Raw genomic sequence first — 72,089 nt, forward strand, 5'->3', positions numbered from 1 at the left:
AGTTGAGCAAAGTAATTTTTTGAGGGTGTTTACAGCAACCTTTCAGGAGGGCGTGGTCTATCATACCATATTGTGATTGAAGAAGCAATCCATAGAGTCTCATTCTCTGTGAAAACGAAAGAAGAATCTCTTTTTTAAAGTTTCATATCCTTAGATCCAAATTCTGAAGTCAAGGTATTTTGAAAATATCTATCTTGGATTAGTTCAGCAACATTTATAAACAAATATCTTTTAGCAGCTGTTGCTCTTTTCTCAGCATTTAAACAATTTAAAGAAAGCATAATAGCATACAGTATCAAAATTTTCTGTGTATTTTCCATCTTTGTGTAGCTTTATTTTAATTCTATTTTGTTTATTTTTACTTTTGTTTTATATTCTCTGTATATATTTGTCCTGGAATAACTCCTTAGACCAGACTGTCCTTGAACTCTCAGAGATCTGCCTCTCTGTGCCTCCCAGGCATTGGGATTAAAGGCATGTGCTACCACACCTTGAAGTCACAGAGGTAAATCTCCCTCTGCCTCCCAAGTGTTGGGATTAAAGGTGTGTACTACCACACCCAACTACTTTCTTTTTTCCTTTTTTCCTTTTAAGAACTACATTTTTAGCCTGTATATATTTTTAACACACTGTAAATCATTTAAACATTTTCTTTGATTTTGAATCTTTCTTTTACTGTATATCTCTCTTTTTCTGACCACACAAGCCTTGAAATTACTGAGCAATATGGGTAGGACTAAAGCTGTGGCTTTGCCAGCTAAATCCAGCCCATTCCTTAGCTTTCCAGCCTCATGGCAGAGGTACCAGCTGTAGCAAAGTTTATCACCACAACTCTGTGGCTTTTCAAGGTCCTTGTCAGCAAACAAGCTACAATACACAAATGTTCTCTCTGTAGCTGACCTCCTGCCTCAAACAGTCAGAGTTTGCCCTGGCAGGATGGCCCAGAAAGCCAGCATTTTAAATAAAACAGCACAACTTTTTTCCTGCTACAACTGAAAACAAACAAGCCTGCAGCCAGCTTTTATCAATACCATTTAAGTGTTTCGTGGCAGGACCTCTTAATGAGCTGCAGGGTTTTGCAGCTAAAGCTGAGTCAGGAAGCCTCTCTTAGACGAGAGTGCTTGCTTGCATCTAGCAAGCAGAGCAGACCCAAGAAATTGCTGCTACGAAGAAAACATGCTTTACTCTATTCTTTCCCAAGCTTTCTCAGGCTTTCTGTAGATTCAGTGCCCCACGTTGGGCGCCATCTGTAGTATGAGCTGCAGGCCTCTTCCCATAGCCCGGCTCCCGCATTGTTAGCTTTATACCCGAAATAACGACACACAAACTGTATTCTTTTAAACACTGCTTAGCCCATTAGCTCTAGCCCTTACTGGCTAATTCTCATATCCCAATCAACCCATCTCTAATAATCTGTGTAGCCTCAGTCTTACCAGGAAAGATTCAGCATGTCTGACCTGACGGCTTGCTTCATCGCTTCTGCCTTTGAGAGGAGCTGCCCTGCACCTGCCCGGGAGAGGGGAGCATGGCGTCTGAGTTCACTTCCTCTTCCTCCCAGCATTCTGTTCTGTTTACTCCATCCACCTAAAGGCTGGCCAATCAAATGGGCCAAAGCATTTTCTTTATTAGCCAAGGACCTTCCTCCATCACTTCCTACTTTTGATCCATTTTCATTTTCTCTAAATAAAGTTGCACTCATTATCCATTCTTGGAAACACAGGCCTTTTTAAATACTAAGTTCAAAATTGCTTCAGCTTCTAAAAGTCACGTAGACCTGAGATGGATCAGTGTTTACTCATTCATATCAATGTTTTCACTCTCCTGTGCTATAATGTGCAATTATTTACACTCCATATGGAACAGTGCAAAGTGAGTGATTTACCATGAACAGAAGTGAATTGGATCATAATTCTTCAGTAGAGAAGGTTCAAGATATCACTATTTGCCAAAGACAATGACTTTCTTGTCCTTGCTGATGCAAATTCATGAAATTCGTAATTTTTCCAAGATGAAGAACCTAAAGACCTTGTTTATAACTGGTGATGGAGGACATTGTACAGCTCTCAAGAGACATATTCAAACTTTTCGTCCTGCACCTGAGGTATCTGACCACTGAGGAAATCATGGTGTATCCATTTGTGAGTGAATCAAAGAGAGGATATCAGAACTAGGTTCCAGATACAATACCTTTCAGAAACTGTCTCACGAATAGTGCACATGGTGCTCAGGCCCTTCAACAATGATTACAAGCATCAATACTAGCACAGTGACAAAGGAAACTACTGAGCATTCTGATCAGTGAAAGTGAGCCCAGGCAGATAAGGCTGAAAAAATCCCCACAGTAAAGTGTGAGTGAGAATCCTAGATATCAATGTGTGCATGTATTTTAAGGAAACATTTGGCCAGCTCAACACACATTGCCGCAGCTCAGCCTGTATTGTGATCTTCACATTAGTTTAACATAGGAAAAAAACTTATGCCATCTTTTTACGATGTTACTGTGTCAAGGCTTTAGTACATGAATCCAGTAATGAGAGAAAAATATCTTTATAAATCAATATTTCTCAATCAGCCAAAATTCATGCACATTCACACTCATGATAGCCATTAGCTTCCCATGATACTGGGCTATGAAGCACACCATCATACACATTACCCAGGAGAATAGAGATGCTGAAATCCAAGGGGAGCACCACCACATCCTGCAATACCGTGGATTGTAGGGATGACTGCTCCTCTACATGAAACAAGAATCTTGTCCTCAGGATGTTTCTCAGTGTTCTGACACCCAGAGGACATCATATAAATTTTGACTTGTGATTGAAGAGAAGCCATGCATTGGACTGGTCCCAGTTTTCTCTATCATGCATTATTAGGTCCATATGATTTGTGATCCTGAAGTTAGCGCAAAACATATGTGAATAGCCTCACTTTCGATACCACACAGTTCTGTTTAGTTCTGTGAATGTCCATTTCTGATATTTAATGATATATGCATGTAAAAACTTATATATTGCTGTTAGTTTATCTCATTTTGGGGGCACATTCCAAAATATATTTTATCAGTGAAAGCATTCATCTACTAAAAAGTTTTACTAACACATTCTCTGCCAGATATGGTCCAACCAGGTCTAATTTTTCGTACCTGAAATACCAGGTCTGGATATTATCCATATCTGGTATTTGAACTGTTGACCATAACTGAATCAAGGTAGAATGGAACCATACTTATGAGCCCTGTGAAAACTGCAGCTTGTTAAACAGACTGAGTCATGGTATACATTCTATGAGTGTCCTCTTATCCATCTTGGTCTGTTATCTAACAGGCCTTGAGGACAAAGGGGAGGAAGTGTTGAAAGGAAGCTGTGTAAGTGACCTTAAAGAAGAATAAAGACAGCCTTCTGGGAGACTGCTTTAGATGAAAAAGCTCAACGTTATTCCAGGGTATGGGAATATGTAGAATTGGGTTGTCTGGGGAGATACAATAATTTGCATTAAGATGCAAGCTTCTATCATACAGTTAAATTAGTAGAAGCATGGCCCTATCAATATTTCTAGAGCACTTGCCTAATTACTATGTGGGTCATCAAGGGAAGAATATTTGCAGGAGATGTGTTAAGGGTAACCCTTGAGATAAGTTAGGAATCCTGTGCCTCAAGATATCTTTCAGATAAGCGTAAGTAAAAAGCAGCAAACTTTTGCTGTGTGGAGGGAGACCTCCATGTTGCCCAGCTTAGAGAATGCTGTCAGGCCATGGTAGACTGTAATATCTGATCAGCCAGTATTGTCTATCAACACATTCACTATATTTCTACATCTTTCATAATATATTCTTCTGAAGTTGTCAATTGATCTATAGGTACCACATTGGTGCCTCCTGTTCTGTTGGCTTTTGTGTCTGGAAACAGGTGGTTGCATGAACTAAACTCAAGCTGTGTGTTTCTCTGACTTCAGGTGCTTTGCCCCAGGTATATAATAGTGAGGGCAGCCAATATTCTGCTCTTTCCTGTGATCACCATGTAACAAGGGGGAAATGCTAGAGTTGGATACATACAACTGTCACCAGGGTGAAACCCAGATTTGAGAGGAACATTGATAATTATATATATATACATAACATAAAATCAATTTCTGAAACATCTATTCAGCCTCTCCTGGTTAATCAAAAGCCATTTACATATGCAGCTGAACACTGTATTTAATGACTAGGTTACAAATTAAACCAGACTGTGCAATTTCAGTACAAGCCATGACAAATCAACTTGCAATGGAGTAAAGGACTAGCAGGGAGCACAATGAAGCTAAGAATTCCCATTAGAGAGATGGAATGAAGTTTGGAAGAAATTCTGTATTCTCTGTAATTTCCTTTCTTAAAGTCTGTCAACTGACCTGCACCAGCTGTGACTGACATATGATGTTTCCATGGTCATACATAATAGCTTCTTTGTCAAACTCCACATGGGTTTGTATATTCTTTTAAAAATTTATTTAGTTTTATTTACTCTATACAGTTTTTGAAAAAAATGTACAATATATTCTAATTACTGAATCTCCTCCCCAAATTCACACCCTCTCCTTCCCTCTGTAGAAAGCAAACAGAGAAAAAAATTAAAATAAAATCATTTATGTAAGAATAAAAACAGTAACCTACATACATATAACCCATAATAGAGATAAAATGAAGAAATGTTATATAGGAAAAAGTTGAGTAAGACTGAAGAAATAACATACAATGTGAAATCAGAGAAAATATCTGTAAAATATTGCATTTATTCTGTCTTAGCCATCTACTATTGGACTTGTGTCCAGTCCTGAATGAAGTGAATACACCCAATAATACTTCAACAGAGAAAACAAACATTTCCATTGCAAGGAAGTATCAATTATACAACTTCTTGGTTAGGGGATGAAAGTCTGTGTCCTTGTTCTTCTTTGAACATTGGGACCCCATTAGGATCAAATCTGTGCAAACTCGGAATCCTTTCCAGTCTCTGTGACTTCATATGTGCATCAGTCCTGTAGTGTCTGGAAGACACTCTTTCATTGGAGTTATGTACCACTTCTAGCTCTTAAGATTCATTCATATTTTAAATTCTTTCTCAGAAACAAAGTCTAACTATTGAGCTAATGTAGACAAATAAGAACACTGACAATACCTCATATGATTCTCAACACCAGTGAGGCCTCCCTGATTATTAAATCATAGAGAGCTGTCTTGTGCCCATACAGAGGTGGTCATTAATATCTCATGCTTTCTTAAAGCAGAACAGTTCACCCATGCAGCTATGTGTGTTCAAATACTCATTAGTTAATTAAAAACCAACTTTGTAATAAACAGAAAATTCTCCCTGCTAGGTAATTTTTCTTGTGTAGCAAGGAGCTAGGCAGCCAGAAGGGAGAGAAAAGACATCAAGGATCTTATACAGTAGCAGACATCATGGTCTACAAATCTCATTCATGAGCTGTCTAATTTATATTTTTGGAAGCATCTTATCTCTTATATCCACAGAACATGATCAAGAAAACCACAGGGGTAATGCTAATAACTAAATGACAAGTTTATCTACATATCACTAGTTTTCATACAATTTTCTTTAAAATATAATTTTTGAGAACAATATTGTATCAGCAGTTCTATAAAACTACACCAACTCTGAACACAGATTCATTATGTAACTACAATAATTTATTCTTACATCAACCTGTAAACAATCTTTCCCCAGCTCATGCCTGCATTTGCTGTACTTCGTTTTATTATTTATAATTATTTTCAGGTAAAAAGAGAACAACAAAGTTGATTCAATCTATATTTCACTATGAGTTGAGGACTTTAATTGTAGGGCATAGAGAAATCAACACTGATCTGAACAGGAAATTCTCCCTGCTTGTTAAGTTTTCTAGTGCAGAAATGTGTTAACAGCCTGAAGGGGGAGAAAAGGCATCAATAATCTTACAAGTAGCAGACCTCATAATCTACAATATCAGCCTTCAGCTAAGATGTATCCACTATTGCCTAGTAGTTATGTAATAATGAACTACTTTCATAGGAAAGTATTCATTCTTGGTAAACATGTTAAAAATTACCCACGACTAGAGATGACATACTACTTACCTAGTACATCCTACTTGTATCACTAATGGCCATATTGTCAAACTGTCTTAAAAATATTTATGTATATTCCCAACAAGTTGATGCTGCTCTCAGCCTTGATCCCAGAATTTCTTCTGTGCTGATTCTTCTTCATGATTAATGCATATGTTCATGACTACTCAAAGTGCTGAAAATGAATGTTTGAGTACACAATCTCAGATGAGTCATTTAAGCTCCCACCTAAAGCACAATGATCATCACAAAGAGGCACTGGAAAGAATGTAAGATCCAGAATATAGGGCAGAAAGTCATGGAATTCTAATGTTACTACTTGACTTGACCATTGCACATATGAACAACGAGTCACTATATTTTCCAGCACAAGACATGAGCAAATCCAGCCAAACACAAAGACAGACTGAGTCTGTGAAATTGCTGAGCATGTAAAGGTGTCTACTGACAGTCTTGACTGATTGCATGCAGCCACATTGTAGAACGCAAAAATTTAATTTCTTTTTTTTTGTGTGTGTGTTTCAAATGGAGACAGTCGTCCTTCTTTGCAAGAAGGTATTTTCTTTTTATTCTTTTTTAATTAAAATTTCCACCTTCTCCCAGTTTCCCAATTTCTTAAATTGCCCCAGGGATAAATGCATCCCCCTTGGTGCATGTGTGCACTGCTCTCACCATTAAATAAAATACAATAATATTTTAAAATATTGCAACATGATGAAGAGGGACTCATGAAGGTTCACACAAACTTGGAAGTCTGTTTGCTTTTCAAGACTGATGAGGAAAATATAATCATTTTTCTTTCTATGGTTTCTGTAGGTTTTCTATGTGCTTGTGAATGATCCCACCTCTATGTGTGCATATAGCAAGGATTGTACTCACTTTGTTAATGAAGAAAAGAGGTCAGGAATGTGGGAAAGAGATTAACTGGAAGGTCCCAGTGGAGCCAGAAGGACATATTTGTGGTAGATTTGATAATAATATGTATCATACATCAATAAACTATTGAAGAATAAGCAAAGTCATCTTGAAAACTGAAACTAAGTTAATATATGTTTAGAATTTTCTCTCAAATTGATATTGTAGATTTGTAAATTTCCTGAAAATCTCTAATCTTTTATTTCTTTTTTTCTTTTTTTTTATTATTATGTTATGGTGTAAATGGAGGGCAGACAGAAATTATAATAAAATATTCAGCTTTAATAAATGAAGGACTTACAAGACCAAGGTTCCCACAGAGAACAGGAAAACAGAAGAAGGGAAGGCAGGGAGCACACCAGCAATCTTTATAAGTAAAAAATATCCTCAGGGGACCCCACTCTACAATCAATTGTAGGCTGGGCTTCCCCTATATCCCCCCCTTTTGTCTAAATAAGATAGAGCCAAACCAAATACAACTATATACAACAGGAACAAATAATAAATATACTAAACATTCTATTTCAAGGAGTCTAGATAATGTAGAGAGTAACTACAATTATTTAATCTTCAACTCCGTCAAAGATCTGAGAAGAGAAGTAATATTACTTAACAAACGAGAAATATCCAAAATGTGCAACAAATGACAGAGACAACTGACTACCTGGGCAATCACCCAAATTCTCATTTGCAATGTTGAGTCAACCAACTTTGGCTAAGGACTAACATAACTGACATACCATTATTAAAGGCAAGAAACATTTTAGAACTATACTACCCTGTCTTAGCAAATAAGAAAATCCTGTTTCATCCACTTATGGATATTTTGTATCTTTGTCAGTAGTTGAGGTATGGGCTTTTCTTAACCCAAAGGTCAGTTCTGCCAAGAAGACAAGTTCCCAGTGGAGTATCTTTGGTGCTCAACGTTCTCTCAGAAGTAGAGCAGTGATGCCAGGAGTGTTTGTGTCTTGTTGGCATGGAATTCTAGGTTAGATTAAAGGCCATTTTCTACAGCTCTTCGAAGAGGTTGAAGATTATACTATCTATACTAAATATAATCTCTGTGTATCTAAAAAACCTTATTATCCTAAAAATAAATATGACAAACATATAATTCTCAAAAATTTCTGCCTCATCCCCGCCTCCCTTTAACCTCCCCCCCCAGACTCCCCACCCCTCACTCCCCTCCTCCTCTCTCTCCAGTCCAAAGAGCAGTCAGGGTTCCCTGCCCTGTGGGCAGTCCAAAGTCCTCTCCCCTCTATCCAGGTCTAGGAAGGTGATCATCCAAACAGGCTAGGCTCCCACAAAGCCAGTACATGCAGTAGGATCAAAACTCAGTGCCATTGTCCTTGGCTTCTCAGCAGCCCTCATGTCCACCATATTCAGAGAGTCCGGTTTTATCCCATCCATTTTTAGTCTAGTCCAGCTGGACTTGGTGATAACATATAGTTATCCTCCTGGATATTGAAAGTAGAAAAGTTTGCTGGGCAAAAATTGGGAACTGGGGGTGGGGTGGGATGGGGGAAGGGGGAGATGGGGAGAGACAAATGAGAAGGGGAGGATGGGGAGAGCTTGGGGGAATGGGATGGTTGGGATGATGGAAGGATGGATATAGGAGCAGGGAAGTATATGTCTTAATTAAGGGAGCCATTTTAGGGTTGGCAAGAGCCTTGACTCTAGAGGGGTTCCAGGGGTTCAGAGAGGTGTACCCAACTAGGTCCTTGGGCAGCTGAGGAGAGAGAGCCTGAAATGGCCTGATCCTATAGACATACTAATGAATATCTTACATATCACCATAGAACCTTCATCTGGCGATGGATGGAGATAGAGACAGAGACAGAGACTCACATTGGAGGAATGGACTGAGCTCCCAAGGTCCAAATGAGGAACAAAAGGAAGGAGAACATGAGTCCCACCCACCCACTGAGACGGTGAGGCTGATCTATTACTCTTTTATTTCTTAACCCACCTTTCTCCACATATTATGCTAAACAGTTTCTTTTAAACATTTTTATGTATTTGCATATGTAATGTTTTGTCACAAAATCTAAAAATTAGTAATGAAATACTCTTATAATGCCTACATTTCTAAGTTGATCTTTAACTAATATAGCTATCTATAGTTGTATTGAATTTCCTGAGAGTGATGCCCTTTCTTTATTCCCTTTAGATAAAATATTTCTGTTGTATTGCATATATAAACACATTTTCTTGCCAGAATCACCTGGCAAGATGATTATTTGTTTCTATAATTCAGTTATTAGAGAAAGTGATGTAATAAACTTTGATGTACAAATGTTTCTATGCCATTTTCCCTTATGGTCATTTATGTCTGTTTTTATGTAACAAGGTGCAAAGGCAAATATAAATGGCATGTATCTGAAAGGAAGCTACAAATTCTGAAAAATTTAACAGGTTTTGGAATTACTAATTGATGTGGGAGTGTCTTTATCTGTTGCTTTCATTGGTTAATTAATAAAGAAAACTGCTTGGCCTTTGATAGGACAGAAAATAAGGTAGGTGGAGTAAACAGAACAGAATGCTGGGAGGAAGAAGGCAGTGAGCAGACTCCATGCCTCTCTTCGCCAAGATGGATGCAGATTAGGATTCTTCCTGATGTAGCACCTCCTCGTGGTGCTACACAGATTGATGGAGGTGGGTTAATCACGATGTGAGAATTAGCCAGTAAGAGGCTAGAGCTAATGGGTCAAGCAGTGTTTAAAAGAATGCAGTTTCCGTGTAATTATTTTAGGTGTAAGCTAGCCATGCAGGAGCTGGGGTGGCAGGGAAGCGGCCTGCCACTCCCCACTATAACTAATGGCCATCATCTTCATAATCACAGTCACCTCTTATAATTAAATCTAATAACCTTGTCTCAAGGCGAAGTAACTGTTTCAGGCCTGAAATCAATTGAGATCTTAAACCCTGATGTTATTTACAGAGGGTCTGCACAGTGCTCAGGAAAGAAGTATGTGATCATTTCCCCAGAAAGGATTACGATTTGAACCTCAACATCTTGCTACCTGACTCAGGTGCTCTCTACCTCCTTTTTCTCCAACTGGACTAGGGCCTTATCTTAGAAGTCCCTCCTCATGAATATGCAAATTATATTAGCATACGGTAGTTAGTTTATACAGGGATGCACACACCATAACATCATATGATCAGTGTCCTCTTCACAGTCACTGAGCACACAAGGACCTCACCATGGGATGGAGCTATATTGTCCTCTTCCTATTCACAGCAGTTACAGGTAACACTCTCCTCAAATATAGATTTCCTCATTCTCAGGTGACAATGGCTTCCACTCTGCCTTTCTCTCTGCAGGTGTGAACTCACAGATCCAACTGCCACAGTCTGGGGCTGAGCTGGTGAAGCCTGGGTCTTCAATGAAGATGTCTTGCAAGGCTTCAGGATACACCTTCACTAGCTACTCTATGCACTGGGTGAAGCAGAAGCCTGGGCAGGGACTGGAGTGGATTGGAAGGATTGATCCAGCAGATGGTGAAACTAAATATGCTCAGAAGTTTCAGGGCAAGGCCACACTGACTGCAGACAAATCCTCCAGCACAGCCTACATGGAACTCAGAAGCCTGACATCTGAGGATTCAGCGTTCTATTACCGTGCAAGACACAGTGTTACAACCACATCCTGAGTGTGTCAGAAACTCTGGAGAAGCAGAAAACTGCCCTGAGTCTGAGCTGACAGAGAGAGTAGCCTGGAGACTTGCTGAGAAGTAATCACTAGGCGTGTCCCTTTGTCTGTCAAATCAGCCTTTCAGGGTCTTTGTCACCTTTTCAAAAGATCTGGGAAGGAAGTCATGCTGATTCTGGCTGCCTCAGAGCAGGCCATAACTAGACCAGATGTTACCTGTGACCACCTTCATTAACATGGTTCTTTTTTTATAAACAAAATAAGACAAATTGTAGCAATACATTATGATATAAATATCTCTTAAATCTTTGGAACTGTTGCTGGAGTAGCTGGGAATAAGCTACAATCACGTCAGTAAAACACAAATCCTGAGCATTTGGTCAAACAAAAACCCCTTTCATGGTCCAGTTTGATTTCCTACATATAAAAAATGGCAGTTTGTTGGAAGGGGGTCCCTATATATGTTGGGTTAAGTTCTTTAATCTCTCCTATGAAATCAAATGGTATGTCTTCAGTTATTGATACATTGTGGTCATGAATTGCCTTTGGCAGTAGCAATCAAACCTCTTACTCTTTTAGAATTAAGGATAGATCTGAGTGTCAAGCTGTGGAATCCTGTGTGTATAGAATCTGCTATTTTGGCAACAAACTGGGCTTCTCCACAGATAGCATTGGGGGCAGAGCAGTGGCATCTAACCTGGGACTATAAGAGACCTGGTCCTGATAATCAGCAGCCCTGGTTGCTCATTTGCTTGCTTCCTGAAATTGGATTATCTTTGTCACTACATCTAGATTGACTCTGACAAGATCAGTGAAATTGTATTTTACATTTTGCAGGTATATTAGAGAAAGGTTTACTATCCTGGGCTGATTGTCATGTTTTTGTTTGTATTATTTTTGAGAATTTTATTTCCAGCCACATATATTTGGAACATATAGGAAGCCACAAGGATACTGCCAGCATCTGACCTTTTCATTTCTCTGTGCCATCATTTTGGCATGCTTGTATAAAACCAAGATAATAGGAGAGGCATTAGCAACTACACAATGAACCTTTGTACAGAAAAAAATTGCATTTTAATAAAAAGCATAAAAAGTGAGGTGGGAAAAGCATCTTTATTGTCAATGTGCTGCTCTATAGCTTGTTGTAGATGACTAATGGACGAAGGTCATTGGTTAATTAATAAAGAAACTGCTTGGCCCTCATAGGTTAGAACATAGGTGGGTGGAGTAAACAGAACAGAATGCTGGGAGGAAGAGAAAGTAAGCTCAGATGAAAGACAGCTTCTCTCAGAACCAGATGCGTTGCCGCTCTTCTCCAGGGCAGATGCAATGAAGCTCCGACCCAGGATGGATATAGGCTCGAATCTTCCTGGTAAGCGCACCTTGGGGTGCTATACACATTATTAGAAATGGGCTAGTCCAGGTGCGAGAGTTAGCTGAGAAAAGGCTAGATATAATGGGCCAAGCAGTGTTTAAAAGAATACAGTTTGTGTGTTGTTATTTTGGGGCATAAGCTAGCCAGGTGACCAGGAGCTGGGGCAGCAGGAACACAGCCCACAGCTCCTACAACAGAATGACGCCCAAACGTGGGGACAACTGAATCCACAGAAAGCCTGAGAAAGCTTGGGAAAAAGTAAAGTAAAGTGTAAGACTTTAAGACAATTCTGAAGCCATTTTTACAATTCTGAATCCTCTCAGCCTCTGTGCCATAGTGCTTCCCCTCCTCCCCTGGGAACCAAGGACCTAACAGCCACACTCGCATGTACTCAGTTCCTGAACAATTACCCATATACGTATGTTTTGGTTCAGTCACCTGGGAAACGGGGTCAAAATGACCTCTTACCTCATCTGATCTGGCAACAGCTCTCCAGTCAATTATTGGTAATAGCCCTTTCGAAAAAGCCAATCAGAATAGTCAAAGAACAACTTCCCTTGCTTCTGTGGCCCCTTTAAAAGTAGGCTGTGCCATCTATTCGGGGTCCCTTGGCTTCCCGAATGCTGGGGGACCCTGTCATCACAGAATTAATAAAGTCCTCATGCTTTTGCATCGGCTGTGGTGTATGAAGTGGTCTCTGGGGGTGACTCCTCCTCGGTGTTTGGACGTTGGAGTCCAACAAAAGCATGTTTTCTTGGTAGCAACAATTTCTCGGGTCTGCTCTGCTTGCTAGAGGCAAGCAAGTACTCTCATCTAAGAGAGGCTTCCTGACTCAGCTTTAGCTGCAAAACCCTGCAGCTCATTAAGAGATCCTGCCACGAAACACTTAAATGGTATTGATAAAAGCTGGCTGCATGCTTGTTTGTTTACAGCCATAGCAGGAAAAAAAGTTGTGCTGTTTTAAAATGCTGGCTTCCTGGTCCACCCTGCCAGGGCAGACTCTGACTCTTTCAGGCAGACAGTCTGGTTCAACTGAGTGTGGTTTAGGAGCAGAATGCTTCAGCTTACTTGCTGGCAGGGACCTTGAAACGCCATGGACTTGTGGCAATAAACATGGCTACAGCTGTTACCACCGCCATGAGGCTGAAAATTGAGGAATGGGTTGGATCTAGCTGGCAAAGCCACGACTTTGGTCCTGCCCATATTGCTCAATAATTTAAAGGCTCATGTGGTCAGAAAAAGAGATATTCAGTAAAGAGAGATTCAAAGACAAAGAAAACCTTTAAATGATTTACAGTGTGTTTAAAAATATATGCAGGCTAAAAGTTAAAGTTCTTAAAAGTAAAAAAAAAAGGAAGAAAGAAAGTAGTTGGGTGTGTTAGTACACACCCTTAATCCCAACACTTGGGAGGCAGAGGGAGATTGACCTCTGTGACTTCAAGGTGTGGTAGCCCATGCCTTTAATCCCAATGCCTGGGAGGCAGAGACAGGCGGATCTCTGAGAGTTCAAGGACATCTTGGTCTACAGAGTTATTCCAGGTCAAAGATACAGAGAACCTGTCTAAAAAAGCAAAAAATAAAAGTAAAAATAGACAAAATAGAGGTTAAAATAAAGTTCACAAAGATGGAAAATACGCAGAGAATTTTGATACTGTATGCTATTATGCTCTGTTTGAATTGTTTGAATGCTGAGGAAGGAGCAACAGCTGCTAAAAGATATTTGTTTATAAATGCTACTGAACTAATCCAACATAGATATTTTGAAAATACCTTGACTTCAGAATTTAGATCTAAGGATATGATACTTTAAAAAAGAGATTCTTCTTTTGTTTTCACAGATGATGACACCCTGCGGATTGCCTCCATTCCAATATGGTATGATAGACCACGCCCTCCTGAAAGGTTGCTGTGAACACCTTCAAAAAATTACTTCACTCAATTGATGACTGAGATGAACCTAGCACACAGGTTATACCGTGAAATATCTGATTAACAGCGCCCCCATTCAGCAGGAAGCAGTTTGGAGAGAAGTAACTATGTCCATATTCCCAAATATTGTTTATAAATGTTCTTTTACATTTAAAGAGGGATATGATATAGGTATGAATAATTTGCATTGATATGGATTTTGCTTTAGTGATTTAAATTTAAGGTCAATTTTGTTATATGTATATGTATTTCTGATATTGATTAAGGTATCGTGATTGTGTAGCTCATATAAAAATGTTATGTTATATATATAAGTTGTTAATGAATAGTTATCTATAATAGTCAAGTTTGTAGTCATGTTAGATTTTCTAGATGTACATAGATATATTTCAGATAGGCACTCATCATATCTTTCAAAGGCTAGAGAATACGGCATTTTAAATGTTTTAATAACTTATGGTTTTTCTGACAATGAGACATGTCTGCTGCAGCACCAATCTACTTCAAGAAGAAGATGGGCATCGAAGAGGCACCTTATGGAGTTTGATAGCCATTTGGGCAAGAAAACTGCTCCTGCCTGGACGGTTGCATGAACTGGACACAGAGAACCCACAGTGAGAGGACTGCTGAACTTGCCTAAAGGTGAGATGATCTTTTGGGGTTCCTGATTCATGAAAGAGTCTGCGAGCCATTCTGCAGGACACAGCAGATAGTGACTGAACTGCCTTTGAAATTTCCTGCTTCATTGTAATATCTGCTGGAAACTATGGACCGGTAGGCCGAAGATGGATGCCCCAACGGTACAGAGGAACTTTGGGTGACTGTCCAGGCAGCGAGATGTCTCTGTGATTTCTAGAGTTTTGTAAGTTGCTTACTTCTCATTTACTTAGGTAATATTATATCCTTCTGGAGTTTTTGGTGGAGTTGAAGAATAGATAGATAGTTATAGTTTTCCTTTGTTATGATAAAAGATAAAATAGATATAAATATTGTAACTGTAATTCTTACTTGATAACTGTTTTGTTATATGTAATTTTGCTATGTTAAAGTTAAAGCCTTCCTTTTTTGTTTAAACAGAAAAAGGGGAAATAATTGAGGAAGGTCATTGGTTAATTAATAAAGAAACTGCTTGGCCCTCATAGGTTAGAGCAATGATGGGTGGAGTAAACAGAACAGAATGCTGGGAGGAAGAGGAAGTGAGCTCAGATGAAGGGCCGCTCCTCTCAGAGCCAGACGCGATGCCGCTCTTCTCCAGGGCAGATGCGATGAAGCTCTGACCCAGGATGGACGTAGGCTCGAATCTTCCTGGTAAGCGCATCTTGGGGTGCTACACACATTATTAGAAATGGGCTAGTCCAGGTGAGAGAGTTAGCCGAGAAGAGGCTAGATATAATGGGCCAAGCAGTGTTTAAAAGAATACAGTTTGTGTGTTGTTATTTTGGGGCATAAGCTAGCCAGGTGACCAGGAGCTGGGGCAGCAGGAACACAGCCCACAGCTCCTACTACAGATGACCTACAAAGTAATAAAAGGATCTGTAGGTTTTGTGGGAAAGATGTTTTGGGAGTATTAATGTCAAGAACTTTATCCCAAGTTCTTAAAGCAGTTTGACTACTTTGATTGTAACTGCCTAAAAGCAGGCAAGCTGTTGGGCTGATGTTTAGAAATTACCTTGTCTGATAAACTTATGAAAAGATTATTGTTTTTAAGGTATTAATTCTTTTGATATAAGAAGCAGTAGACAGGCAACCATCCATCCATTACTAAAGTCATAGTCCATACTGAGGGGTGATGAGAATTGTTTGCATATGGACTTGTCAGGCCAAGAGTATCCTTTCTTACATATTTGCCATAATATCTTTATTTCTTTAGAGAAATGACCCTCAAATCATCTCAATATAACATTTTTTGATATTAAAAATGATTTACTTATTTTTTAAAGACATTTTTTTTCTCATTTTACATACCATTCCCAGTACCATTCCTTCCCCTCCTCCTGCTCCCCCCTCCCACTTTCTCCTTCATTCCACTCCCATTCATTCCTCAGAGAGGGTAAGGCTTCACATGAGGAATCAATGAAGGCTAGCACATTGCTTTGAGGCAGGACTAACTCCCTCCCCACAAAAACCCTTCTCCCCTCCACACATACTCCCAACTTTCTCAGAATATCAGGTCTACTTCCCCTTCTCAAGGTAGTCTATGTATGTTTCTCTTAGTATTTTCTCTGTAACCTAACTTCCTGGGGTCATAGATTACAGGCTCTTTATTCTTTGCTTTACAACTTCTATCCACTTATGCGTGAGGACATTCCATGTTCATTTTTTGAATCTGGCTTACCTCACTTAGGATGTTTTCTTCCACTTCTGTCCATTTGCATGCAAATTTTAATGTAATTTTTATTTTTACCTCTGAGTAGTACTTTACTGCATAAATGTACCACATTTTCATTATTGATTCTTTGGTTGATGGGCATCTAGATTGTTTCTTTGTTCTGGCTATTACAAATGCTACTGCTGTGAGCATAGTTGGACAAATGTACCTATAGTGTGATTGAACATCCTTTGTGTATATGTCCAATAGTGCTATTGCTGGGTCTTGAGTTAGGTTGATTCCCAATTTTCTGAGAAATCATCATCCTGATTTCCAAAGTGGTTGTTTATGTTTGCACTACCACCAGCAATGGAGATGTGTTCCTTTCACTCTATATCCTCTCTGGCACAAGCTGTCATTAATGTTTTTGATCTTAGCCATTCTAACTTGTGTAAGATTGTATGTCAGAGTCATTTTGATTTGCATTTCCCTGATGGCCAAAAATGTTGAACATTTCCGTAAGTATCTTTGGGCCATTCCCAATTCTTCTATTGAGAATTCTCTGTTTATATCTGTACCCCATTTTTTATTGTCTTATTTGGTATTTTGATGCCTAGTTTCTTGATTTCTTTATATATTTTGGAGATTAGTTCTCTGTCTGATATGGGGTTGGTGAAGATTTTTCCCATTCAGTAGGCTGCCTATTTGTCTTATTATCTATGTCCTTTGTTGTACAAAATCTTCTCAGTTTCTGGTGGTACCATTTATTTATTGTTGATCTCTGTGTCTGTGCTACTGGTATTATATTTAGGAACTGGTCTCTTGTGTTCATGCATTTAAGGCCACTTCCCACTTTCTCTTTTATCAGGTTCAGTGTGGCTGGATTATATTGTAGTTCACTTGAACTTGAGTGTAGTACATGGTATAGATATGGATCTATTTTAATTATTCTACATGCTAACATGCAGTTATGACAGCACCATTTGTTGAAGATGCTTTCTTTTTTCCATTGTATAATTTAGCTTCTTTGTTGAAAATCAAGGCTCATTGGTGTGTGGATTAATATCTGGTTCTTTGATCCAATTCTCTTGATCAGCCTGCCTGTATTTATGCCAATACCAAGCTGTTTTCATTACTATTGCTTTATAATAGAGCTTGATGCCAGGGATGATAATGCCTCTGGGAATTCCTTTAATGTATAAATTGTTTTGGATATCTTGGGTGTTTTGTTTTTTATGTTAATTTGAACATTGCTCTTTCGAGATTTGGGAAGAATTGTGTTAGAATTTTGATGAGGATTGCATTGAATCTGTAGATTGCTTTTGGTGGGATTACCATTTTATTATGTTGGTCCTACCTATTCAAGAGCATGGGAGATCTTTCCATTTTCTGATATCTTCTTTATTTTCCTTTTAAAATGACTTGAAGTTATTTTGGACCAGGTCTTTCAGTTCTTTAGTTAGTTATTTTATGTTATTTTGGCTACTATTAATGGCGATGTATCTTGATTTCTTTCTCTGCTTTTTTTTTTTTTTTTTTTTTTTGCCCATAAAACTCACAGTTCACTTTATTCTTTCTCAAGGCGCTGGCATACAACCACACACGAGTCAGTCACCATGCCCACTGTTTCTGCTGGGACTCCAGAATTGCATCCTCATAGAATTCATTTTTTATTGATATTTATTGAGCTCTACATTTAACTCTGCTACCCTCCCTGCCTCTCCCTTCCCTCTTCAATCCTCCCCCAAGGTCCCCAAGCTCCCAATTTACTCAGGAGATCTTGTATTTTTCTACTTCCCATGTAGATTATATCTATGTAAGTCTTTCTTAGTGTCCTCATTGTTTTCTAAGTTATCTGGGATTGTGATTTGTAGTTCACTCAAAATAATGTTTTATAGCTCCATTCATTTTCCTGCAAAATTCAAGCTGTCATTTTTTTCTGCTTTGTAGTACTCTATTGTATAAATGTACCACATTTTTCTTATCCATTCTTTGATTGAGGGGCATTTAGGTTCTTTCCCAGTCCTGGCTATGACAAACAATGCTGCTATGAACATAGTTGAGCACATGTCCTTGTGGCACAATTGAGAATCTATAAATATTTAGCTGTTCATTATGTTTGTATTGTGTGTTTCGTAGCAATGACTTAGAGCTTGAGATTTACTGCTAGACATGTTTTCAGACTTGATAAGAATCTGTGAAATATGCAACTTCAGGGTTTTCTCTTTTTCAACCCCCAACCCTCTGTCTTCTTTTGATAGGCATCCATCAGTGTTTGTGAGAATGAGTCAGTGAAGAGCAACTGACTGCTGGAGAAGGAATGGACATAATTCAAGAATTTTCCCAACATAGTATAGTTCTCACACCGAATGCAAAAGAGCAGAAATCAGTGTTCTAGGTAAAACATCTGCATTATATAACTCTCAAACATTCACAGACCCTTTACTTCTCATTGTGTCTCTAAGGTGGGAGATGAATGCCATTAGATAGGCTTAATATGGTGGACTTAAATCAACAGTCACCAATACATGTGAAATTCTTTATTGTTTAATAGTTCAAGAAAAGCTTGCAGCAACAGGACAACATTAGTGAAACCAAAGCCCTGTCCAGTCTCATCTGATAACTTCTTCCTCTCTCCTTCTCTATTCCTCAGTCTCTCTGCCTTTTTATCCCTCTCTATGTGTGTGTAAAAGTCATGAACCTGTGGAGAGGTGAAGTCAAATAACTTCTGTTATTTGCAATAACCAAAGTCATTTGAAAAGGACTCATGTCAAAACATCATCCACCATCCAAACAGAGAACAACTAAACACATAAAACTAGAAAATTTGCCCATTGTGGCTTCCAATCTGTCTGAGAGGATTTTCTGTGTTTTCATTTTATTAGACACTAGTAAATAAAAAAAATTTCTTAATCAATTTCCTTTTTTACTCTTGATCAGTAATCAGTTGTTAAATGTTATTGAAACTGTGGAGTTGTTCTTCGTTCACTGAAGATGATAATCTTCATTGCATTTTGAACAGATAGGATGTGCAGACTGGGCACAATTATTCTTAATTTGGTAAGATTTGCTTTGCATCCCAATATGTGACCCATTTTAGAGAAGCTTCTGTGTCTGTTGATGATGGTATATGCCATTTGTTGTTTATGTCGATATCTATTTTTGTTGAAATCAAGGGAAAAACCATTTTTGCAGGAATCTGTGGGGAAAGTTCTTAGAGAAGTGGATAGTAGGACCCAAGTGTTATGACTGGGAGAATGGGAAAATGGGGGCGGGTATTTATCTGCTAATGGTAGGAAGAGGAAATTAAGGAGAGAGAAATATGAAAAGGAGAGGGATAAAAAACATTGCGGGTGACTCTAAGTGGAGACTGCTTGTTTGTTTCCCAGCCACCCAAACACAAATAATCACACAAAATTTTATTAATCACAATATTGTTTAGCTGATGACTCAAGTATTTTTCTATCTAGCTCTTATAATTTAAATTAAGTCATTTCTATTAATCTGTTTATCACCAGGAGGCTGTGGCCTACTACTAAGTTACTGTATCTTTCTCCTTTGGTAGTTTCTTTGTATCTCCCTGACTCTGACATCTTTCTCCCTGCATTCAGTTTAGTTTTCCTTCCTTGTTCTATTCTGCCCTACCATGGACTGAAGTAACTTCTTTATTAACAAATGGTAATAAAACACAGTCAAAGCATACAGAGGAGAATCTCGCATCATCTCCCCTTTTCTGGCTAAATAAAAATGGTTTTATCTTTAACATAAAAAATTACATAGACAAGCAGATATCAAGCCAAGATTTACAGTTACAATATTTATTTGTGAGTCTCAAGTTTCATATCTAACTTATCTTTTATCAAAATTAAGGAAAATTAGAAGTATGTGTCTTCAACTCTATGAAAGATCACAATAGAATACAATATTACCTAAGTAAACTGGAAGTACTTTATAAGCAACTTCCAAAGTTCTAGAATTGACATAGACAGCTTGATGCCTAATCAGTCACTTAATGTTCTTCTGTAACATTGGGCCATGCATCTTCAGCCTGCATACTTTCACTATTATTTGAAATTAATATTAATTCTCCTAAAACTATAAAAAGTGCAATTTTCATTTTAAAACTTCATATGAATTTACTGGAAAGATACGTAGTAATTTGTGAACATGCAAAGAAAGTAAAATAAAATAAATTAATGAAGTTTTATTACAAATGAAATATGAATAAGATTTTAATAAAATAATGCTCACTTTGCTACTGCATTTTCTTTCAGACATTTGCACAAGTAACATGTCCCAAAGGCTCATAGATCAGAGCATAAGATATGCAGGAAGATATGCAAATATGACTTTCCTTTGCTTGTGAAAACCAGCTCTGCCCTGACCCTGCACGTCACACAGAGGACGTTAGCCCTCTCTTCCCATTTGAAGATCAACACTGAACACATTACAATCAACATGGGATTGGGGTTGAACTGGGTTTTCTTGGTTGTTGTTTTGAAAGGTAGATAGATAACAAGGGATACCGAGTGCAAGAGTAGGTGTGAGAGATAGAGACAGTAGATGTGTGGCAGTTCCTTGATCATTGTTGTCTCTTTTTGCAGATATACATTGTGAGGTGCAGCTGGTTGAGTCTGGTGGAGGATTGGTCCAGCCCAAGGAGTCATTGAAGCTCTCCTGTGCAGCCTCTGGATTCACCTTCACTAGCTATGCCATGTTATGGGTCGACCAAGCTCCAGGGAAAGGTCTGGAATGGGTTGATGCCATAGGAGTTAGAAGTAATAATTATGTAACCTATTATGCTGCTTCGGTGAAAAGCAGATTCACCATCTCCAGAGATGATTCCCAAAGCAAGGTCTTCCTTCAAATGAACAACCTGAGAACTGAGTACACAGCCATGTATTACTGTACGAGGGACACAGTGAGGACTTTTGTGTGAGAGCCCAGCCAAAATCCTCTCTGCTATGACCTGTGACCAGCAGGGGGCGATCAGCACACATGAATCATAGAAGTAGGCATAATTGGTACTTTTCTGTGTTATCTGGTAGCCTTCTCCATCTGATGGTTTTCTCGGGATCCTTTTTGCAATTATATACTCTAAAAATTGTTCCTGTCTTTGAAAATAAGCAAGTCCTTCTTTGGTTAATTTTCTTAAAACAAATATGACATCTAATTCTAATTCAACTAAATGCAGAAAAGTCTATGAGACCAAGAATAGTCCCCAGGATCAGCTGCAGGGGAAGCTCAGGAAACCCCAATAGACTTTTCATTCAGAGAGTGGGTAGTAAAGACCCTTGACTGGAGCAATGTTAGTAATTCAAGGGGAGCCAAGTGGAACAGGGGCCAGGCTCGTACTCAAGTAAACACGATGTTCTCCAATCCCCTCTCCTCTTCTTAAGGACTGCAAGTTTAAGGCTAAGATGTGATGGAAATGAAATTTTAATAAAGTTCTTTCCCTAACTGCATTTCTTCATTGTATCCTCTGTTTCTTTGCTGAATTGTAAAATAACAGTTCTGACTGTTGTGCACCTAATTCAGAGTTCAGTCCCTCATCTGGAGTTAAGGGATAGCTTAATGTGTGGTCTGGAAACTATGCATCCTGTGTGTTTTTAATGTAGATTCTCAGCTTCTGATCTGACTGACTTCAGTTACGGATTCATTCTCACTATATTCATAAATTTTTCTGTCCATCTGCCTCTAAGACTCAAAGAGTGAGCAGCTTTAAACTGACAACACAGATCCAAATGTCCTCATATTTGTGATAATGTGAACATATGCTTCTCCCAATACTGAATCGATATTTTGATGAAGATATATTTCATCATTTATAAATAGCCACTTGCAAATGACAAATTAGTTTTCTCAGAGGGAATCTCATTGGGGAAACAGACCACTCTCTATGACATTCCTAGCAATAGGTGCCCAACATAAGATCAACTTGTTACATCTTCTGCGGTGCTTTGTCTATAACAGGGTATTGCATTTTTTTTTCTGCTTTTTTCTACCACACAGACCCTTTGTATATATTATGGCCTCATGGGATTCCTGAGTATGTGAATGTGTGTGTGTGTGTGTGTGTGTGCATCTATATGTTTTTCTTGTGTTCTTTCATTATCAGTTTTTCACATTTGGTTGTTTTGTTCTATTTCCATTTTCCCTTTGTTTTTATCTTAAACTCTTTTACTATTAATCCATAGGAGCCTCTTTGTTTTTTTGAGAGATAGGGTGATTGTGACTGTGGATATGAGGAGAGGTGGGGAGGGACTAGGAGGAGTAGGGTAAAGGAACCTGTCATCAGAATATATTGTATGGAACAATTTATTTTAACAAGAAAAAAATGAAAGAAAAATCTGAAGGAAATGATTTCTAAATATAATTTCTGTTGGACAGCTGATTTTTTTCCTGCCATTTTCATTGCAAATAATTTATTTGAAGAACAAGTTCATGTTAATCGCAGATTTAAAAGAGAGTCTGGAATTTTATGTTTAATCCTTGACCCCATATTCACAGCTTTCCTCAATCTTGATGTCCTGTATACAGTAAGAGTCTGTCACAGAGGAGAAATCTGCACTGACACCCCAGCACCTCCCACAACCCGTGGGCTACATGGGGCTCAGCTTGCTCCTGAAGAGCACTTGGATTTGGATAAAGTGAAGAACCATAACCAGGATGAGACCAGGAACTAGGAAAATTTCCATGAATTAACATCATTAGGATGCCCCTTTACTAAACAGTTGCTATTTAGGTTCCTCTAGAAGGCAGTCCCCCCATGGACAAATATGATGCTCTGTGACTGATACAGAAAATATCATACTAAGAATGCCTTATGGTGAATGTGAATTTCCTTGGCCAAACTTATGCTAGCAGCTTTGCAATCCTAGGTAAATTAAAATTTGCTCCTTGAACTCATTTCCCTTTTAGTCTGTCTCCTCTTATACATATGAATACCTCAATGCCATAGATGATTTTTCATTACTTCCATTAAATTTCTTTTTTTTCAATTTTGAAATATTTATAAGGAAGTTTTATAAATATATGTAAAGGATTTTAGTTACTTTCACTCTCATTTCTCTTTCTCATCTTTTCCCTTTTTTATGTTTTTTGTTTGTTTGTTTGTTTTTGTTTTTGTTTTCCGAGACAGGGTTTCTCTGTGGCTTTGGAGCCTGTCCTGGAACTAGCTCTTGTAGAACCGGCTGGTCTCGAACTCACAGAGATTCACGTGCCTCTGCCTCCCAAGTGCTGGGATTAAAGGTGTGCGCCACCACCGCCCGGCTTCCCTTTTTTGTTACACATCATTGTCTTCCTTTATATGTGACCAATTTCATTTAAGTTGAATTTCTTGACTGAATAGGGGAAAGAGTGCTGGCAAGTAGATATGTTGGGAGTGTTACCAGATGATATATGCATGAAGAAATGTCAGCCCATTTCCCAACATCCATTTTGTCAATAGTCTCTAAGAAAGGGATGAAGCCTTGGATTCTTTGCCACTGTCCATGTTGAACCTGTGAGGTTCCCAATCTTCTGCAGGAGTCATAAAAAAACCATAGCTACTTCTTGAATAAATAGCTATGGTATGTATAAGAAACATCTCTGATGTACATATATTCTCATTCTTTTATCCAACTTGTTTTCTGCCCCCTATTCTCCAGTGCACTCTGAGACACTGATGAGTTGATATAGCTGTTACATTAGGGTCAAACACTCCAATATAACATATTCTCAGCAGTTTCAGAGTTCGGTATTTTAATTACAGATTTCATTACTAATTTAATACAATAAGAAACTGCTCTTTGAATGCTGAGCACAATGCTAGTGTCTGACAAACTCTCAACAATGGTAGCCAATAGATATATGAATATAGTTTGCAGTGTTTTGAATAGTGTTTTTCTTTATCTTGTTATTTTTGAATAGTAGAATCAAACTCATGTTCTTATGCATATGATGTTAATCAGGAATGAGCATAAAGAGTGTTTCTAAGTACCTTTTAAATAATTTTAAACATTGAAGAATAGAAATAAAAGTAAATTCATTGAAATAAAATTAAGGTATGTAGACACAAATATACAGCCACAATATTTATAACAGAGGTTATTTCTGTCACCATCATGCCACTGCAGGCAATATTAATATGCAGAAAGAGAAAATCCTCTCTTATCATTTGTTCACTAAATATCTACTCAACACCATCAGTTAGAGAATGAAAAAGAGAAGAAGGAGTCATTATAAGAGGACTGTGTATTACATTGTAGACAAAGTTACAGAAACAGGGTCCTAAGACTGGAAGGGGTTATTGTAGACTCACCAATCCCTAAGAAGTAAATGGCAGCAAAAGTAGAACAGGAAGTTGTACATTGAGATTTCAATAGACCCTGGTTTCCATTGTCAATTTCACTACACTCAGAGCTTATGGTGTAGTTGACATGTGAGATATCCATGCTATAACACTAGAGAGGTTCATTGTTAAATAGAGCCCATATGTTAACCCACCAAAGACCCCATTGCATTCCTATTGCCTCTGTATAACCATCAAGCACTTATTAGCATAAATTAAGGTTATGTGGTTCTCACAACCCTGAGAAACATTTTGGGAAAACGTGTCCTAAGACTTGTCACCTGATATCACAGATATCCATGGTCATGCTGATCACTGGTGTTGTCATGTACAGCAATCTCCAGTGTTCTGTGCTAGTGTCTTATTGAACCTTGACAATCTCAATGGACCTTCTCACATCACATATAATTGTTGACACTAAGGAGATTCAGGTGTCCCTTGAACCATTGATGGGTAATTCACTTTAATGTGAGTGATAAACTGATTTTCAGTGGGATGTAAGAGCTCTGTGTGCACAAGGACCAGGATGGAGCAAAGAATACATTTCCTCAGACAGATTTGAGGATCAGATCTCACCATGATGCTGCCTAAAACAGAATCTTCTTTCTGTTCTTTCTCAAACAAGATCAATTGTTGACCTAACAAATACCCTCCCTCATAAATATATAAATTACAGAGGTTCTGGTTGTAAATTATAGAGTTCCTGGTTGTAAATAAAAGAATGTCCATAAACTATACAGAAGCACTTTTGTCCTTAGTTCCTAGCACACATGTTTTCAACATGGACTGGCTCTGGATCATGTTCAGCCTAGTGACAGCAGCTACAGGTAAGTGAATTTTTAGTCTTAGGTCTGAGGGGGAAAATGAGGGTAAAGTGACAGTAACAGCCACTATTTCCTCTCCTCAGGAATCAATTCTTAGGATCATCTGCAGAAGTCTGTGTCTGAATTGAGAAGTTCTGGAGCTTCAGTAATGGTGTCCTGCAAGGATTTTGACTCATGGCTTCCCCATTTCCTATGTGGATTGGGTGAGGAAGATGCTAACATGTGGGCTTGAGTGGATTAGAAACATACTCCCAACCATTGGTAGAATAAAGTATAGACAAAAAGTTTGAGGACAGAGCCACAGTCTATGCATACACCATGTTCATCACAGCCTACATGGAGCTCAACATCCTGACACCTGTGGACTTTGTTATCTATTACTGTGTAAGACACAGAGTCACAGCACACATCTGAGGCATGTCAGAAACTCTGAAGGAGCAAGAATCTGCCTTATTGCTGAAAGGACAGAGAAGAGTAACATGCAAACTTGCTCAAAATTGTGCTTAATTGTTGAGGAAATAAACAGGACTAAGAATAAATTCTGTTGGATAGGTACTACCATAACTGGCTCAATATTTTGGAGCAGAAGTGTTTGATAATCTAGTAAATAAAAGACTACTTGTCAGGAGATGTCCAAAAGTACTTCATAATTACTATTTAAAATGATTTCTTCATTCCAGTTTTTAGTCATAAGATCTGAGAGGTAGGTTCAGAGATTAACCACTGATCACAGGTTCCAAACTCCTAGTCTTTCCAAGTCTCAATACCCCGCCTTGTATTGACAGCATATTGCATTGCTGTGAAACACAGAGACACAATAACCTGTTCTAATGTTTTGGGGATACATCCATGTCACAGGCACTAGTGTTCTGCTGAAGACTGTGCAGACTGAATGAATATCTCAGCAAAGAGAAGCATGGAGACACATGACACCTGTTATCTCTGTGGTTTGTTATGGAGAATAAAGCTGAGAAAGGTGACCTGTTATGCATGTTCCTCCATCACAGAGTTCCTGTACATGAGAAATCTGAATGCTGTGAATAGATGTTATTATTCTAATAATACCTTTTGGCAAGTATGAATATTTTTCTCCAGTTCTAAGTGAGAAACTTGCAACTGTGTGCTGAATTAAAAATCAGGTATTCTCATTGATTGATGTCTTGTCCAGTTGTTCTGACAGAGGTATCATCCATCAAAATATGGAAACAGAGAACACCCACTACAAATGCCACAGAAAAGGTGGAGAAAGGATAGCATGAGTCAGAAGGCTCAAGGACACAAAAAGAAAAGTCAGGGAATCAACTAACATGGGATCTTAGGGATTCACAGAGCCTGAACTGGCAACCAGTCAGCCTGCAAAGATATGGTCTAGGTCCACTGCATATAATTTAGAATTGTTCCTCTTGGGGTGTTACTAACAGTGGGGACAGGGAATGTCTAAAACTCTTTTACTGGCTTTGGGTCCCTACTTGTCATATTGTGTCTCCTTGCCTAGTAAAAGTACATAGGAGGTGATTAATCTTACTATAACATGATAAGCCACATTTTGTTGATACTCATGGGAGACCTGTCCTTTCCTCAACAGAAACAGAGAAGGAGTGGGACAGAGGGATATGTGTGGGGAGCGACTTCGAGGAGAGAAGGAAGCAGGAAACTGTGGTCAGGAATTTATATAAAAAATGATAATAGGAAATAATGCATAAAATACCAGTGAGTTTCAAAGCACACTACAACTTTCCTCCAACTGAGGCATGGAGATTGATCAATATGTAGAAAAAATTTCAACATTCCAATTCAGAAGTGAATAGATTCTGCAAGCACAATGAGTATAGCAACTCTCATGGCTGCAAGTCTTTAAATAAAGGTCCATTTACAATTCTTCTAAAAGGGCCACAACATCTTATTTTTCATGCAAGAGACCTCAGACTTATCAACTGATTAGAAGTATTGGGTCCACAGGAATACGTTGGTCAGTAGCAGAGACATGTCATTCCTACTTGAGTCTTCTCGTGACACCAGAGTAAATGTATATTCTTTTGTGACTTCCTTCTGTGATGACAGTTGCCTTTCCAATAAGACTTACTTTCTGGGATTTTAGAACATAATTTACTTTCAGTGAAGAAATATGTGGTTACTTCTTCGCTTGCTGAATATTGGAATTTTATCAGATTCTTCTTTTCAACTCTTATGCCCACACTCAAAGTCTATAATGTCTTGTTTGACTTAAGTCTCATTTCAATAGACAGAAAATCTCCATATCCTATAATTGACTCTGTGTTTTCTTAGAACAACAAAGATTAATATGCATTTCATTAAATTTTTCTAGATGCCAATCAATGTACCAAGTCTTTCTCATGAGTATTCTCATATGATTGCACATTGGGAGCCTGTAATTGTTTTTTATGCTTTTCAGTGATCCAATTGTGTCATCAGGTGTCCTATCCATAATAAGTATTGGGTCCACATTTAATAAACCTTCATAGACATTCCTCTTGATTTGTACAGTCTAAGTGTTCTATCAATAGAAATTCCGACTGCTGATTCATGATATTTCAGAGAAATGAATGGTAAAAGTTATCACCACCTCCTCCATAGGTAAATTACCTAGGAGATAGTACAGAAAGCTGCAGAAACACATCTAAATTGATTCTCATTTCGGCTGAGATATCTGACCATTGAGGAAACCATGGTGTTTCCATCTGCAAGTGAAACAGAGTGAGAAGGTATGATCCAGGTTTCAGATGCAAACCTATCTGCAAAGAGACTCAGGAATACTGCAAGTCATGCTCAGGCCCTTCAGTGGTGACAGATGCATCAAACATAGAAACAATAATGCAAGGAACTACTTGCAGACAGATATGAACTGGGAAATAATCCACAAATAATAAGTGGATGAGAATGCTAGAAATCAATATGTTCATGTATTTTTGGAAAAATCTTACATAGTTCCACAGACATTGCCTCAGATCAGCACATGCTGCAATACTCACATTGTTTACCTAAGAGCAGACTCTCCTGCCATCTCTCAACAATTTCAGGGCCCAGAATTTTGTGAATATATTTCATTATATAAGGAGTATGTCTCTGTGAAGCCATATGGAATAAACAGGCAAAGACTCCTGTACATTGTCACACATGATAGCCATCAGCATCCCACCAAACTAGACTATGAGGTGAAGACTTATGGACATCACTCTGACAACAACAGAAGAAGAAATGCCAACATAAGTCCATTCAGCCTCCTGAACTGTATGGAGAACTGTTCCTTTATAATAATATGTTGCCGTGAGGGTGAACTGAATGACTCAAAGACATCATGCCAATTATGGTCAGTGATAGAAAAGAAGCCATGCAACTGACTGGTTCAAGCTGCTTTACTTTTGAAATATTAGGCACAGATGATTCATGGTCCTGAACTTAGAACAAAACATACACGAGTAGCTTGGCTTTCTGTAGCATGAATTTTTGTATTACTATTTGTTGTTATACTTCAGAAACAGTCATATTGACAAAATACTGTATGGTGTTCTTGGATTTTCTCATTCCTGGAAGCACCTTCCAAATTCAACCTTCCTTGTGAAAACTTCCAACTCCTGTAAAGCTTTATTAACACATTCTCTGTCCAAGGATAAGAAGATCCTGAATTCAGAGGCAGACAGAGAGAGAGAGAAAACTGTCTAAAAGGTTATATCCTCTACCCATGAGGATCCTTGTCAAAGGATCATCTCTCCTCTTTCATACTCTTAAATATTTTATGATAAATATATTGTGTTTATGTATTTTTAAAATAAATTTTAATGTAATATATTATAATTACTGATTTCCATCTTCTAACTTTTTCTAGATCCTTCCTTCTTCCCTACCATCCAGCTCTTTTTCTCTGTAGATTGCAAACACATAAACTAAAAAAGTTTAAAAATAGGATTAAAACAAACAAAAATACACAGATCACAGACACACACACACACACACAAAGAGAGATAGTGATAGAGAGACAGAGAGAGAGAGGCAGAGAGAGAAAGAGAAAACAAATCTAAAGTACACCAAACCAAACCAAAACACTTTAAACAATTCAACCTTTGAACCATAGTACTAAGCAAAAACATATTAGATGAAAAGAAATGCAGTATAAATTGATATGATAGAAATATCTACAAACATACAATTGACAACATTTTGTGTTGGTCATATACTCCTGGGCAAGGATCCATCCATATGTGTGGTTAATATACACAATGACACTCAATACCAGAAAACTAATGCTTCCTTTGCAAGCAAAGATTGCTGAAACTTCTTGCTTTGGGTTGAGAGCTTCTCTCTCTCTCTCTCTCTCTCTCTCTCTCTCTCTCTCTCTCTCTCTCTCTCTCTCTCCACTCTCTTTCTCTTTTTCTCTCTCTCATCACTGGAAACCCACTTGGATCAAATCTTTGCAGGCATCGTGCCTGCTTTCATAATCTCTGTAGGGTTTATGTATGCTTCAGTCCTAACCACCCCCCCCCCAAAAAAAACATATATTTATCCTCCTGGAAATTAGAAGAAGATAATATCACTGGACAAAAGTTGGGAGCACTGGGGTGGGTGTGGGGTAGTGGGAAGGGAAGAGCAGAAGAGAGAAGGGAGAAGGGAGAAGGGGAGGATGGGGGAGAACTTGTGAGAGTGGGATGGTTGAGATGGAGGAAGGATGGATATGGGAGCATGGAAGAAGATATCTTAATTAAGGGGGCCATTTTAGGGTTGGCAAGAACATCCAGAGGGGTTCCCAGATTTCCAAGGGGATTTCCCCAACTAGGTCCTTGGGCAGTAGAGGAGAGTGTGTCAGAACTGTCCTTATCCCATAGCCACACTGATGAATACCTTGTATAACACCATAGAACCTTCATCCTGTGATGGATGGAGATAGAGACAGAGACCCACATTGGAGCACTAGACTGAGTTCCCAAGGTCCAGGTGAAGAACATAAAGAGGGAGAAAATGAGCAAGGAAATCAGGACCGTGAGGTGAGTCACACCTGAGACAGTGTCACTGATCTAATGGGTGGTCACCAAGGCCAGCTGGACTGGGACTGAATGAGCATGTGATCAAACCAGACTCTATGAATGTGGCTGACAATGGGGACTGACTGAGAAGCCAATAATAAAGGCACTGGGATTTGATTCTACCTCATGTACTGGCTTATTGGGAGCCTAGTCTGTTTGGATGCACACCTTCCTAGACCTGGATGGAGGGAGGAGGGCCTTGGAATTCCCACAGAGCAGGGTACCCTGACTTCTCTTAAAACTGGAGAGGGAGGGGGAGGAGGGAGGGGAAGGAAAATGGTAGGAGGGGAGGGGATTCAAATTTTTAAAAAATAAAAAAATAATTAAAAATAGTTAAAGATATATTGCAACATGACGGGCAGGTATTTTTCATGGGCTAACACCAAGCTCTGGATCTTTTGCCATTGGATAACTGATGAAAAATTATAATCACCTTTGGGAATGTCTCTAGAGGCTCCTTCATCACCTTCTTTACTATGGAATGATACACCTATGAGTATATAGATAGCAGAGTTTGGACTTACTCTGCCTTTATGAAACAAATAAGAGACATTTTGGAAGATCCCAAAGAAGTCAGAGGAACATAGTTGAGGAAAAACATGATAACAATATACCTTATACATGAAAAAATTTATACAATAATCACAATTATTTTGAAAAATGAAGGTAATGATTTTACATATGTTTAGAATTTTCATACCTGTCCGTTTTACACTGTGCATATTTTCCCCACAACTCCTACCCTTCATTGTCTTGGTGTTCCTTTTTTTTTGCTATATTCTGCTAGACAGTTCATTTTTAAGTTGTTAGATATTTGCACAAATAGTTCTGTGTATTTATTCAATATATAAAAACTACTTAGAGCTTCATATAGTATCTGTTTTTCAGAAAATTTAATTAATACAGTTATCTCCAGTTACACTGATTTTGCTAAAGGTGATATAAGTTCCTTATTCTTTCAGATGACCTAGTCCTGATGTGTCACACACACAACCATGTCTTCTTGGTGTAATCTTCTGCTGACAGACATGAAGTTTATTTCCATAAGTTATAGTAAATGGTGCTGCATTAAACATTAATGTGCAAATATTTCTGAAGTATGTTTCTTTAAGACATTTCAGTGAGTTTTTCTATGAAACCTTCTGGTATGGCAAATATTAACCATATATATATATATATATATATATATATATATATATATCTGAAATTAGACTGTAATTTCTCAAAATTAAACAAGTTATAAAATTTCCAGTCACCACCATTATCATCACAACCTCTTTCTGTAAATCAATCAGACAACTTTGTAACAAAGTGGAGAAACTGCCTCAGGCCAGAAATCTATTGAGAACATAGGTCCTGTTGTTACACCCACAGCATCTGAAGAGCTGAGGGAATGGTGTGAGAAGCATTTCTTCAGACAGGAACAGGACTTGAACTTTACTATTCTGTTGCTTGACTCAATTGTCCTCCACCTCCTGCTCAACCTGAACTAGATGCTTATTTAAGAAGTCCTCTGTTCTTGAATATGCAAATTGCCTGAGTCTATTATGGTAAATACAGGAATGTCTACACCCAACAACACATGATCAGTGTCTTCTCCAAAGTCACTGAGCACACAAGGCCCACACCATGGGATGGAGCTGTACCATTCTCTTCCTTGTGTCAGTAATGACAGGTAAGGGATTTCTAATTCCAAACCTGAGGAGAAGACAGGGACTGAGGTGACAATGTCTCTGACAAACTACTCTGTCTATTTCATTGCAGGGGTCCACCCCCAGGTACAGCTGCATCAGTCAGGACCTGAACTGGGGAAACCTGGGACGTCAGTGAAGTTATCTTGCAAGGCTTCAGGCTACACTTATACTAGTTATGTTATTATCTGGGTGAAGCAGAGTCCTGGTCAGAGCCTGGAGTGGATTGGAGCTATTAATCCTGGTTATGGTGTTACTGACTATGCACAGAAGTTCCAGGGCAAGGCCAAACTGACTGCAGACACATCCTCCAGCACAGCCTACATGAAGCTCAGCAGCCTGACATCTGAGGACTCTGCCATCTATTACTGTGCCGGACACAGTGGTATAACCACATCCTGAGTGTGTCAGAAACCCTGGAGGAGCAGAAAGCTGCTGTAGGACTGAGATGACAGAGAAGACTAGCTTTAAGACATTCACAGAAACAAACATTCTGAATTGTTTTGTCTCTCATTTTTTTGTAACAACTTTTTCAAAATTTCATCTGTGAATGAAAGGATGCTGATTTAGAATAACTAGTGTACACCATACCGTCACAATCTCTTCACCAATGACCACATTCATTGAAATATTTTTTCATTAATAAAATAATAAAAAGTAAAAACTGTGATTATGAAGTGTGATAAAAAAAATCCATCTCTGGATTCTAAGAGAATGTGACATTTTGGAGGTAGTTTTTAATAAACTGAATTATGGATTTGAGCTTTAATGTCCAAATAATAACTATTGGGAAAATAAATGTCCTTCAGTGTTTTAAATGTTACATGACTTCAGGTTTATAGTTAATTCTGGCAGTGTGGTCCTGCAGACATTCTGGTCTCTTAGAATGTTAGATACATGTCAAAATGCACTTCAAACAATATAATTCCTGTAAGATAGGCAAGGATGATGAAATTACTTTTCACAAAAAATCATTAAACAAATCAATGTATGTACATGATAATTGAGGTAGGTTCTGAGATCATGCATTATTCCCTGGTCCCATATTTACTTCCTTCCCAGTCTCAGAAAGCTGCAGCATAGTCTCAAACCTTTATAGAACATAGAACTATATTGATAGATCATTATTTCTCACTTGCCATGAGATATCAACCTGGTGGTCACCTTTGTTCTACAGTGCATCTGGATTTTTGAATGAGTACTTGTGAACATCATCAATCAATTGTGCTGTTTATCATCTCACTTCTTGAGTATTCACTGTTACAGTTGTATACAACAACACCAAAGAAAAGATTGGGTTTCATGGAGATTTGGAACTCAACTGTGGTGCAGCTCACTATTCATTCTTAAAACATCTAATCAATATCAACTTAGATAATGAAGGAAGCAGAGACAGACATATTTTTGCACACAGAGTGAGCCTGTCAGAGATTTTCTGGTGAAGGGAGAAATCTATATCTATAGATAAAGCAGAATTATTCCAACTACCCTATAAATGTGCCTGAACTTGACCCCAATCATATTCTTTGTCATTATATGGAAGAGCGCTCACACCAATCCATTTAAAGCTTGAATGATCCTCAACACTAAGTCGAAGATTAGTATTGTTCAAATGATTTCTTTTAAAAGAGCAGCTTCTTCCAAAGCATTGATGTGATTCTGAAGGGCCCTGTGTTCTAGACTTTTAGCAATTTTTAGATAACATATTTTGAGAGTCAATTAACATACTCTTGAGTATGAACCTGTTGTACTGAAGCAGTTGTACATACAACAGGTCTTATAGTAGTAATGCATATAGTAATGCCCAAATTAACGCAGCATTAAATCATTTAGGCCTACAAAGAACATTAGTAGTTAATTTTTTATCACATGTTAAATTAGGAAATTAATTCTGTACACTTTTTGATAATAACAAATGAATGACAAGGTACAATGTAGTCCCTACTTCATACTGAAATTAGGGTGTTGTAGTTGAGAACCCAAAAAGCTGTCAGTGAAGGTTGTTTCTCTCATTGTTCATGCTCTGTAACACCATCTGAGATTAGGGATGTGTAGTTTGTGAGGCTGGACCAGGATATAGATTCTGAGGAAACAGCTAAAGTTGGTGCTTGATTTGCTGGAGGTGTCTGTGGTTGATTTGAAACCTGTAGGAACAGATAGATTAGGGACAAAAGTAAAGTAGTTTAGAAAAAACATTGTGGTGGTCTCGTGTCCTGGTAGATGAGAAAGCAGAGAAAGACAGAGAGAGAGAGAGAGAGAGACAGAGAGAGAGAGAGAGAGAGAGAGAGAGAGAGAGAGAGAGAGAGAGAGAAGTGTCCCATTAAAAAAATAGGCTGTTTGTAGTAGCCAGAACCTGGAAACAACCTAGATGCCCTTCAATGGAAGAATGGATGAAGAAAGTACGGAATATATACATATTAGAGTACTACTCAGCAGTAAAAAACAATGACTTCTTGAATTCTGCATGCAAATGGACAGAAATAGAAAACACTATCCTGAGTGAGGTAAGCCAGACTCCAAAAGAGGAACATGGGATGTACTCACTCATAATGGGTTTCTAGCCACAAATAAAGGACATTGAGCCTATAATTCGTGATCCTAGAGAAACTAAATAAGAAGGTGAACCCAAAGAAAAACATATAGTTATCCTCCTGGATATTAACCTTCATCAGGCGATGAAAGGAGACAGAGACAGAGACCCACATTGGAGCACCGGACTGAAATCCCAAGGCCCAAATGAGGAGCAGAAGGAGAGAGAACACGAGCAAGGAATTCAGGTCCGCTAGGGATGCACCCACACACTGAGACAATGGGGATGGTCTATCGGGAACTCACCAAGGCCAGCTGGACTGGGTCTAAAAAAGGCATGGGATAAAACTGGACTCGCTGATCATAGCAGACAATGAGGGCTGCTGAGAAGTCAAAAACAATGGCACTGGGTTTAGATCCTACTGCACATACTGGCTTTGTGGCAGCCTAGGCTGTTTGGATGCTCACCTTACTAGACCTGGAAGGAGGTGGGAGATCATTGGACTTCCCATAAGATAGGGAACCCTGACTGCTCTTCGGGCTGCTGAGGGAGGGATAGTTGACTGGGGGAGAGGGAGGGAAATGGGAGGCATTGGCGGGGAGGAGGCAGAAATCCAAAATAAATAAATAAATAAAATAGGCTGGTGGGAAAAAAAATCACAGGTTGGTGGTACTTTGGTACTTTTCTTAAGTTTTTCTTGACCTATGGGTGTTGGTGAATTCAAGTTGATCTTTTCAAGTTGACCTATTAAAGCCTATAAGAACCTTAATAAAGATCCAAAAATTCTACAACATTTTTTCTATTATCTGTGGTTATTATAATCGTGGCAGTATTTTGTCATAAACAGAATAGTTGTTTATCAGATTTTATTAATTACTGTCAAAATTAAAAACCTTTGGAGTCCCAATGTAACAGCAGAATAGCAATTGAAAAAAATTTGGATCATGTTTCTTGTTTATATAAGCCAAAAAGCCAGTACATGCAGTAGAATAAAAATCCAGTATCATTATCATTGGCTTCTCAGTCCGCACTCATTGTCAGCCACATTCAGAGTCCGGTTTGATCATATGCTCATTCAGACCCAGTCCAGCTGGTTTTGGTTAGCTCCCATTAGATCAGTCCCACCATCTCTGTGGGTGGACGCACCCCTCGTGGTCCTGACTTACTTGCTCATGTTCTCCCTCCTTCTGCTCTTCATCTGGGCCTTGGGAGCTCAGTCCAGTGCTTCAGTGTGGGTCTCTGTTCCTATTTCCATCCCTCACCAGATGAAGGATCTATGGTGATATGCAAGATATTAATCAGTGTGGCTATGGGAGAAGGCCAGTTCGGGCACCCTCTCTTCTGCTGTCCACAGACCTAGCTGGGGAAATCCCTTTGGGCACCTGGGAACCCCCTCTAGAGCCAAGACTCTTGCCAACCCTAAAATGGCTCCCTTAGTTAAAATATCTTTTTCCCTGCTCCCATATCCACCCTTCATACATCTCAATTATCCCATTCCCCCAAGTTCTCCCCAATCTTCCCCATCTCCCTTCTCTCTTCCCACCTCCCCTTCCCCCCAACCTACCCCTACACCCCCTGCTCCCAACTTTTGCCCTGTGATCTTGTCTACTTCCAATATCCAAGAGGATAACTATATGTTTTTTTCTTTCGGTTCACGTTCTTATTTAGCTTCTCTAGGATCACGAACTATAGGCTCAATGTCCTTTGTTTATGGCTAGAATCCACTTCTCAGTGAGTACATACCAATTCCCGAGGAATTATGAGGAATTATTTACATTACTTAGCATACTTAATCACCTTTACTCCTAATTATTTTCAATAGTTTGCAATTAAAGTAAATTCATATTTAACAGTTTATGATATAAGTTAGTTGTCTTTGTAAACTTACGACTTTTTGTTTGATCCCTGTTAGATTTAGAGAACTTTTAAGGGAAACAAGGAAGTTAAAGTAGGGAGCTGAGTGGAATTCGGAGGGAGCAAAGAGGGCAAGTTTCTTAGTAAAAACAGTTTCAATCTGGGAGTCTCCAAACAGACTGACAAACTTCTCAGATAGAAATATCCCAATATACAGAGGAGAGACTTCTTTCTACATTTGATGGGGGCCAGGTAGGGCTTCCTGACATACTGGTGTGGTTTTTCTAGTAGAAATAAACAAACAGGTAGCTCCATAGTGGCATTTACATCTGAAGGGGAAAGAGAAATGAGTAAGTAGAATTATCCCAAGTGTTGGGATTAAGATAAGGATGGGGGAATCACCTTTTAGAATTTAACAAGAAAGTATTTTAATAGAGGGTCTCCAAATACCTGCTCCATTGGCAGTGACAGAGATGCCTAAGAGTCCTGAACTATGATGTTTAAGACTCCTCCATATTTTATAAATGGAACAGATGATATATTATAAGGTGGAGGCCAATCTTTATTATGATATTTTCCAGCTTTTTTCTCTAAATCAGAGGCATCATGAGAATGTAAAAGCTCCTTAGAAGTGTCATCAGATGTTTCCAAATCATTGTTTAACAGAACAATTAAATCTCCATGCTTTAGTAGAGGAGGCTTAGAAGGGGGTTCTACAGAAACAGGAGTCATAACAGTTACATGCCTCCTAAGAGGAGAAATTTCTTTTCTTTTTTTCAGTTGCAAATAGATTCTTTTTATAATTTTTTTCCATTCAAAAATTACACTCCTTCCCCTCCTCCCATTCCCCTCCTGCTCCCCCAGTCACCCTCCTCCCTCCCCCTCCCCCCTTAAGAGCTGACAGGGAACACTGCCCTGTGGAAAGTCAAGGACCTCCCCCCTATATCCGGGCCTAGGAAGCTTTGCATCCAAATAGACATGGGTCCCAAAAAGCCAGTACATGCAGTAGAAACAAGTCCCAGTGCCTTTATCAATGGCTTCTCAGTCAGTCCCCATTGCCAGGCACATTCAGAGAGTCCAGTTTGATCACATGCTCATTCAGTCTCAGTCCAGCTGCATTTGGTGAGCTCCCATTAGAACAGGCACACTGCCTCAGTGGGTGGACCAACCCCTGGTAGTCCTGACTTCTTTGTTGATCTTCTCCCTCCATCTGCTCTTCAACTGGACCTTGGGAGCTCAGCCCATTGCTCTGATGAGGGTCTCTGTCTCTATCTCCATCTGTCGCTTGAAGAAGTTTCTATAGTGATATTCAAGATAATCATCAGTGTGATAGTGGGGCAAGGCCAGTTTAGGCATCCTCTCCTCTCTGCCCAAGGACCTAGCTGGGGACATCTCCATGGACACGTGGAATCCACTCTAGAGACAAGTCTCTTGCTAAACCTAAAATGGCTCCCTTAATGTAGATATCTTCTTCCCTGCTCCTATAGCTACCCTTCTTCCATCTTCACCCTCTCACTCCTCTAAGCTCTCTCCAGTCTTTCCTTTTTGCCTTCTCTCTCTCCCTCTCCCCTTCTCCCATCCCTACCCCCACCTCTACCCCCATCCCCATGTTCCCAACTTTTGCCTGGCCATCTTGTTTGCTTCCAATTTCCAGGAGGATCTATATATGTTTTTTTGGGGAGGGGTTCATCATCATGTTATTTGGCTTCTCTAAGCTTGCGAACTATAGGCTTAATGTTTTTTTTTTGTTTGTTTATGGCTAGAGTCCACTAATGGGTGAGTACATACCATATTCATATTTTTGGGTCTGGGTTATCTCACTCAGGATAGTGTTTTCTATTTCCACCTGCTTGCATGCAAATTTCAAGATATTATTTTTTTACCGCTGAGTAATACTCTAATGTGTACATATTCCACACTTTCTTTATCCATTCTTCCATTGAGGGGCTCCTAGGTTGTTTCCAGGTTCTGGCTATTACAAATAATGCTGTTATGAACATAGTTGAGCAAATGCTTTTGTAGTATGATTGGGGATCTCTTGGGTATATTCCCAAGAGTAGTATTGCTGAATCCTAAGGTAGATTGATTACCAATTTCCTGAGAAACCGCCACACTGACTTACAGTGTGGTTGCACAAGTTTGCATTCCCACCAGCAATGGATGAGTGTTCCCCTTACTCCACATCCTCTCCAGCATAGGCTACCATTGGCATTTTAGATTTTAGCCATTCTGACAGTTGTAAGATGGTATCTCAAAGTTGTTTTGATTTGCATTTTCCTGATTGCTAAGGAGGTTGAACATGACCTTAAATGTCTTTTGGCCATTTGAACTTTGTCTGATGAGAATTCTCTGTTCAATTCAGTATCCCATTTTTTAATTGGGTTAATTAGAATTTTAAAGTCCAGTTTCTTGAGTTCTTTATATATTTTGGAAATCAGACCTTTGTCTGATGAGGGGTTGATGAAGATCTTCACCCATTCAGTAGGATGCCTTTTTGTCTTAATGACAATGTCCTTTGCTTTACAGAAGCTTCTCAGTTTCAGGAGGTCCTGTTTTTCAATGTTGCTCTTGTTGTTTGTGCTACTGGGGTTATATGTAGGAAGTGGTCTCCTGTGCTCATGTGTTACAGTCTACTTCCCACTTTTTCTTCTATCAGGTTCACTCTTCATGATAGTCACAAATAGCATAAATTATCTTGGGGTTACACTAACCAAGAAAGTGAAAGAGCTATTTGGCAAGAACTTTAAGGCTTTGAAGAAAGAAATTGAAAAGCATACCAGAAAATGGAAGGATCTCCCATGCTCTTGGATGGGTAGGATCAACATAGTAAAAATGGCAGTTCTACCAAAGGCAATTTATAAATTCAACGTAATATCTATCAAAATTCCAAGAAATTCTTCACAGACCTTGAGAGAACAATAATCAACTTTATATGGAAAAACAAAAAACCCAGGATAGCCAAAACAATCCTCTATGATAAAGGAACTTCTGGAGGCATTATCATCCCTGACTTCAAACTCTATTACAGAACTACAATAATGAAAACAGCTTGGTAGTGGCATAAATAGAGAGACATTGACAAATGAAATTGAATAAAAGACCTGGATAATAACCCACAAACCTACGAACACCTAATTTTCTACAAAGGAGCTAAAAGTATACAATGGAAGAAAGAAAGCATCTTCAACAAATGGTGCTGCCATAACTGGATGTCAACCTGTAGAAGAATGAAAATAGATCCATATCTATCACCATGCACAAAATTCAAGTCCAAATGGATTAAAGATGTCAATATAAATCTGACCACACTGAACTTGAGAGAAATTTCTTTAGAAACATTGTCCGGGAGATCTATCTCTGCTTCTGTAGACAGTATTTGCTTAATAAGTACACACAAAGAAACCACTTGAACAAACGCGTTTTCAGGACTATGTTTAGTTTAACAACAGCTTAAATCGTTTAAACTCCTTTTATTAAGCTTATAAGTCTTACTTTCCATTGTCTGAAAATTAAGGACTAGTTTATTTCACAAGAATTTTCACAAAATGTGTTCTTGAATATTAATATCATTTTCTTCCTTCCTTCCCTTCCTTCGTCCCTTGGTCCATCTTCCTTCCTTCCTTCCTTCCTTCCTTCCTTCCTTCCTTCCTTCCTTTCTTTCTTTCTTTCTTTCTTTCTTTCTTTCTTTCTTTCTTTCTTTCTGCTTCCTTTCTTTATGTGGACATTTTTAAGAATATCAATATATATTTGTATCTCATAGGTGTTATTCTGTCTCATTTTTACCATTTTTACTTCTCACTCTTACCCAGCCTTTTCCTGTATCCAAGAGTCTGCAGCACCATTAGTGAGATCTTAGCTATGGCTATGATTATGGGGTTTTCTCATTTTCTTGGAAAATTCACAGGAGATGCCTCTGTCTTGGATAATATTCAATAAGAGCTGCTTCTCTACCTGGGACACTCTTCTTGTTTATCCTTTCAATATCCCCATTCATGATTCACCAGCTATCACTGCCTGGAGGTCCAACCTCCAGTAGCACAAAGTTTGAAAGAAACTCACAGTGTAGTCGAGTATTAAACATTTTTATCTGGGGGGTGCAACTTACTTTGCTAGGGCAGACAAGGGAGAGAAACAACTCTCTGAGGCCAATGAAAAAGTATTTCAATAACTTTTTTTCTGTAGGGTATACTGCATTATATCTATTCTGAGTCTTTTTATTTAGATTCATTATGGCCCATAATTTTTACAAATTTTAAATCTATATAGACTCTTTCTTTACCTTTTTGTGGATCATGACTTATTTTATTTTTTTCTTAACTTTTCACCCTGCTCTAGTTCCTCATTTATTTCTCATCCAGGGGCCTTGATAAACTGTTTGAATGAAATCCAACCTTATAGCAAGTAGATTATTTCTACAGTTACATGATCTGGACACCAGTTGCTGGGAGCCATACCTGGTGAGGATGTAAGGAGTTGATGAGGAAGGAAGTGAGTCAAGCCATGATAGTTGAGAGAATCTTGTATTCTGACAGACTGGATACCAGAGTGCTTCTTTATTGATATAGAGTTTAGTAAGTAGGGATATATTTATGTTGTTTCAAAGCATAGATCACATCATTTCTTTTGTTTTTGGACATGTGTTTCATTTCCTTTTGCTCATCTTTTAGTCATCATTAGCAAACTGTGACAGAACAGAGTTATCATTTCCAATATTTTTTCCTCAAGTTTTGACATCATTATAGCATATAACTCTGCTATCATTTTTACTTATTAACCAAATATCCAAAATTTTAAGAATCTAGATGCATATGACAAGTTCTTCTCAGACTGGTTACTCTTGTTACTACAAGGAAATTTGATAAAAACAATCCTTAAGCCATTCCAGGCAAGCTTCTAAGTCCCAATCAGTGCATTATTAACTCATAATGGTCAGAGTGCCCAAGAAAAATCTTCAGGAAAAAGCTGCTGCAGTTATTATTCAAATTCTGGTATAATACAATGTTTATAATTTATATCTATATAGAATATATTCATCATCTTTCTACATCATTTTTGTACATTCAAGTCTCTTTGTAGGACAGAGGTAATTTGAGCTAATATAACATTGTTGTTGTATATGCCACACAATTTTCTGAGTGTATAGTGGAAAGAGGCTTGTAATCTGAAATGTGACCGACTCCTATAGCCCACCAAATCTTGTTGACCTTTTCAAACTGACTTTGTTTTGATTATCTTGTTCCTGAGTTAGTACAGGGATGGATGTCTCAAAAATGTATCATAACATCATAAAGAAACAGCTTCACTATATGTTTCACAACAGACAATGTGTAAGAAAGACCTTCAAGTAGGTAAGACTATCTCCCTAAAGCAGGGTATAGTATGGTCAGAACTGTCTTTTTTTTTTTTTTTTTTTTAATTAAAATTTCCACCTGCTCCCCGTTTCCCATTTCCCTCCCCTCCTCCCAAATATTGCCCCCTCCCCCCACTCCCCTCCCCCTATCCCCACTCCTCTTCTCCTCCCCCCACACCATTCCCCCTCCCTCTCGATACTGAAGAGCAGTCCAAATTCTCTGCCCTGCGGGAAGACGAAGGTCTTCTATCTACGTCCAGGAAGGTGAGCGTCTAAACAGGCTAAGCTCCCACAAAGCCAGTTCATGTATTAGGATCAAAGCCTAGTGCCATTGTCCTTGGCTTCTCATCTGCCTTCATTGTCCGCCATGCTCAGAGAGTCCAGAATCAACCCATGCTTATTCAGTCCCAGACCAGCTGGCCTTGGTGGGCTCCCAATAGATCAGTTCCACTGTCACAGTGGGTGGGTGCATCCCTCGTGGTCCTGATTTCCTTGCTCATCTTCTCCCTCCTTCTGCTCCTCATTTGGACCTTAAGAGCTCAGACCGTTGCTCCAAATTGAGACTCTGTCTCTACCTCGATCCATCGCCAGATGAAGGTTCTAAGGTGATATGCAAGATATTCATCAGTATAGGATAGGGTCATTTCAGGTTCCCTCTCCTCAGTTGCCCAAGGTACCAGCTGGGAACATATTCCTGGACACCTACGAACCCCTCAAGAGTTAAGTCTCTTGCCAACCCTAAGATGGCTCCCTTAGATAGGATATATACTTCGCTGCTCCCGTATCCTCCCTTCCTATATCCCAACCATCCCAGTCCCCCGAGCTCCTCCCATCCTCCCCTTCTCATGTTTCTCATCCCATTTCCCCTTTGCCCCATGCCACCTCACCTGCAAGTTCCCAGTTTTTGCCCTGCAATCTTGTCTACTTCCCCTCTCCATGCGGATTACTATATGATTTTCTTTGGGTTCACTTTCTTATTTAACTTCTCTAGGATCACAAATTATATGCTTAATGTCTTTTATTTATGGCTAGAAACCGATTATGAGTGAGTACATCCCATGTTCCTCTTTTTGGGTCTGGGATACCTCACTCAGGATAGTGTTTTCTATTTCCATCCATTTGCACGCAAAATTCGAGAAGTCATTGTTTTTTACTGCTGAGTAGTACTCTAATATGTATATATTCCACATTTTCTTCATCCATTCCTCCATTGAAGGGCATCTAGGATGTTTCCAGGTTTTGGCTATTACAAACAATGCTGCTATGAACATAGTTGAACAGATACTTTTGTCATTTGATGGGGTATCTCTTGGGTATATTCCCAATAGTGGTATTACTGGATCATGGGGTAGGTTGATCCCAAATTTCCTGAGAAATCGCCACACTGATTTCCAAAGCGGTTGCACAAGTTTGCATTCCCACCAGCAATGAATGAGTGTGCCTCTTTCTCCACAACCTCGCCAGCAAAGGCTATCATTGGTGTTTTTGATTTTAGCCATTCTGACAGGTGTAAGATGGTATCTCAAAGTTGTTTTAATTTGCATTTCCCTTATCGCTAAGGAGGTTGAGCATGACCTTAAGTGTCTTTTGGCCATTTGAATTTCTTCTGTTGAGAATTCTCTGTTCAGATCAGTGCCCCATTTTTTTATTGGGTTCATTAGCATTTTAAAGTCTAGTTTCTTGAGTTCTTTATATATTTTGGAGATCAGACCTTTGTCTGTTGCAGGGTTGGTGAAGATCTTCTCCCAGTCAGTGGGTTGTCTTTTTGTCTTAGTGACAGTGTCCTTTGCTTTACAGAAGCTACTCAGTTTCAGGAGGTCCCATTTATTCAATGTTGTCCTTAATGTCTGTGCTGCTGGGGATAAATGTAGGAAGTGATCTCCTGTACCCATATGTTGTAGAGTTCTTCCCACTTTTTCTTCTATCAGGTTCAGTGTGTTCAGACTAACATTGAGGTCTTTAATCCATTTGGACTTGAGTTTTGTGCATGGTGATAGATATGGATCTATTTTCATTCTTCTACACGTTGACAACCAGTTTTGACAGCACCATTTGTTGAAGATGCTCTCTTTTTTCCATTGAATACTTTTAGCTCCTTTATCAAAAATTAGGTGTTCATAAGTTTGTGGGTTAAAATCAGGGTCTTCTACTCGGTTCCATTGATCGACTTCTCTGTTTTTATGCCAATACCAAGCTGTTTTCAATACTGAGGCTCTGTAATAGAGTTTGAGGTCAGGGATGGTAATGCCTCCAGACGATCCTTTATTATATAAGATTGTTTTGGCTATCCTGGGTTTTTTGTTTCTCCATATAAAGTTGATTATTGTCCTCTCAAGATCTGTGAAGAACTTTGATGGGATTTTAATGGGGATTGCATTGAATCTATAAATTGCCCTTGGTAGAATTGCCATTTTTACTATGTTGATCCTCCCAATCCAAGAGCAAGGGAGATCCTTCCATTTTCTGGTATCCTCCTCAATTTCTTTCTTCATTGACTTAAAGTTCTTGTCAAACAGATCCTTTACTTCCTTGGTTAGAGTTACCCCAAGATATTTTATGCTATTTGTGGCTATCGTGAAGGGTGATGCTTCTCTGATTTCCATCTCTGCTTCCTTATCCTTTGTGTATAGGAGGGCAACTGATTTTTTGGAATTGATCTTGTATCCTGCAATGCTACTAAAGGTGTTTATCAGCTGAAGGAGTTCTTTGCTGGAGTTTTTGGGGTCACTTATGTACACTATCATATCGTCTGCAAATAATGAAAGTTTAACTTCTTCCTTTCCAATTTGAATCCCTTTGATCCCCTTATGTTGTCTTATTGCTACTGCTAGAATTTCAAGCACTATATTAAAGAGGTATGGAGAGAGTGGACAACCTTGTCGTGTTCCTGATTTTAGTGGAATAGCATTGAGTTTCTCTCCATTTAATTTGATGTTAGCTGACGGCTTGCTATAAATAGCTTTTATTATATTTAGGAACGACCCTTGTATTCCTAATCTCTCTAAGATCTTTATCATAAAGGGATGTTGAATTTTGTCAAATGCTTTTTCCGCATCTAATGAAATAATCATATGGTTTTTTTCTTTCAGATTATTTATATGATGGATTACATTGATAGATTTTCGTATGTTGAACCAGCCCTGCATCTCTGGGATGAAGCCTACTTGATCATAATGGATAATTTTTCTAATGTGTTCTTAGATTCGGTTTGCCAGAATTTTGTTGAGGATTTTTGCGTCGATGTTCATGAGTGAGATTGACCTGTAATTTTCTTTCTTGGTTGTGTCTTTGTGTGGTTTTGGTATCAGAGTTACTGTAGCTTCATAAAAGGAATTTGGCAATGACTCTTCTGTTTCTATATTGTGAAATACCTTAAGGAGTATAGGTATTAGGTCTTCTTGGAAGTTCTGGTAGAATTCCGCATTGAAACCATCTGGTCCTGGACTTTTTTTGGAAGGGAGGTTTTTGATAACCGCTTCTAATTCTTCACAACTAACAGGTCTATTTAGGTTGTTCACCTGGTCCTGGTTTAAGTTTGGTATATGGTACTTATCTAAAAAAGTGTCCATTTCTTTTACATTTTCCAGTTTTGTGGCATACAGGCTTTTGTAGTAAGATCTAATGATTCTCTGAATTTCCTCTGTGTCTGTGGTTATGTCTCCCTTTTTGTTTCTGATTTTGTTAATTTGCGTATTCTCTCTCCACCGTTTGATTAGTTTGGATAGGGGTTTATCAATCTTATTGATTTTCTCCAAGAACCAGCTTTTTGTTTCATTGATTCTTTGGATTGTTTTCTGTGTTTCTATTTTGTTGATTTCAGCCCTCAATTTGATTATTTCCAGTCTTCAACTTCTCCTAGGTGAGTCTGCTTCTTTTCTTTCTAAAGCTTTAAGGTGAGCTATTAAGTCTCCGATGTGTGCTTTCTCCATTTTCTTTAAGTGGGCACTTAATGCTATGAACTTTCCTCTTAGCACTGCTTTCATAGTGTCCCATAGGTTTGAGTATGTTGAGTCTTCGTTCTCATTGAATTCAAGAAAGACTTTAATTTCTTTCTTTATTTCTTCCTTGATCCAGGTGTGGTTCAGTAGTTGACTGTCCAGTTTCCATGAGTTCATAGGCTTTCTGGGGATAGCATTGTTGTTGAATTCTAACTTTAATCCATGGTGATCTGATAAGACACAGGTGGTTACCGATATTTTTTTGTAACTGTGTAAGTTTGCTTTGTTACCGAGTATGTGGTCTATTTTCGAGAAGGTTCCATGAGCTGCAGAGAAGAAGGTATATTCTTTCTTATTTGAGTGGAATGTTCTATAGATGTCTGTTAAGTCCATTTGATTCATTACCTCCCTTAATCCTCTTATTTCTCTGTTAGGTTTCTGTCTGATTGACCTGTCCATTGGTGAGAGAGGAGTGTTGAAATCTCCTACTATTAGTGTGTGTGGTTTGATGACTGCCTTGAGTTTTAGTAACGTTTCTTTTACGTAAGTGGGTGCTTTTATATTAGGGGCATATATATTCAGGATTGAGACTTCATCCTGGTGAATTGTTCCTGTTATGAGTAAAAAATGTCCATCTCCATCTCTTTTGATTGATTTTAGTTTGAAGTCAACTTTCTTAGAAATTAGTATGGCCACACCTGCTTGTTTCTTAGGTCCGTTTGCTTGATAAACCTTTTCCCAGCCCTTTACTCTGAGTAGATGTCTGTCTTTGTGGTTGAGGTGTGTTTCTTGTAAGCAGCAGAATGTTGGATCCTGTTTTCGTATCCAATCTCTTAGCCTGTGCCTCTTTATAGGTGAGTTGAGTCCATGGATATTAAGTGATATTAATGACCAGTGGTTGTTAACTCCGGTCATTTTTCCTTTCTTTCTTTCTTTCTTTTGGTAGTAAAGTTTGTGTGTTTCCCTTCTTCAAGTTGTGCTGGTGAAGGGTCATTAGATGTCTGAGTTATTGTGGGCATTGTTGGACTCCTTGGTTTGTGATTTTCCTTCAATTACTTTCTGAAGGGCTGGATTTGTGGCTACGTATTGTTTAAATTTGTTTTTATCCTGGAAAATTTTGTTTTCTCCATTTATAGTGAATGAATGCTTGGCTGGGTATAGTAGTCTGGGCTTGCATCCATGGTCTCGGAGTTTCTGCAGTATATCTATCCAGGACCTTCTGGCTTTCATGGTTTCCATAGAGAAATCAGGTGTAAGTCTGATAGGTTTACCTTTATAGGTAACTTGACCTTTTTCCTTTGCAGCTCTTAATATTCTTTCTTTGTTCTGTATGTTTTGTGTTTTGATTATTATATGACGAGGAGATGTTTTTTTTTGATCCAGTCGATTTGGTGTTCTGTATGCTTCTTGGACCTTCAAAGGAATATCTTTCTTAAGGTTGGGAAAGTTTTCTTCTATAATTTTATTAAATATATTTTCTGGACCATTGAGCTGTAGTTCTTCTCCTTCTTCTATCCCTATTATTCTTAGGTTTGGTCTTTTTATTGTGTCCCAGATTTCCTGAATGTTTTGTGATGAGAATTTGTTGGTTATGCTGTTTTCTTTGATGAGAGTGTTTATTTTCTCTATGGTATCTTCAGTGTCTGAGATTCTTTCTTCTATCTCTTGTAATCTGTTGGTGGTACTTGTCTCTGTAGTTCCTGTTCGTTTATTCAAATTTTCCATCTCCATCCTTCCCTCGGTTTGTGTTTTCTTTATTACTTCCACTTCATTCTTCAAGTCTTGAACCGTTTCCCTTACCTGTTTGATTACTTTTTCTTGTTTCTCTTGGTTTTCTTGGGTATCTTTAAGAGATTTATTCATTTCCTCTACCTTTTTGTTTGTAATCTCTAATTGGTTGTGGCAGTTTTTCACCTCCTGTTTAAGGTCCTCTATTATTTTCATAAAATTCACTTTTGAGTCGAATTCTTCTAATTCTTCTGGATTAGGGTGTACACTTCTCATTTCGGGATTCCTGGCTCCTGGTGATGTCACGTTGCCTTTTGCCTTTCAAGTTGTTGGGGGAATTCTTGCATTGGTGCCTGCCCATCTTTTCCTTCAAATGGAGCCAGGAGAGGCCTGATGTCTTGGACCAGTCTTTGCTGTGACTAACTCTCTAGGTGTATCTCCTCAGTGTAGGGGCAGGAACTGTTCCCTTCCAGATGAACTCCTCAACACCAAAACATGGATGCGTGGTATTCCAAAGACCCGCGCAAAGAAGGCCGAATGCAAGGGGTCGGGCGGGGTCGAGTAGAACACAGGCGACACTGCAGTACAAGCTGGAGGTGCCTGCGCTCCCTTTCGGGGGTTGCTGAGGCCTGCCCGCTAGGCAGGCACTCACTGCTCTGGTTGGGTAGTCTTAGTGTAGGGGCGTTTGTGGTCTCTACCGGGACCGTCCGCCCCAGGATAGTACACACTTACCCGTCCCGATGAAACTTCTCGGCACCTACACAGGAACTCCTGGATGCCCCAATGAGCCAGGGACTAAGAGAAGTAGGGCGCAGGCAGAGCAGGTCCAGGAGATCACAGCAGAGACTGCAGCCCCAGCAGCGGGGGCCCGCTTTCCCTGGCGGGGACCTTGAGGCCTGCCCTCTAGTCAGGCCCTCACTGCTCTGGGTTGGTAGCCTTAGTGAAAGGGCAGGAAACTGTTCCACAGTAAAGGACCTTGCAGACAAGGCAGGCTTGGGGGTGGGGGTGGGGGGCGGGTGTGTAGGAAAGAAAGCCTTGCAGCAGGAGCTGGGGGGGGGGCGTTTGTGCTCTCTACCGGGACAGTCCGCCCCAGGATAGCACACACTCACCCATCCAGATGGGACTTCTCAGCACCTATGCAGGGATTCCTGGTAGCCCCAATGAGCCAGGGACCAAGGGAAATAGGGGGCAGGGAGAGCAGGTCCAGGAGATCACAAGCAGAGACTGCAACCCCAGCAGCAGGGGCCTGCTTCCCCTGGTGGGGACCTTGAGGCCTGCCCTCTAGTCAGGCACTCACTGGTCTGGGTTGGTAGCCTTAGTGAAAGGGCAGGAAACTGTTCCACAGCTAAGGACCTTGCAGACAAGGTAGGTAGGCTTGGGGGTGGGGGTGGGGGCGCGTGTGTAGGAAAGAAAGCCCTGCAGCAGGAGCTGGGGGAGGGGCGTTTGTGCTCTCTACCGGGACAGTCTGCCCCAGGATAGCACACACTCACCCGTCCTGATGAAACTTCTCGGCACCTACACAGGAACTCCTGGATGCCCCAATGAGCCAGGGACAAAGGGAAGTAGGGCGCAGGCAGAGCAGGTCCAGGAGATCACAGCAGAGACTGCAGCCCCAGCAGCTGGGGCCCGCTTTCCCTGGCGGGGACCTTGAGGCCTGCCCTCTAGTCAGGCCCTCACTGCTCTGGGTTGGTAGCCTTAGTGAAAGGGCAGGAAACTGTTCCACAGCTAAGGACCTTGCAGACAAGGCAGGCTTGGGGGAGGGGGTGGGGGCGGGTGTGTAGGAAAGAAAGCCTTGCAGCAGGAGCTGGGGGGGGGGCGTTTGTGCTCTCTACCGGGACAGTCCGCCCCAGGATAGCACACACTCACCCGTCCCGATGAAACTTCTCGGCACCTACACAGGAACTCCTCCAGAACTGTCTTGAGGAAGCTTAATAATAACATTCTTTGGAGAAAGCACAGGCAAACTTATATTAGTGGTTTCTTCAAATCAAGAACTAGTACTGTATATCCACCAATCTCTAAGAAGTAAATGGAAACAGAATCTGTTAAGGAAGTTGTGAACTGAAGGAATTTCAACTGTATCTGTGGGTTTCATTGCCAACATCACTACATCCAGTGACTGTGTTGTAGTTGAAATGTGAGATGTTATGATACACACTTCTGAACTTTTTGTTAAATAAAATCAATATAAAAGATCAAATGGGAATATATGAGCCAAATTAGAATCCTATTGCTACTAAATAGGAAAATAGATCGTGAACCACTTTTTAGTGCAGGTTAAGAATATTCCTGCATCAGGACCATGGAAACACCTTTGGGGAAATTGTCCCAGGATTACCCAACTGACAACACTGTAAGTGCATACTTCTGCTGATCACCAGTGTTCTGTGCCAAAATCTCATTGGGGCAAGATAATAAATGCACCTTCAGGGCATCACTGCTTGGTTGACTCAAAGGAGCATCAGATGGTCATGAACCACTGATATGTGAGTCACATATATGTCACAAACATGGATGTAACAATATGGTTCTCAATGGGATGAAGGGACTCTGCACAAGTGCCAATATGGACTGGGAATGCATTCCTTCAGACAGGTTTATGACTTGGAACTCACTACTATAATGACTGTTCAGTCTCTTTAAGAGACAAGCCATGCCCACTCCCTTTCCCATCTGCTGAGACAGGCTGATCTTCAGCTTCCAGCCTGAGTTCTCTGAGTTTTCTCTCTTTTCCATCTCCCTCTTGAAGAGGAAGCTTCTGTCTCTCCCCACTTCTTTCATTCCCCCTTCTGTCTCTCCCCTCTCTCTTCTCTTTTCTCTCTCTCTCTCTCTCTCTCTCTCTCTCTCTCTCTCTCTCTCTGTCTCTCTTCCATCTCTCTCTTTCTTCTGTCTCTTTCTCTTTCTCTGTCTCTCTCTCTCACTCTCACACACACAGACACACACACATTGCTCTTCTCCCCCTTCTTCCTTCTCCCTCCATAACCCCTTGAATAAATTTCTAACCTCACTCTGCACGGTGTGTCTATCCATGTCCCTGTCTCCATACCCTGGACCAGCCACAGCTCGGGAACCCGCAGCCATCCCTGCATAAAACTGGCTGCTCTCGGGGAACCCCTGCCCACTACCTGCTGCAGCCAGGGGTCCTGTATCATTTTTAATAATCCATTATAACTACTCCACTGAAAACACAGAAACCCTTTACCTTTTCTGTATCAGACAGAATTCTTTTTTTTTGATATATGTAATATCCTTCCTTATTTATGTGTAAATTGCACAGATAATGTTTGCAAATACAGTGATGTCCTCATACCCTACAGTATCACATGAATGAACTCTCCTGTTCACTGTCCCTGAGTACCCAGGTACTAGGCCTGGGATGAAGCTGGATCATTCTCTACCTTGTGGCATCAGGTATAGATAAGTGCATTCCTAGAACCCAGCCTAAGAAGGGAGCCATGACTAAAGTGACAATAGCATCCTGTATTCTGTAAGGGCCAGATTCCAGCAGAGCTGTCTAGGGCTGAAGTGTGGCATCCTGGAAGTGTAGGAAATGTCTCCTCCAATTACTTTGACTCAGATAGCTTCTCTACTGGGTGAGTCAGAAGACTGGATATGGGCTAGAATGAGTGGGTGTATACTCCTAAGCATTGATAGAACAAACTATGGACAAAAGTACCAGGACAGAGTCACACTGGATACAGACACAATGTCCAACACATGCTACATGGTGCTCAGCAGCCCAAGCCATGAGGACTCTGACATTTCTTACTGTGTAAGACACAGAGTCACAGTACACATCTGAGGTGTGTCAGAGACTCCAAAGGTACAGGAAGCTGCCTTGAGGCTGAGAGGACAGAAAAGGATAACTTGAAGTTCAAAACTTATGGTTAAATATAGAGGGAAGGAACAGCTGGACTAAAATTTAATTCTCATTGCATAAAGAAATTTCTAGTAACCCTGAATACAAGGTCAGGGAACAGAGAGTTTTAAATTAGTAAAGTTAATACACATAGTCTCATGTTGATGTCAATGTGTACACATTTGTATGTGAAAATTGAGTCAGTACTTGGAACAGAAATATTTGATCACTTATAGAATTAACATTAAATTCCTAGATGATGACAAAAGTCTGTTGGTTTACTATTATCAACTCATTCAGACACAGATAATATTAATGAGATAGATCTGAGGGTAGGTTAATAAATTAAACATTAATCACTGACTCCAAATTCATAGTCTACCTCTGTTCCAATAGCCTGTCCTACAATCACAAGCATGTTACAAAATACTGACACACAATGACATAAGATGATTTCCTATAATGTTTAGGATACATGGGTGTCACAGGTATCCTTGGCACTTTGCTGAGGACTGCTAAGTTTGAGTAAACTTCTAGCTACAAATAGTACAGAGATATGTGGCTGCTGTGATTTCTTGAGTTTTGGTGTTGAAGAGTATAGTTGTTAATAGTGACTGATTTTGCATGTTCCTATAGCACAGAGTTCACTCCATGAGAAATCTAATTGCTTTGGATTGATTAATGCTATCTTCTTAGGTTATGCCTTTTGGCAACTGTAAATTATCTTCCTCAATTCTAAGTTAGAATTAATGCTACTGTATGCTTAATTAAAGAGAATGCATGAAGGAGCAGTGAGTTTACAAAGCACACTCCCATCTTCTTTCTCCAATTGCAAAGTGGTGATTGATCAACATGTAGAAGAATTTTGGCCTTTATAAATAAGAACCAAATGATTATTGAAGTATAATGAGGACAGTTGTCAATATGGCTACAATACTATAACTCAAGGAATATTCAGATGCCTACTGAGGAATTCTACTGGAAGAGCTTTGACATTTCATAGTGAATGCAGGAGGTCTTAACCTTAATTATCATGAAATGAATAGTAATAAAATCCTGATTATTGAAGAGACATTTGCTTTTTGCATATGCTCACCAATGTGACTGCTCTTTTTCATGAATTTTCACATAGAATTACATATTTGTGACTTAGATTTACTTTCTCATGCTCGTCACTTATCTAATTTTGTGCCCAGTTATTTGATCCATATGAGCTGAATTATGGGTCCAAGTCCAATAAACCATCACAAATACACTCTTTCATATTATAATATGTCTGATCCATCAATAGTACTTCCAGATAGTGATGCATTATTTTCCCAGAGAAATGGACTTCAGAGTTCTTGTGTTACTTTCCCTGGAGCTAATGTGTAGGGTGAGCATCTCGGAGACCTCCTGAAACATAGCTAGTACAATTGATCCTACAGCTGAGGTATCTGACTACTGAGGAAAACAAGTTGTAAAAATCTGTGAGTGAATCAGAGTGAGGAGATATGAGTCAGGTTCTAGATTTATCCATCTATGTAAGAGTTCTCAGCAATAATACTTAAGTTGTGCTCAGATACTTAATTTGTGTTCAGAAAGGTCAACTATAGCACATATAGAGAAAATAGCTGGTTTCTTGTGATCAGTGAAAACAAGACCCATCCAGAAGATAAGGACAAAATGAAACCTAGAGTAAAGAGTGAATGAGAAATGTTATATTCCAATGTCTGCATATATTGAAGGAAATTTCCTTCTCATGTTCACAGACAATGCACTATCTCAGAAATATTGTGATCCTCACATTGGTTTAATGTAGGAGAAGAAGTCCATATCAATTCATCACAATCTCATGGGTCCAGTATTTGCGTGTGGATTTTAATGATGAGAGGAGTGTGTCTATGTAATTCCACACTCCTTTGTCAGGGAACCACTCTTTTTCACTGCATCCATGAATGCCATTAGTGTGCCCTTATACTAGCGAAGGAAGTGCTCCAATGTATACATTTCCCAGAAAAACAGATATGATGAAATGCTGAGATAAGCTCAAACAGAACTCTAAATTTTAGGAAGATTTGACCCTCTATAATGGGTATCAGGTGTTGCCTTGAGGGTGTTTTGCTGTGAACTGACAGTCCACAAGACACAATATCAATCCTTACCAGTGATAAAAGAGAATTCATGCATCTTCTGCTTTTCCCCTGCAATATTATGTGCTTACAAAAAAACCTGAAATTGTAGTAAAAAGTAATAGAATATAATTTCTGTGGCTCATATTCTTTTTTATTGTAGTTAACTATACTTCACACAATCAAACACATGCATACAAACCCCTGCATAGAGCTACTGACTTCTCACATTTGTGGGAGTATTTTCCAAAGGTATCCATCATTGGTGGAAGCATTTAATTCCTTGACAACTTTACTAACATGTGTTCTGCACAGGAATAAAATGTTGCTGGGCTAGATATGGCAAATAGAGAAAGAAAAAGCTGTGTAAGAATCCTCTGTACATGAGGGTCCTTTGCAAAGAGATTTCATTTATTCCCTCATTTCTTTAAATGCATGCAAATGTGGAATAAGATACAGATTAAGTCACAGCAATTGTTGCCTTGAATTCTTTTTCTTTCTTTGTTTAATTTCATTGATTTTGTTCAAAGAATTTGTTGACACACATATACCAAACATCTCTCCACTATCCAGATAAGGCATACTTTGTTATGATGGTTCATATTTTTCTGTACATTGTCATTTGATTTGCAAGTACAGTGTTTAAAATTAATGAAATTTTTGCAATTATTTTACAATTATTTTAGAGTACAGTTTACCCTCCCCCCCTCTCCGCACTTCCCCCCATTGACTCCTCTTCTGTTTCAGTTCAGAAAGCTTTCCATTGATTTCTATCTCTTTCTCAATGTGAATATATTTTTCTAATGTGATCTTTCAGGAGACTCCTGTATTTGATTGAGCCATGAATTCATTAATGGATGCATGAGGGGCTGTATCTGATATCAAGACACATTGTGCTTCTGACTTCTGATGCTCTGCCCCAGATGTAGCCTGATGAATGCAACAAATACCCCCATTCTCTTATTGTTTCACCTGCATTCACTTGGGTACTGTTAGGGCTGAAGCCAGCTGCTACCAGAGAGAAACCTGGCATTGAGAGGACAATGATATTTATATAGGCACAACTTAAAGTCAATCCATGAAGCATGCAGTCAACTTCCCCAGATAAACAATTGCTATTACTCTTAATCTGAGTTCTGTGAGCAATGAAGTTTCAGGGATAGGTTACTGCTTCAATCAGATTGTTCAACTTCAGTTTAAGCCATTACAAACCAGTGTGCAAGGGAGTTCAGGACTAACAGGGGGCACAGTGGAGCCAGGAATGCATGGGACAGAGATGAAGCTGGTGTGTAGGGGACTATGTATCCTCTGTGATTTTTTTTCTGAAGTCTTATAGCTCCCCTGCACCCACTGTTATTGGTGTTTCCATGCTCAAGCACAAAAGATTCTTTGCTAACTCTTCACAGGTTCTTGGTTTCTTGTTCATTTTATTATTTCTATTCACTTTTTATATTTTTTAAAAAAAATTCATGTAGTATATTCTCATAATTGACTCCCCTCCACCAACTTCTCCAGGTTCCTTCCTACATCCTTACCTTCCCAAATATACCCACCTTCCTTCTCTTTTTATAAATTAAAGAAATAGGTAAACAGGAATTTTAAAATGGCATTAAAACAATTGCAAACAAACTATCAAGAAGTTCACATACAAACCCCATAACAATACAATTCTGGAACTATGATACATAGGCAAAAAACCAAGAAGATGAAAAAAATTCAACCAGTATGTGATAAAATATCTACAAAAACACCATTGAGGAAATACCGTGTGGGCATTTGTCCATGCTTATGTGTGGCTAATATGCCCAATAATACTACATTGTAGAATACTAATTTTCCTTTGCATTATTATGTCAATTTCAAAAAAAATATTGATTCAGGGTGAGAGTGTGTGTCAGTTTCTCTCTCAACACAGGAACCCCATTTGCTTGACTTGGTTCAGGCTCTATGTATGCAGTCACAGTCTCTTTGAGTTCATATGAGCATCAGTCCTGTGATGTCTGGAAGACACTATTTCCTTTGAGTCATATATCCTTCTGGCTCTTACAATCTGTTCATATTTTAAATTCCTTCTCAGTAATAAGCCCAAACTGTGGAGTTGTTCTGATCAACCAAGAGCCCTACCAACAACTCACAGTGTTTTCAATATTTCGTGAGATGTCTCCCATCAATTTTAGGGGATTATCCTGTGCCTGGTACTGAGGTATAAAATCTATAACTCCTGTCTGTGGGGAGAAGCACTGTCCCTCATTAGGATACAGCAGTTAAAAGAATAACAAGGTAAAGCAAAATACAAAACTTATGCATGTGCTTCTACTCAGTATTCTGCAAGCATATATGTCACATAACCATAGAGCATAATCAGAAACAAACAAGATTTATTACTAACCTATAAGTCTTAATTATAAGTCTCTAATTTTGTATACACCTTTCTTTAAGTTTATTTTTTGATAAAATATTGTATTATTGGTACATAAAACCAAATCATTATCTTAACACAAAATTATTGCAACAACTCATATAAAATACCAAATATAAAACTAGACATCTATGAACTGTTTATTTCCAAAACTTTTGTTATAGACGAACAGTGTAATTTAATGTCTGTACAGTCCTTTGCTCCCAATCATCAATCTTTCTTTTGTCTTCCCACCTTCACTCTATGGCCTGAACAATTTTATTTTTTTACTTATACTTCAAGATCCTAGAGTTAAAATTAGCTTTTCTATGACACTTAGTTTTTGTTTACCTGACAGAAACCTCCTTTATTCACTATTCAGCACCACTTCATGCTTGAAAATTCCTGTCTCTTGTTTTCTCAATCTGCTTTCATTAATCTGTATTTTTACTATATCCTCCACCTTAACACTTCAGATCATAGAGTCCCATTTCTACTCCCTTGGCATCTACAAATTAAACTCACAAAATGTAATATTCATGTTTAGGAACCAGTTATGAGAAAGAATATGAACCATTTGTTTTTTTAGATCTGGGTGTCCTCATTCATCATACTTTCTCCTGTTTCATCCTTTTACCTATAGATTTGATCACTCACATTTAGTAGTTATTAATATTCCATTGTTTTAGTGTTCTACATTTTTGTTATCTATTTATCCTTTGTTGTAAATCTATATTGATTCCATATCCCAGCTTGCGTGAATAGAGAAGCAATGAACAAGGGTGTGTGACTGTCTCTATAAGATGTAGAATTATTAAATACATGCTTAAAGGACTTATGCCTTAGGCTCAGTATAGTTTTATTTATTAATTTTTAGTGGAAATAACAAACTTATTTTCAAAGGCACTACAATAGTTTATATTCCCATCCTGGGTGAGTAAGAATTAGCCTCTTTCCACATCCATGCTTGTTGTCATGGTTTCTGTCCTGCCAGGTTCCCATAGTCATTAATTCCCAAAGAAATCACACAGAGGTCTACATTAACTATAAACTGATTGGCCCATTAGCTCAGACTTCTTACTAACTCCTATAACTTTTATTAGCCTATTCTTTTCTATGTTAGCCACATGACTCAGTACCTTATTCAGTGGGGCAGTCACAACTTGCTTCTTCTGCGGCAGGACAAAGATTGTATCCTCTTCCCAGAATTCTCTTGTTGTCATTGACTTGCCTCTACTTCCTGCCTGGTTGCCCCGCCTATACTTCCTACCTGGCTACTGGCCAATCAGCATTTATTTAAAATATGATTGACAGAATACAGACCATGGTCCCACACCACAAGACTGCATTGTTGTAATCTTTTTCTTGCTTGTAATCATTGAGATAAAAATACAGAATTGAAGTAGTTTTAATGTACATTTCATTGTTAACTAAAGAGTTTGGTTGCAGGACATAGAGAAACCAACCTTGAACTGAACAGACAACTCTTCCCTTCCCGCTTGCTAGGTTTCCTAGTGCAGGACAATGTTATGCAGCCTGCAGCGAGAGAAAATATTTCAGTGATTATACACAGTACCAGACTTTCTAGTCCACAATATTTGCCTTCCAGGAAGATATAACCATGAGAGCCTGTCTTTTATGTACTGAACATATGCTTTCTAATTGTACTTGTGACTTGTGACATAGGCAATATTTATCCCAATAAACATGTTCAAAAGTCCACGACTATGGATGAGGTATCCCTAGTAACTGTAGCTGTATTGCTAATGGTAATACTATGAAATTGCCTCATAAATACTTATATTTATAGTCAATAGAGTAATGCTGCTATTAGCCTTGATAATAGAAAATTCTGTGTGCTGTGTAATGATTAATGCAGATGTTCATGACTGGTCAAAATGATGAGAATGAATAACTATGTACTTAACAACAAATGAAACATATGTATCCACCTCCCATCCAGTGCTCAAGGACTATCACAAAAGAGGGACTGAGAAGAATGTAGTACAGAGAATATGAGGTGGATAGACAATAAACACTATTTTCAGGGCTTGAAATGGTGATTGTACACATGAAGTCACAGCAACTATAGTTACTAACAGATGTTCAAAAAATCAAGCCAGTCATAATAACAGCATGAGAGATTATGAAATATCTCAACAGGTAAAGGACACTACTGGCAAGCTTAGCAATATCAGTTTAATCCCTTGGGTTCACATTGTAGAATACAAGGATTGAATTTCATAAATTGTCCTGTGATGATCATACATACCCCTTTGTTCATGTATGCCCTGTTATCACCACTAAAGATAATATCATGTTTAATAAAACATTAGAACACAGATGGGGAATGAATCCTGAGAACACAAACCAACCTTTGCATTTGCTGCCATCTGGTACCTGATTAATAAAATATAATTATTCTCTTTAGAAGATTTCTGGAATTTTCTATCTACTAGTGAATGACAGACTTCTATGTATATAGATAATACTGTTTCACTGTGTGAGGGTCATAATGTCTGTGTTTCAGAGATATTTTTAATTAATATGGTTATCTCTATTTGCATCCATTTTCCAAATAGTGATGTAAATTCTTTATTCCTTCCAGATAAAAAGCTTCTACTATGTTGTGTATATAAAAATATCTTCTTGATATAGTCATGTTGACAGACATGCTATTTATTTCCATAATTTAGCTACTGTATATTGCTGCAATGAATATTGATTTCTGAACATTTTTACAATAATATTTAAAATAAAATAAATAATAAAAATAACAATATTTCTGAAGTACACATACTTTTGGTCATTTCAGTCAGTTTTAAGTGTAAAACCTAGTATAAAGGAAATGGTTATCAATATTGAAAGGAGGTTGTAAATTCTCATAACTTAGCAGATTTTGAAATTTTCAGTCACCACCATCATGATCACAACCAGCTGCTGTAAATCCATCTGAACACCTGTCACAAAGTGGAACAACTGCCTCAGGACAGAAATCAATTGAAAACTTAGGCCCTGATATTACACCCACAGGTTCGGCCCATGCCTTAGGTGTATGACAAACATTTCCTCCAAGGGATTATGACATAGACTTCAGCATACTGCTGTCTGACTCATGTTTCCTCTACCTCCTTCTTTTTTAGATGGACTAGGTGATTCTCTAAAAATTTCCCAGCTCATGAATATGCAAATTAATAGAATCTACTCTAGTAAATACAGCAATGTCCAAAGACCAGGAAAAATATGATCAGGATCCTCTCCACAGTCACTGAACACACAAGGTCCTCACCATGAATTGGAGCTGGATCGTTCTCTTCCTTATGTCAGTAATTACAAGTAATAGCGTTTCAAGTTCAAAAGCCTAATAAGTAACAGGTTTCTGCAGGTGCCAAAACCCAGGTTCCAGCTGTTGCAGTCTGGAGTTGAGCTAGGGAAACCAGGGTTCTCATTGAAGCTGTCCTGCAAGATTTCAGGCTACACTTTCACTGACTATATTATGAACTGGGTGAAGCAGAAGCCTGGTCAGGGACTGGAGTGGATTGGAAGGATTTATCCTGCAAGTGGTATTTCTGATTATGCTCAGAAGTTCCAGGGCAAGGCCTCACTTTTATACAGACAAATCCTCCAGCACAGCCTACATGGAACTCAGCAGACTGATATCTGAGGACTCTTCAGTCTATTACTGTGCAAGACAGAGTGTTGTAACCACATCCTGAGCGTGTCAGAAACCCTGGAGGAGCAGGGAGTTGATCTGGGACTGAAATGACAGAGAATATTGGCTTAAAGACTTTCACAAAATAATTATCTGGAGTAATCCTTTGTCTGTCACTTCACACAGTTTCACAGGATCTTTATAAACCTTCCAACCTGTTATTAAAGTGATGCTCATTTAGGATGCCCTAGTGCTCACCATGCCTTGGGAATAAGTTCACCACTAACCACCTATAGTGCTGCATTTCTTCCTTAATGATATACTAAAAAGTGAAAACTATTATTATGCATTATGATCCAAATCTATGGATTCCAAGAGGGTGGGATTTTTGGGGTTACTTTTAACCAGCTAAAATATGAATGTGACAACAAAAATCTTTTCATAGTCTTCAATGCCACATAACCTCTGTGGTGTTGAGTTAATTCTGACTGTGTGGTCCAGCAGAAGTTCAAGACACTTAGACAATAGAATATGTATCAATATGCACTGCTACAAAAGTATAATTCCTCTAAGATGGTCAAGAGTATTATTAAAATACTTTTCACAAGAATTATTAATCAAATCAATGTATGCACATGTAAGTTGAGGAAGACTCTGAGATCACACATTTTTCTTCTGTTCCATAATTACTTCCTTACTAGTCTCTGAATGTTGTGACACACTCTTAAGCCTTTAGAGAACATGGATCTATAGTGATACATTATTAAATTTCACAGGCCATTGGATACTTGGTGGATACCTTTATTCTACAGAGTGTTTGGACTTTTGCCTGGTAGTGTACTTGTAGTCACCATCCATCAGTTGACAACATTAAAGAATGGGTTTCATGGAGATCTGGAAAACAACTAATACACAGCTCAACATTCGTCATTGAGACATCTACTCAATATTACCTTAGACAATAAAGACAGATGTGAGATCCATAGTTGCAGCACAGTGAACCCATTGGCAAACTTATATTAGTGGATTCTTTGAATTTCAGGTGACACTGTACATCCACCAATTCCTAAGGAGAAAATGGCTGGATAAGGTCATATGAAAGACATACCTTGCCCAGCCTAGATGGGGGGGGGGGCTTGTTCCTGACTCAAAATGATATATCAGACTTTGTTGATTACCTATAGGAAGCCTTACAGTCTTTGAAGTATGGAAGGTAAATGGGAAAGATGGAAGGTGAGGGAAGCAGGAGGGAAAAGGGAGAAGGAACTGGGATTGGTACACAAAATGAGAAAATACTGTTTTAAAAACTAAATCAATAAGAAAATTGTACACGGAGATAATTAGTGTCCTAGTGTCTGATGGGGGCAAGATGTTCAATATACCTTCTCAGCATCACCTTTATGGTTGACTCTCAGTAGGATAAGATGGCCTGTAAACCATTGATATGTGAGTCACATTAATAAGCCTGGATGTATTGATATTGTTATCTGTGGTATGGAAGAGCTCTTTCTGCACAGGTGCCTCTGTGGAACTGGAAATTCATTTCCCCAGAAACATTTAGAACTTGGAAAACACCACCCTCTGACTAACACAGAGAAATTCTTTCCTGGTCTGTTTCAAAGAAATTACTTTTTTGATCTAAAGAACGTCCTTCCTCATTGATGTGCAAATTGCAGAGATTATATTTGTATATATAGTGGTCTTTACCTACTCCACAGCATCAAATTTGTACTCTCTTGCTCACTGTTCCTGAGAACAAAGGTTCTCAGCATGGACTGCCATTGGATCATTCTCTATCTGGTGGCAGCAGCTATAGGCAAGTGAATTCCTAGATTCAGGTCAGATACTGAAATGACAATAGCATGCATTTCACAAGTGTCTATGCCCAGGTTCAGTTACAGCAATTTGTGGCTTAACTGAGAAGCCTTTGACATGCAGAAAAAGTGCTCTGAAAGAATTTTTTACTCCTATATTTTCTTCACATACAATGGGATTATCTGTTTATATGGTTACAGGGCTGTAACTCAAAGATGGGTGCTAGAGAATTCTACTGAAAGAGTCTTGACATTCTCTACTGGATGTAAGAGGACTTAGTCTTACCATCTGATGATAACCATGGAATTAAACAACCTAAATGCCCTTCAATGAAAGACTGGATGAAGAAAGTGTGGAATATCTACACATTAGAGTACTACTCAGCAGTAAAAAACAATGACTTCTCAAATTTTGCATGCAAATGGATGGAAATAGAAAACACTATCCTGAGTGAGGTATCCCAGACCCAAAAAGAGGAACATGGGATGTACTCACTCAGAATTGGTTTCTAGCCATAAATAAAGGACATTGAGCATATAATTTGTGATCCTAGAGAAGCTAAATAAGAAAGTGAACCCAAAGAAAATCGTATAGTCATCTGCCTGGATAGGGGAAGTAGACAAGATTGCCAGGCAAAAACTGGGAACTTGCGGGTGAGGTGGCATGGGGCTAAGGGAAAATGGGGTGAGAAACGTGAGAAGGGGATGATGGGAGGAGCTTGGGGGATTGGGATGGTTGGGATATAGGAAGGGTGGATACGGGAACAGTGAAGTATATATCCTAATTAAGGGAGCCATCTTAGGGTTGGCAAGAGACTTGACTCTAGAGGGACTCGCAGGTGTCCAGGGAGAGGTCCCCAGCTGGTACCTTGGGCAACTGAGGAGAGGGAACCTGAAATGACCCTATACTGATGAATGTCTTACATTATTACCTTAGAACCTTCATCTGGCGATGGATCGAGGTAGAGACAGAGACCCAATTTGGAGCAACGGTCTGAGCTCTTAAGGTTCAAATGAGGAGCAGAAGGAGGGAGAACATGAGCAAAGAAGTCAGGACCATGAGGGGTGCACCCACCCACTGTGACAGTGGAACTGATCTATTGGGAGCCCACCAAGGCCAGCTGGACTGGGACTGAATATCATGGGTTGAAACTGGACTCTTTGAACATGGCAAACGATGAAGGCTGATGAGAAGCCAAGGACAATGGCACTAGGTTTCGATCCTAATACATGAACTGGTTTTGTGGGAGCTTAGCCTGTTTGGATGCTCACCTTCTTGGACCTAGATAGAAGTGGGAGGACCTTGGTCCTCCCGCAGGGCAGAGAATTTAGACTGCGCTTCAGTATCGAGAGGGTGGGGGAATGGAATGGGGGGGAGGAGAAGAGGAGTGGGGATAGGGGGAGGGGTGTGGGGAGGGGGTAATATGTGGGAGGAGGGGGAGGGAAATGGGAAACGGGGAGGAGGTGGAAATTTTAATTAAAAGAAGGATAAAAATAAATAAATAATAAAAAAATAAAACAGAAAGTACATTCTAAGCAACTTCCAAAACTCTAAAATTGACAGAGACTTCTTGCTGCCCTGAAAAATCACACAAAGTTCTTTTGTACTGTTGGGTTATTCATCTTCAGCATACAGGTCCATAATATCCAGCAGATTTTTCCACAAAGCACGAAATATCAAAGACAGTCCTGCCTATATTGGCAGTTTGCCAGTCACTTTTTTTTGTATCCTGCAGAAAGTCTGGTAGACTCTTTTATGTAGCAGGAATTCCAAAGGACCATCTCACCTTTAGGCAAGTTCAGCAGTCATTTCTCTGTGTGTCCTGCATGTTCAGTTAAGCAGTCTTGGAAAAAGCAGTTTTTTTAGCCCAAATGGCTAACCAACTCCATACAGAACATCTGCAATGTCTAGTTTCCTCTTGAAGTAATTTGTGATTCCAGGGGCAGATATGTCTCATTGTCGTGAAAAGCCCTAAGTTTTTAAACATTTTAAATGGTATAGTCTGAAGTTCTCTGAAAGATTTAAAGAATATCTAACTAACTGAAATATATCTCTAAGTATTTAGAATACCTAACTAACATGACTACAAGTTTGATTATTATAGATGATTATATATTTACCTGTAATTCTTAATCATACTTTCGATGGTCCAGTCTAAAACTTAAGCTGCACGATTTATATATATATATCTGCTTAACATACAGTTCAGCATGGTGGAGCTGCTTGAACCTCTGAGTCCTGTCATGTCACTGCCCCGTTCTCAGGCACAGAGTCATTCCATGTAGCCTTTAAGCAAGCCACAGCATTCTGCTCACAAACCCCATCCAAATGCCATGTAACTAGACCTCCTGCCTGAAAGAGTCAGAAATTATGCCATCAGGATGGCCCAGAAAGCCAGCATTTCAAAACAATGAAGCTTTTTTTTTTCTGCTATAACTGAATCAGGAAAATCTCTCTTAAAGTAGCTGTGGCATGCCACAAGCAAGCAACAAGAAGCTGTGTTAAACTCTGTATTGTTGTGTCTAGAATTCCTTTTCAGGCCCTGTAAGGTTTTACATGGATTTAGTGCATCACATTGGCATGCCAATTTGGAGGAGGAGGCTGCTTGTTGGTTCCTATCTTGCTAGCTTAGACCCAAAATAATCACACAGAAACTGTATTCATTAAATCACTGCTAGGCCCATTATCTGTAGCTACTTATTGGCTAACTCTTACAACTTAGTTTAACCCATTTCTGTTAATCTGTGCATCACCACGAGTTTGTGACCTATCCACAAAGGTTCAGCACCTCTATCCCTGATGGTGGCTCCTTGGCATCTCCCTGACTCTGCACATTTTCTCCCAGCATTCAGCCTAGCTTTCCATGCCCACCTCAATTCTGCTCTGTTATAGATCCAAAGTAGTTCTTTATTCATTAACCAATGAAAGAAGCACAGAGAAAGATCTCTGCTCCACTCTTCTACATTGCTACCCATGATAGTCATCTGAATCTTCTCACACTGGAGTATGAAGTGTTCCTTATACACATTGCCCAGAAGCATAGATTTTAGGAATGCCAAGGTAAGCCCATCCAGAACTCTGAATGTTAGGGAGATTTGTTCCTCTATAATGGGAAGTGCTTTTTTTTCCCCTGAGAGTATTTCCCTCTGAGCTGATAATCCACAGAACAGTGTATCAATTCTGACTAGTGAAAGATGAAAAATCATGCATCTGATGGGTCTCACCTGTGTCTCTCTTGAAAAATTATATGATACAATGCATAATTCCAAATTTCATGTAAAAAAATGCAAGAAAAGCCTTACTTTCTGTAGTAGGGGTTGCGGGCCTCTTCCCACAGCCCGGCTCATGGTTGCCTGGCTAGCTTATGCCCCAAAATAACGACACACAAACTCTATTCTTTTAAACACTGCTTGACCCATTTCTATTCATTTGTGTAGCACCCCAAGGAGCGCTTACCGGGAAGATTCTAGCCTACGTCCATCCTGGGTCGGAGTTTCATCGCGTCTGCTCTGGAGAGGAGAGCATGGCGTCTGTCTCTGAGAGGAGCTGCCTTGCATCTGAGCTCACTTCCTCTTCCTCCCAGCATTCTATTCTGTCTACTCCACCCACCTAAGGGGTAGCCTATCAAATGGGCCAAGGCAGTTTGTTTATTGACAAATGACCTTCCTCCATCATTTCCCTTTTTTCTGTTTAAACAAAAAAAAAAAGGAAGGCTTTAACTTTAACATAGCAAAATTACATATAACAAAACAGTTATCAAGTAAAAATTACAATATTTACATCTATTTTATCTTTATCATAACTAAGGAAAACTATAACTATAACTATCTATCTATTATTCAACTCCATCAAAGACTCCAGAAGAATACAATATTACCTAAGCAAACAAAAAGTAAGCAACTTCTAAACTCTAGAAATGACAGAGACATCTCACTGCCTGGACAGTCACCCAAAGTTCCTCTGTACCGTTGGGGCATCCATCTTCGGCCTAAAGGTCCATAGTATCCAGAGACGTTTCCATGAAGCAGGAAATTTAAAGGCAGTTCAGTCACTATCTGCTGTGTCCTGCAGAATGTCTCGCAGACTCTTTCATGAATCAGGAACCCCGAAAGATCATCTCACCTTTAGGCAAGTTCAGCAGTCCTCTCTCTGCGGGTTCTTTGTGTCCAGTTTATAAAATAGTCCAGGCAAGAGCAGTTGCTTGCCCAAATGGCTATCAAACTCCATAAGGATCCTCTTCGATGCCCATCTTCTTCTTGAAGTAGATTGGTGCTGCCAGGAGCAGAGTGTCTCATTGTCATGAAAAACCCTAAGTTATTAAAACACTTAAAATACCATATTCTCTAGCCTTTGAAAGATGTGATGAATGCCTATCTGAAATACATGCATGCACATCTAGAAAATCTAACTAACATGACTACAAACTTGACTATTATTGATAATTATCCATTAACAACCTATAGACATTACATTTTTAAGTGAACTACACGATCACAATACCTTAATCAATATCAGAAATACATATACATATAATAAAATTGACCTTAAATTAATATCAGTAAACCAAGATTCATATCAATGCAAATTATTCACATCTATATCATCTCCCCCTTTAAATGTAAAAGAACATTTATAAACAATATATGGGAACATGGGCGCAGTTTTTTCTCTCCAAACTGCTTCCTGCTGAATGGGGGCGCTGTTATTCGGGTCTTTTATGGGATAACCTGTCTGCTAGGTTCATCTCAGTTGGCAGTTGAGCGAAGCAATTTTTTAAGGGTGTTCACAGCAACCCTTCAGGAGGGCGTGGTCTATCATACCATATCGTGATCAAAGAAGCAATCCACAGTGTCTCATCTTCTGTGAAAACAAAAGAAGAAACTCTTTTCCAAAGTATCATATCCTTAGATCCAAATTCTGAAGTCAAGGTATTTTGAAAATATCTATCTTGGATTAGTTCAGCAGCATTTATAAACAAATATCTTTTAGCAGATGTTGCTCTTTCCTCAGCATTCAAACAATTCAAAGAGAGCATAATAGCATACAGTATCAAGATTTTCTGTGTACTTTCCATCTTTGTGCGGCTTTATTTTAACTCTATTTTGTTTATTTTTACTTTTGTTTTATATTTTCTGTATATCTTTGTCCTGGAATAACTCTTTAGACCAGGCTGTCCTTGAACTCTCAGAGATCTGTCTGTCTCTGCCTCCCAGGCATTGGGATTAAAGGCGTGTGCTACCACACCTTGAAGTCTCAGAGGTCAATCTCCCTCTGCCTACCAAATGTTGGGATTAAAGTTGTGCACTACCACACCCAACTACTCTCTTTCTTCCTTATTTTACTTTTAAGAACTTTAATTTTCAGCCTGTATATATTTTTAAACACACTGTAAATCATTTAAAGTTTTCTTTGTCTTTGAATCTCTCTTTACTGTATCTCTCTCTTTTTCTGACCACACGAGCCTTTAAATTACTGAGCAATATGGGTAGGATTAAAGCCGTGGCTTTGCCGGCTCAATTCAGCCCATTACTTAGCTTTCCAGCCTCATGGCAGAGGTACCGGCTGTAGTCATGTTTATCACCACAACTCTGTGGCGTTTCAAGGTCCTTGCCAGCAAACAAGCTACAACACTCAAACACTCTCTCTGTAGCTGACCTCCTGCCTCAGAGTCAGAGTTTGCCCTGGCAGGATGGCCCACAAAGCCGGCATTTTAAAACAGCACAACTTTTTTCCTGCTACGGCCGAAAACCGAAAAGCATGCCTTCAGCTTTCCACCAACACCGTTTTAAGTATTTCGTGGCAGGACCTCTTAAATGAGCTGCAAGGTTTCACAGCTGAAGCTGAGTCAGGAAGCCTCTCTTAGATGAGAGCACTTGCTTGCCTCTAGCAAGCAGAGCAGACCCGAGAAATTGCTGCTACCAAGAAAACACGCTTTACTCTATTCTTTCCCAAGCTTTCTCAGGCTTTCTGTAGATTCAGTTATCCACGTGGGCGCCATCTGTAGTAGGGGTTGCGGGCCTCTTCCCACAGCCCGGCTCATGGTTGCCTGGCTAGCTTATGCCCCAAAATAACGACACACAAACTCTATTCTTTTAAACACTGCTTGACCCATTTCTATTCATTTGTGTAGCACCCCAAGGAGCGCTTACCGGGAAGATTCTAGCCTATGTCCATCCTGGGTCGGAGTTTCATCGCGTCTGCTCTGGAGAGGAGAGCATGGCGTCTGTCTCTGAGAGGAGCTGCCTTGCATCTGAGCTCACTTCCTCTTCCTCCCAGCATTCTATTCTGTCTACTCCACCCACCTAAGGGGTAGCCTATCAAATGGGCCAAGGCAGTTTGTTTATTGACAAATGACCTTCCTCCATCAACTTTCTGTAGCATATATTTTTGTTTTAATTTGTGTAACCACACGTTGGAAACATGTAACTCCTTAAAAGCTTTACTAACACATGCTCTGTCCAGGAATTAAAGGTATTGGACTTGGAAAGTTATAGATTGATAGATAAATCTGTATACAGAGAAATATCCTTTACCAAAAAGGATTCAATTATGATGTCAGATGCTCTTCCTCAGGTGTAGCTTGATGAAGGCAATTTATACCCTGTTCTCTCCATGTGACGCCAACTTTCAATTGCATAGTCAGAGAGCTGAATGCAGCTGCCACCAGGGAAGAGCCTGGAATTGAGTGGGACATTTCTGATAATGTAGGAACAACTTTAAGTCAATCTCTGAAACATCCAATCAGCATCTCCAGATACACAAATTGCTTTTTCTCTGTCTGATATTTGTGAGCACTAAAGTTTCAGGGATATGTCAATGTTCTATCTAGACTGTGCAATTTCAGTGCAAGCCATGGCAAATGAAGGGTATCTCAGGATCAGTAGGGGGCACAACAGAGCCAAGAAAGCATAGTACAGAGATTAGGTTGTTATGGTTGCAAGTCTGAGTCCTCTGTGGTTTCCTTTCTTGAGTCTACTATCTGACATCCCCAAAGGATGCTTAATCATACCCCAAGGGCACGTGCTTAACTGTGTTCATAACAGCATTATTCCTATTAACCAGAAACTGGAAACTAAGATGCCCTGACATTTTCTTTCCATAAAATGTAAATAGACAAAAAGAGAGTATTTTTTTACATCACAATTGACACACCCACACAGATGTCAAAAGAAAGAAAACATAAAAATACATGATTAGAAAGCATGGTGTATAAGCACAAGTATATTAAGCCCAGGACTTTACCCTGTGCAGGCCCTGCCCATGATGTCACAGACTCTCTGTATCCTTTTGTGCATCACCCCTACTGTGTCTGGAAGACACTGTTTTCCTTAGAGTCACCTACACATCTGACTCTCAATTTATTCAAATTTTAAATTATTCTCACAAATAAGGTCTGTGTGCAACCAAGAGCTATGTCAGCACCACATATGGTTTTCAGCATGCATGGGATCTCTCTCTTTATTAACTCATAGAAAGATGTGAAGTACCCAATGGTGACACATTCAATAAGTTGTGTCTTTGATGAGGAAAACTGTTCAACCACTCAGGTACTGTGTTCAAGGATTGAGTAATGAAAATAAGATGTAAAAACCATCCACATACTTTCTGTTTAGCTTTCTGCCTGTGTATATCTCATAGAACCATAGAACTTAATCAGAAGCAGATAACTGTTATAGTAGTAATAACTAAACTGCAAGTATTATCTGCATATCTCCAATTTGTCATGGTATTTTATTTGTTTTCTGAATTTGATAAAAATAGAGTAACAGCAGATCCATAAAAACATTCCGTAATCTGAGCACTAAATTATTCCATCAACATGAAGAATATCCCCAACATAAAACTAGGCAACTATGAACTCTTCATTATTTCCAGACTTTTAATTATAGAAATAACATCACAATACCTTTTCATACCACACATTGCTTTCTTTCCTTCCAGTATCCTGAACATTTATTTTTGTCATGCCACATACATTCTAAGTTCTTTATGATAATTTCTTACTTACATTGCAAGATTCTAGATTTCAATACTGCTTTCTTATAACTATTGAATTTTTAACCCTACCCCAAACCATCACTTCTCTATTTTTCAATACCACTTTATGTTTGAATCCCTGTGTCTCTAGTAGTTGTTTTCATCTCTTTTAATTTATCTGTATCTAATCCTATCCAATCCCTTAATACCAGAAACCCTAATAGACGTTTTCTAGTCTTTTAGAAATTAAACTCAAAAAGCAATACATTCTGATCTTGGAACCATATATGAGATAGAATATGAAGCATTTGTCATTTTTTTATTTGGGTGATCTCATTCAATATAATTTTCCAATTTAATATCTTTTATAATTCCATCCACTTGCCTGTTGTTTCCATTATTAATGTTTTGCCATTGAGTAGAATTCCATTGTCTATATGCCTCAAATTTTATCTATTTGTTGTTGAACATCTATGTTGTTTCCATTTTCTCAATTATTGTCAATACAGCAGCAATAAACATGGATGTGCAAGTACCTCTGTAATAATATGAAGAGCTATTTGAGTACAAGCTTAGAAGGGATATAGCTGGTCTATATCACAGTTCTATTTCTTATCTTTTGAAGAAATCTTCACAATTGTTTCCCAAGAAACTGTACTAGTTTATATTACCATCATAAATGAGTAAGAATTACCCTTCCCCATATCCAAACCTGTATTTGTGTTCTTCATTGTGATTATTCTAACTGGGGTAAAATGAAAGCTTAAAATTATGTTAATCTGCATTTCCTTGATAGGTAAGGACCTTTGTGGACTACATGGAGAAACCGTCTTTGAACCTAAGACAAAACTCTTTCTTCTGGCCTGATTTGCTTGTGTAGGAGGTTCTATGCAGTCTGCTGTGAGAGAAAAGGCATCAATGATATTATACAGTGCCAGGCTTTGCTGCCTCCAATATTTCCTTCCAGGCAGGATGTACCCACCAGTGCCTGACTTTTACAGGGTGACCAACTGTTTTCTAATTGTTTCTGTGGCCTGTTCCAAAGGACATACTTGATCCCATAAAAACATGCTTTAAATTCCTTTAATAGGATAGACATAATAGATTCTAGTTGTACTGGTAATGGTCATATTGTCAAACTACCTAATAAATACTTAGGTTTATACCCAATCTGTATACTAAACTGTATAAACTTATGCTTATATAAATTAGTGTTGCTCTCAGCTTTGATCACAGATGTTTCTATGTGATGTGTAATGATCAATGCAGACATTCACAACTGGTCAAAGTGCTGAAAATGTGTGACTGTGTACTGAGCTATAGAAAAGTTACTGATATCATCCTTGATATAACGGCCTACCCAGAAATTAAGGACCATCATTAAACTGGGAAAAGAAAGAATTTAAGATTCAGAAGATGAGTTTGAAAGACATGAAATTTTATTAACATATTAACATTAACATATTCTCATTGCTTAAATGAACTCTTAGCTGCTGTAGTTACCAGAACAAGACCTTCACAAAATCATGTCAGTCAAAATTATAGCATGAAAATGTCTGAAAAGACTGAACAGGTAAAAGTGCCTCTTGACCAATCTGGCAATATTAGTTTAATTTCTGAGACCCACATCTTAGGAGAGGAGAACTGAACTACATAACTTGCCTGATATGTTTTCCACACATGTGTGCCCTGCCCCCACTATTAAATGAAGTGTCTTTTAAAAGATTACAACACAGGACTCCTCATGGAGCACTCCAAAATGAGGAGCTGTTGGGATAGCAATACTGCTTAGGAAGTGGGTATCACTGACATTAGAGGTAGGCCACTTAGAGGTTACTAATCTAGTGTATGACCCCCACCCTATCCATGTGTATAACATTAATTAACGTAATTAATTAATTAGACTTAGTTATTCATTAATAAATATAAAGAGATCAATATGTTTAGAGAGAGGTCAAAAGCAGAGCAAGAGAGACATACTGGGGGATGCAATGTACACTGAACATATTTACCCATAGACTCCATCTATCATTTATCCTTTTCTTCCTCCTCTCATTCCAATTTGCCACTTTTATTCCATTAGACACTTTCAGTTCTATATCATTACATGAGTACAGACATAATCATTTCTCACTATGCTAAATCTAAAGAATACAAATGAGAATCTTATACAATATCTGTTTCTGAGATGGTCTTAGTTTACTTAATAATGTTCTCACCAATTGCATTCATTTTCCTAAAAGTGATGTAAGTTCCTAATACTTTTCTGGTACAGTGTATATATAACATGTATTCTTGATGCAATCATTTGTAGAAAGACATATAATTTGTTTCTATAATTTATCTATTATAGATAATATTCTAGTAATATTTGTGTGCAAGTATTTCTGAGATGTTTTTAGTTTTGGTCATTTGGGTAAGATTTTTTTAGCATGCAAACTGCTGGAAATGCTTTTAATCACTTCATGTATATGAAAGCAAAGTGAAAATTCCTGTAATTTAGGAGTTTTAAATTTTTTTAGCACTATAGCCATCTTAAATAAATCTTTTTTCACCCACAGGATGAAATATCTCTGTTTCAAATATCTTTGTGAATTGACATCATAGGTCATAATGGTAAATCCACAAGGTATGGTCTGCACTTAAGGAAATAGTATGTGATGCATTTTCTCAGACAGGATTAGGACTTTGTAACTTATCATCCTG

General features: G+C 38.9%; 2 gene segments (V, D, J or C); both read left to right on the forward strand.

The window, feature by feature from the left end:
* Positions 1 to 10,225: 10,225 nt before the first annotated feature.
* Positions 10,226 to 10,674, forward strand: LOC130882748 (Ig heavy chain V region 102-like). The segment is given in 2 exon segments: positions 10,226 to 10,271; positions 10,346 to 10,674. Coding segments are annotated over 2 exon segments (375 nt in total).
* Positions 10,675 to 32,109: 21,435 nt separating this feature from the next.
* On the forward strand, positions 32,110 to 32,573 carry LOC130882749 (Ig heavy chain V region 23-like). The segment is given in 2 exon segments: positions 32,110 to 32,155; positions 32,245 to 32,573. Coding segments are annotated over 2 exon segments (375 nt in total).
* The last annotated feature ends 39,516 nt before the right edge of the window (positions 32,574 to 72,089 follow it).

Source organism: Chionomys nivalis, chromosome 10 (assembly GCF_950005125.1).
Source record: "Chionomys nivalis chromosome 10, mChiNiv1.1, whole genome shotgun sequence".
NCBI lineage: Eukaryota > Metazoa > Chordata > Mammalia > Rodentia > Cricetidae > Chionomys > Chionomys nivalis.